The sequence below is a fragment of the Saccostrea cucullata genome, unplaced genomic scaffold (genome assembly GCF_032062105.1).
Source record: "Saccostrea cucullata isolate Sc308-1 unplaced genomic scaffold, CSIRO_AGI_Scuc_v1 ctg100, whole genome shotgun sequence".
Classification (NCBI taxonomy): Eukaryota; Metazoa; Mollusca; class Bivalvia; order Ostreida; family Ostreidae; genus Saccostrea; species Saccostrea cuccullata.
In genome coordinates, this window is record NW_026932392.1 from 195,383 (window position 1) to 258,910 (window position 63,528).

The 63,528-nt window shown below is 33.6% G+C and overlaps 4 protein-coding genes and 1 pseudogene across 7 annotated transcripts; 1 reads left to right on the forward strand and 4 right to left on the reverse strand.

Moving 5' to 3' along the window:
• Window positions 1-270: 270 nt before the first annotated feature.
• LOC134235004 (protein odd-skipped-related 1-like) lies at window positions 271-11,382 on the reverse strand. Of its 3 annotated transcripts, XM_062717078.1 has the most exons (8): window positions 11,366-11,382; window positions 9,846-9,944; window positions 4,270-4,607; window positions 2,738-2,891; window positions 1,497-1,580; window positions 1,176-1,331; window positions 856-952; window positions 271-709 (listed from the first exon to the last, which is right to left on the reverse strand). In XM_062717078.1, exons 3-8 carry the CDS (start codon window positions 4,595-4,597, stop codon window positions 698-700), a joined length of 831 nt encoding a protein of 276 aa, XP_062573062.1. In that variant the 5' UTR covers window positions 4,598-4,607; window positions 9,846-9,944; window positions 11,366-11,382; the 3' UTR covers window positions 271-697. The 3 variants fall into 3 exon arrangements, with proteins under 3 accessions (XP_062573062.1, XP_062573063.1, XP_062573061.1); XM_062717079.1 differs by lacking the exons at window positions 9,846-9,944; window positions 11,366-11,382 and adding an exon at window positions 5,123-5,274 and having other exon boundaries at window positions 271-706; XM_062717077.1 differs by lacking the exons at window positions 9,846-9,944; window positions 11,366-11,382 and adding an exon at window positions 5,123-5,274.
• Window positions 11,383-27,631: 16,249 nt separating this feature from the next.
• On the forward strand, window positions 27,632-40,583 carry LOC134235024 (protein unc-45 homolog B-like). Its single transcript, XM_062717109.1, has 22 exons — window positions 27,632-27,865; window positions 29,451-29,652; window positions 30,061-30,236; window positions 30,896-30,985; window positions 31,234-31,401; window positions 31,748-31,955; window positions 32,448-32,615; window positions 34,002-34,052; window positions 34,160-34,304; window positions 34,640-34,709; window positions 34,845-34,937; window positions 35,379-35,513; window positions 35,949-36,043; window positions 36,172-36,313; window positions 36,500-36,640; window positions 36,935-37,050; window positions 37,248-37,314; window positions 37,456-37,572; window positions 37,804-37,919; window positions 38,083-38,200; window positions 38,521-38,667; window positions 39,709-40,583. The coding sequence occupies exons 1-22, from the start codon at window positions 27,848-27,850 to the stop codon at window positions 39,964-39,966; spliced, it is 2,841 nt and encodes a 946-aa protein (XP_062573093.1). The 5' UTR covers window positions 27,632-27,847; the 3' UTR covers window positions 39,967-40,583.
• Window positions 40,584-40,693: 110 nt separating this feature from the next.
• LOC134235015 (quinone reductase-like) lies at window positions 40,694-43,378 on the reverse strand. The gene is made up of 3 exons (XM_062717100.1): window positions 43,186-43,378; window positions 42,165-42,404; window positions 40,694-41,078 (listed from the first exon to the last, which is right to left on the reverse strand). Exons 1-3 carry the CDS (start codon window positions 43,307-43,309, stop codon window positions 40,846-40,848), a joined length of 597 nt encoding a protein of 198 aa, XP_062573084.1. The 5' UTR covers window positions 43,310-43,378; the 3' UTR covers window positions 40,694-40,845.
• A 165-nt stretch (window positions 43,379-43,543) lies between these two features.
• LOC134235022 (uncharacterized) lies at window positions 43,544-45,300 on the reverse strand (annotated as a pseudogene).
• Window positions 45,301-52,242: 6,942 nt separating this feature from the next.
• On the reverse strand, window positions 52,243-59,055 carry LOC134235006 (uncharacterized). 2 transcript variants are annotated; one of them, XM_062717080.1, is made up of 10 exons: window positions 58,906-59,055; window positions 57,643-57,771; window positions 56,682-56,888; window positions 56,220-56,543; window positions 55,867-56,076; window positions 54,691-54,750; window positions 54,351-54,440; window positions 54,149-54,258; window positions 53,258-53,423; window positions 52,243-52,754 (listed from the first exon to the last, which is right to left on the reverse strand). In XM_062717080.1, exons 1-10 carry the CDS (start codon window positions 59,006-59,008, stop codon window positions 52,618-52,620), a joined length of 1,536 nt encoding a protein of 511 aa, XP_062573064.1. In that variant the 5' UTR covers window positions 59,009-59,055; the 3' UTR covers window positions 52,243-52,617. The 2 variants fall into 2 exon arrangements, with proteins under 2 accessions (XP_062573064.1, XP_062573065.1); XM_062717081.1 differs by lacking the exon at window positions 57,643-57,771 and having other exon boundaries at window positions 58,906-59,044.
• Between the last annotated feature and the right edge of the window lie 4,473 nt (window positions 59,056-63,528).

The window sequence follows — 63,528 nt, forward strand, 5'->3', positions numbered from 1 at the left end:
GTTTCACTTCCTTACAACTTTTGATTGAGAAGAGATAGGGCTTTCATATTTGACATGTGCATTACCTGTGAAAAGATTTGATGTGTATTAGAACGAAGAAGATACTGATACAAAACGATAACATGCTGTCCACGGACATGTACATTTCCAAATTTTATTTTGCTTGATTCGATGTATATGCTTAAATTTGGTCATCTTATATCAATGAAGAGATTTCTATTGACTTTACTATCTCAAAGTACGAAAAAAATTAAGATTTCAGAAACAAAATTAACTTTTGTGAATTAATTTAATTTATTCATATCATATATATGTACAAAACCTCTCTCTCTCTCTCTCTCTCTCTCTCTCTCTCTCTCTCTCTCTCTCTCTCTCTCTCTCTCTGGAATGTTTCGTATGTATAAATTGCATGTTTGAATTGAACATGCATACACAAGGTCATTGCATAATAAAAAAACAACAAAAATACACTAACAAATTTTTAACAAACCACAACTTAACAATATTAAAGCAGCACTGTCTCTGTCACGCTGGTGTTCACCGACCCAATAACAATTCGTTTTACTCTGAGCGAAACTCTGTTTCTGGGAACGAACTGTCTACACGTAAATCAGGGATCGGATTGTAGAACGTCCAGCGCTAATATCTGAGCACGAGACTTCAGATGCACCAAGAAACCCATCCTATGGATCTGCCTCTACGACACCTGCTAAAAAGTTAAAAAGAAAAAATCTATTAAAGTTTGTTAATTTAATAATATTTTTTAAAAAGTTAAAATAATCCCATTTACTTTTTTAATATTTATTTATCATGTTTTGCAATATTCAAATTTAAGCTATTTTACACGTATCTCACCTCGTGGGTCTGTTTGTGGACAGCTAGTGTTCTGGCCTGACAAAATCCCTTCCCACAAGTAACACACTTAAAGGGCTTTTCCTTGGAGTGAATGTACCTGTGAAATAAAGCACAAAAAATTTAAATAAAAATGTTTTATTGACTGTTCTAGAGACTTTTTGTCAATTTTAGTCTTTCGAATCATGAACTTTTTTTTCACTCTTAGCAGTTTTTAACCTATCTTTATTCCGCAATCTATATTTATTATTTGTTAAATTATATTTCATCTCAAATAAAGAAAAATAAATAATAAAAAAAACCCCAGGTACACGTGTACTTACCTGTGGTCCCTGAGGTGATCCTGTCGCCTGAAGGCCTTGCCACAGATGTCACAGGGGAAGGGGCGTTCATCCGTGTGCGTGCGCTCGTGGATCAGAAGATTGTACGATTTGGAAAAATGGCGTCCGCAGTATTTACAGATGTATTCTTTCTTCTGTCTAAAATATAAAGGAATCAATTAAAAAATACCTACAGTAACAAGAATTAATAGTACATCGTAGATTTGTTTCATTTCAATTTGAATTAAATAAGCCTAAAGAGAATTGTTACAACTAATACATGAACCCTGAATTAAATATAATGAACAAAATAAATAATCTTACTTTTTGTGGCGCCTTCCTCTTCGTTCCGGGAGGGAACTACATTTTTGGAGGTGGAGGGGGAACTTGAGTGGCATGTACGAAAGTCTGAAAGAGTCCATACAGGTTTTACTCAATCTAACAAAGAGTAGATAATTAGGTTTATTATATGATTGAATAGTTTTCATCTCTCTGATTGGCTGAGATCCAACTATGTTAGAAAAATACTACGTTGTATTGACCTGCACGTGACGTTCCAGGTCAATACAAGGATTTATTTCCTCTACATTGATCTAAAAATAGATCGGGATATTCCAAATTGATACAAATTTGGAAAGCTATTTAAACTACTATAACTTTTTTTCATGTGAAGATAAGTTAAGCGAATATATATTTTCGGGTGAGGGTGATAAGAGGGGATATATCCAAACTTTTACTGAAAAACAATTTTTACTTTTTTGATACTCTATACTAAGTAATTTTTTTTCATGGCAACTAAAATTGATTTTAAAAAAAAACTTAACAAAAAAATAAATACGACCTGTAAGGTTTATTAACATTTTAATTCTGTCTCTTAATTGTATTTGGATAGGACTTAATCAAATGCAAACAAGTAATGGGTTTTATCATTTTATTAGTGATCAAAACACAGCGTATAATATTAATTTTGATAAAGTTTTATTTACACTGTAGATCGTTTCTTTTCACTTTGAATTATCAATTTTGAATTGATATTTAAGTAATAAATATAAAACTTTTTTTTCTAATGTCATGTTTCATTCGATTAATAATATTTGCTTTATCATTTATTAACCGCATGTAAAAACACGATGCGGAAAGTTTGAAGTATGTCGGTAGTCACATGGGAAAGCCGCGAATTTAGCGTAATTTTACCACAAGATATTATGTGAAGAGTGTAAATCAGTGAAGAATATTACTTCCTTTATAAAGATTACAGAAAGTGCTTGAAATCAAGAGAAGTTAACTCTAAATTTGTTTACATTTTCCAAGTAGTCAAGGCCCATGTCATGCTTATTCAAATAGCTTAAAAAATATTTTTTTTTAATTGGGAAAAAAAAAATTCAGTATATTTCACTGTCAACAACTCAATTCTTCTCAAAACTTTATATATTTTTTTAATTTCCAGTTAAAGCTACTGCTTCACAAAATTAGACGCGATATTAAATTTTAATTAATTTTATTTCACTAAAAGTTGTTAAACCAAATAAGAATTTCTTAGTAATATATTTTACATAGGGTCTTACCTTGCTTGTTCCAGATAAGAGATGTACTCCAGGGCGTGGCTGATGATGAGGGGGTCCTTGTTGATGGGTGATTTGTCGTCAGATCCCTCCTCGTCTCTCATCACTGATTCCGCCATGTGGTGGAAGTCAAAAGGCTTGGGGGACTTCTTTTCCTCTGTGGAAGAAAATTAATAAGTTTTAGCTTTTCATGTTTATATATGTTTGTACATACAGAGAATAAATACAGACAGTCTCAGTATTTTCTGGTTACCACGAATATTGACGGAAATTACAGGTTAGGAAAAATATTTTTTTTTCATAATAAATTAAACTTTTATCAAATAATTAGACTTAATTGTAATAATTTGTATTTGCACTAGAATTGATTGAAAATGTCTGTTTTATTTCTGTTAAAACCAAAAACGTTGAAACTGTAGCGCTAACATATTCAGTTACTTTACATAGTAATTGTCATGGCGGATCTAATGTATTTCAAATGACGTATCTGCTAGCGTTGCAAGAAAAGCTTGAATTCCCCACGGCCAGAGTGTGCATGACACAGAATCCTATACAATAAATACTTGTCTCTCTGCTTCATAAGTTTCCCTCATTCAAAATAATTTCCTATGAATACATTAAAATTCTTCTCTCATGTCCGTTGGTAGTCCTTATCTTTCGCAAAAATATTGTTATCAAGTTGTAACATAAACCGCAAGCAATTATGCAGGTGTCCGTCACTTTAAATAATAATTTATAATTATTTTCATTGGTTGTTATTTATAATATTTCAAGCTTACATTTACAAGAAACTATGTAGCCGCCATCTTGAAATCAGAGGGGGTATGCTCATTTAAACTTATATTTTGGAAAAAATACACTTAAGAAAGCGTTTTTGACAAGGAAGTTGATTACCCCACTCAATTATCTTTAAGGAAAACAAAAAAAGATTGGAATTTTATAAGCAAAAAATTGTCATTTTCGGAAAAAACTCCGCGTTGTTTTGCTGTTTGCCCGCCATCTTTAATGCATGTTGGAGGAGGAGCATTGAAGAAGCCTTCCACGATCACTTAGTGATTCAATCTGATCTTTCCTGGGGTGACATCAACCTTACTTATCGGAAACACACCAAGCACCCGCGATAACCAAGATTTTGTAACTTCACAATAACTTGCTACTGACACTGTGACTTTGCAATACATGTAACAATGCTATTTTTTTTTTACAACGTATTTAAATGATAAATAAGATATTTTAATTTAAAGATGCAATAAAAGGGAAAAAACGCGGAATTGGTGCAGTTTATTTTTATTGTTTAAAATATATCCACTAATGTAGCTGCAATATCCCTTTTTTATTTTCATTTTCAGTTAAACATTTAAATGTCTGTATATTATAAATATGAATTTCATGTCGTTTTTTGTTGATCTTTTCATATTATATTCTTTCTTTAAATAATAAAAATTAAATAGTTAATTGCATAAATTCGGTTTTCCCCTCATTATGATTTTAAATTTTAGCGTACAGCAAACATATGATATATGGACCTTTCTTACCTTCAATCGACATGTCCGAAAAAGAGCGCTTTTCGGGCGAGAGGTTGTCGTCTGAAAGCAAGCTGGAGGAGGAACATGAGAGATCGAGCCCTGTCGTCTGCTGACTCGGCACTCCCAGCATCAGGCGCTCCGGGGAGAGGCACGAACTATTCCCATAGTAATAACTGCTGTAAAGGGCGTGGTAGGCACCGTAGGGGTAACACTTCCACATGTCCCGGGAGTAGGAGAGGGGGTGCGTCATGGAGTAAAGAGGTCGTGCTGGCGGGGTATCGTCCAAACGACTCACGTCAAAGAGACTGGAGTACGGGGTGCTGACTGGACTACTCATGGCTGATTATCTAAAATTCAAAAAGTTTAGTTTTAATAGTACTCAGGGTCCAGAAAAAAAAATCTTTTTTATGGCTATTAACATATTTGTATTTATTTTTATCAAGTAAGTTGTCATGAAAAGGTTTAGTTCGACGAAGATTTTTCTTCCAATTTTAATATTTTTGTTGCATAGTAACTTAATGTAAAGAAGTCTATTTGAAATTTTTTTAAATGATTAGACCATAATAAATATTTGTTTTAAATTAAAGAAGAAGCTTTACTTTTACTTCAAAATATATATTTTAAAAAATAAATAAACCAAAAAAATCAACCCTACAAGGGACTTTCTACAAAAAGTATATACGGACGAGCAGCAATTAAAAATATCTAAATAAATATATTAATTCCATTTATCTGGAAATAATCTGTAAGTCATGTTTGAAAAGCTTCCTGTAAATATATACGATTAATAAAATTATTTATAAAAGCAGATCAAATACTGGCTTTGATATTCTTTTTTTTAAAAATAAGGAAACGCACTTACCAAAAATTACAAAGTTCAAAAGTATATCCTTGCTAAACTAACTTTTTAAAAATGATAAATACTGTAGGTAACTGTTTGTCCTCGTGTAGTTAGTGAGTATGTAAGTAGAAAAGTGCAAACTGCTGAATTTTATATGTGCAGGCCACTAGGGGGCGTTGGTTTATCGCATCTCGATGGTACTTCCGTGATTATCGCACAACCTGCTTAGTGACTTCATAAAAAAAGCTAAATACTAATTCAATTTGTTTACAAATGGAGATAGAAAGTGTAGTATGTCTTTTATGTTGTTTGCGGAGTGTATACTTCAGAAGGTCTTTTATCCATTATATGATTACTGGTCAGTTATTGATCTTGGTTACTTATTGGGTACTAGTGTATATAGTTTGATATTAATAGTGTTAAGAGTACTGCGTTAATCCTTTGTTAGCTAATAAGTCAACAAAAGCACTAACACCTTAACATAAACAAATGTGATAGATTTTGTAGGGGACACATTAAAACCTGTGATTGTAAACATCTTCAGACAAATTATTGCTTTGACAACAATTGTACTTGGAATTTGATCACTTCCTATAATACATGGAGCGTTATCAAGTGAGTGAAAGGGGGTTTGTAGAATGCAAATATTGCCTTAAATTAACGCCTAATGAGCGGTGAATTATCTGAGAGTGCCGCCTCTCCACCCGCTAGACTGCTTATACACAGGCTTTAATCTCGCCTTTAATCGAAGTATCAAGAATATAATCTTTGTATAAGTGTGGAGAGTGCTTGATGAATTCATTTTTAAATCAGATGATAAGTTAATCTGGTAACAGGAACGACGCAGCGCGTGCTCTGTATTAGTTTATTATATGAAGACGCCTTATTTGAGAGTTTGGTGAAATATATCATTAGCAATGATTCCATTTTTCTTTCTTTTCAAAAATGTATCTACAAAATAGTTGGTGCTTTTCGTGCATGTTTATTACATATTTTAAGTAAACTTGTATATAAATAATACTTCTTACACGAGGAGCAGACTTGTACAGTACATTACAGTATATTACAGTATATTTTTGACTTTTGTCACAGGACCAGTCCTGAATCGGAGTTCCGTCTATTACAGAACCCAAACCCTTTAAAGATTATGAAACTCTTTTTGATACTTTTTTCAAAATTTAAACAAGTTCCGTCTATCCTCAAAAGCCATCAAATATTATGAAATTATTAGTAATAGTGATATTTGATACTTTTTAAATTTTATCAAACCGACAGAATAACAACTTGATTTTCAACATTTTTGTTGTTAGTTCACAGGAAAAAAGTCTATGGATTATTAACTATTAAGACATAAAAAATAATTAATAGGTCTTATGATAAATGATATTTTAAAATATTATGAATTTCAGCTTTTAATTTTATTTATTAATTCGTCTTTTTTTCAATTTTATATTAATTTTATTTATATTATATTATTTATTTGATGATTAAATTGCTTCACATCTTGCTACTGAAAACAATTCTATTTTATAAATATTTCAAATGAATCCTAGGACAGCAACATAACTTTAGCATTGAGATACAGAGAAAGAGAGAGAGAGTAAGATAAAAACTTTTATAGAATATACTAGCTCTTTTTAGTTTTTTTTCGTATATATACACCGTGAACCCTTACGTCCAGAACCTGTCCCAATAAAGAATTGTCTATTTCCCCCAAATTTGATGTTGTTAGTTAAAATTCCAAAATGACAAGCAGATTGAATTTTTCGGTTCCCCTTATATTTCAAAAACTTGAATTAATTTTAAAATGTGTTAATAGGGAATATTCCTTCAATCTAACTCTTTCATTCATCAATGATATAAGATAAAAAAAAAATACATGTATTTCCAATTTTTGCTACTCTTTCGATTTAAAATTCCCAATAGAAAAGGTACAGGGCCACATACCAAAAAAGGGTCAATGAAGTCCTGAGTAAGCCTTTTTTCTAATACTACAGAATGTAGTTAATCACATAGAAGAAACATAAAATGGTCATTTCCAAATGGAAAGTATATACCCCTAAAGATCAGCCGTTAGATGTTAACTGACAGTCGATAGATCTAGCAAGTAGGAGCAAAGAACACAGTGATGTCACGTTTTAAATTCATTTATAGAGTTTCAATTTTGTGTATCACGATTTGACTGTAAAAAGTCGAAAGATGTGATTACATTGTATTTTCCTCTGTAATCCCCGCCATGACATCACGAAATAAACACAGAAAATAAAATGGTGCTTAAAAGATGATGAATAAAATACTTGAGTAATTTGCCTGTGTTATTTTGATAATCTTATGATTCTCTTTCGGTTATTATTACGTTTAAAAACGTAAAAAAAAAAAATAATAATAACGCTGAAAAATTATTTAATGTGATATGCAATATTTTTTAAAGCCACTTTAAATATTTATTATGTTTGCGCTTTACATTAACATTTTTATTGCGCAAAGTACATACATTAGTATAAGAGGGTAAAACTAAATGAATGTGTTTGCAAGTTATATTTTTTTCTTCGAATTTCAACGTTCCACTTTTTACAGAAGTAAATATTACAATAGAGATAGATTTATAAGTCGTATAAATGTCACATTAAAAGTTTTAACTTTAGATAAAACCTTTTATGGTAACATATATGCAATTGGAAACCGTTATCTTTTTCAGTGATCTATTTTTTTTATTTTCTCTACTACTCATATTCCTTTAACTAAATAAAAAAAAAAAAAGTTCCAATATTTTTGATTTACGACATCGCCCAGTAGTAAAAAAAGGAATCTTGTTCCAATACAAATAATTGCCATTTCATTTTTTTTTTCTTTAAACATACCGGTAAATGCAGATCACAAATTCGTTACACGTAGATGTTAAAATCGTTTGTTTGTTTGTTTTTCTTTTCTTTCTGGTGATAATTTTGAATTTCTTTTTGGATCTTCCCTTCCATTCTAACAGCTCTTTTATTGAGCAACTAAGGAAGAAGATCCTCGAATTATTTTTGGTAAAATCGCGAGGAAAAAGGAAACATTTGGCCTTGTCGGTACTTGCAGTTTGGTCGCGCTGTTTCCGAAATCAGTCTAATTGACAAGCAACAGCTGCCAGAATACAGTGCCGGTTACATTTTTTTTCTGATTTTGAAAAAAAATATTTCTGGTTTAAGTGAGCACCATCAGCTCTTTTTCTAAGAAGCTTAGATTATTTTTGTCGTTTTCTACATAGATGCAGCGGCATTTATTTTACGGAACTGAATATAAAAGTGGAATTGCTGTTTTAAAAAAAATTAAAATAGCATGCACGAAATAAAAGAGTAATTTTGTAACAAACCTTGCCACGAATTTACATTGCCTGCTGAATTTAACTGTGATATAACTTCGACAGAAACTTCCTTTACAATTACTGAAATTTCATTGAAATATAATTCTTTTCCATCAGAAAATTATGAATAAATGAAGATTCTTTTTTTTTTTTTTTTTTACAATTTTTACTGAGAATAAAAACTTATAATTTAATATGTATGAAATACATTGTTTATGTACGTGCATAACAATTATGTAATGCAAAACAACATTATTTATACATGTTATGTACGCAAAGAAATTTTATCATAAATCGGTCTCCTCTGATAAAGTCTTGATGACGCGATGTTTGAAAGTTCCGAGTCTAAATCTAGAGCATACTTCTTACATATCAGCTTCTAGGGCGAAAGTGATTAGGTAAATAAACAAGTGATAAAGGTAATTGGTGTAATATAGTTAAGGAGTTAGGTTTATCGGTTACCATCATAAAACATCATTATTTAACAATAGTTCACAAACAACCAAGAAAGATGGTGTTAATTGCTGTCAAATCACATAAGCCTTTGATGTAAGCAGGAGGACAAAGGTGGACTCGATTGTCGAATTTTACGCTAATCAAATAATGCTTTGGGTATACCAAACTAATTTGATTGCCTCGTAAGATAGTTTCAAAATAATCTTAAGTAAATGTTTCATCATTTTGCATCTTCATTTTACATCATTCTTTAATGCAAATTGTAGAAATGTTATAACTGTCAAATTTATCAATAAAAAAATTTCATATTAATGTTTTTGATACACTAATTAAAACTTCCATAACAAGTTTTCCAAAAGACTCAAAGACTAAAAGTTGCAATTTCCCAGCACTGACTGTGTCTAGACTTATGTCTACAATGGGAATATACAATTACAACGTATATTCTGAGTATGGCACCCCCGGGACGGCGGGTATGTTAATGATCAGCATTAAATTATAATTAGATTCACGACAATACTGAAAACAAAATGAATAGTCTGGGAATTTGTGAAAGGGATATTTCCTTCATGCTGTCAAAAATTACGTATCGAATGCTATTTTTGAATTTTGTGAGTAAGACTGTTGTAAATATTCAGTCTAAAAGTACTTCACGTCAGCTGATACATAGACAAACAGGTGCTGAACAGGTGCCTTATTTAATACACTATGTAAACCTTTGTTTTTAAAGCAATCAACTAAATGTGTAGTACAAATAATTATGGATGGGAAAAGGAGCCTTTTCAGATTTTTATCAAGTATGATTTTAAAATGCTCAACACTCTTAAAAATTCAACAATTTTACCAAAATCAAAACACAATTTTGTACGCACTATATCAACTGGGAAATAAATCTTCTAGCTATAGACAAGATACATGCAAATATCAATTTTATGAAATAAGTACCTTAGATACAATCTTCTCTGTCACGTTCTCTGTAAGAATGATCTCAGATTTGGTAAATCGGGCGTATTTAAGGGGGTTAGGTGTGTACCAACAATACCATTGAAACAAAAAGAATGCTAATGGTTGTCAAAACAGTGGTCAGAAAAAGCCCGCTAAAACAAAAGAAAGAAGGACGTAGCTACCCCGCCTCCGTAGAAAGGGGGGATAGACCGACCTTCAAAACAATAGAAGAGGGGACTCGGCTACCGACCGAAGTCCCGTGTTTTTACTACAATCTGAGAAAGGTTGTTTACTCCAAATTAACAAAGACTTTGGCCTCTGTTAATTGATCACAAACATTTTTTCTCATCAAAAGAACAGTTACTGTCACTTCATATACTTAAAATTGTTGTATTTTTTAGATATGAATTTTTGTTGAAACAACGACTTTTTAAATACATTTAACAGACAATGAATCGCTAGTTTGATTTCAAACTCAATTCTTTTTTTTTTTTAATATGAAATCGTTTCAACCGTATTATTCTGTAGTGTATCGCACGTACAACCAGGAAACAGGGTTAACATAAGTTTTTAAACTTGTTTCCGAAGTTGTTTAATCTTTTCTTGTTTGAACTCTATGCTTGTAATTTGTAAATAGAATTAAAAAAACGATTTATATTAAAGTTTGAGTTTAATTAATAACAAAAGAACCAAAAGAAAAATTAGTACATATTTTATTGCACATGAATTGCTAAAAAACTTTCTGAGATACGTTACATCAATTTGGGGCACTGTGCATGCTTAAGCGGTCGATTTCATTTTCACTTATCAGTAAAATATGTATTTTGTACTTTGATATTTATCAACGTAAATCATTACCAGTATTTGAAAACATAAATTTTCTACATCGTTGATTTTTTTTTTTTTTGAATTTCCGATTATTTTCCTATTTCTTTTATTTATTTATTTATTTTTATATATACGATAAATATAAACAAAATAAATACATTAATAAAAAAAAATATTACAGGGCTTTGTCGATTTTGTTTTATCATTCATTAAAATAAGACCGTTTTAAGGTCAAAAATGGATTATAAAGTTCATTGACACGTCAATATATAGGCGTGAATATATTCACTGTCAGCGGATTGTTGCTGTTTGAAAAGTATATTTAAAAAATAAATTTCAATTGAGGAAATATGCACGTGATAGACTCTTCTTTTTTTCTAAATACGGAAATATTTTGATGTAAGTGTTGAAATAATCTATCTTTAAAAGAGAGAATTATTATAATATTCTTCACAAATCTAAGTGCACTGTACATGTACACGACTTATTACCTTTTATTGCTATACTTTATTCAATACTTTTATTCTTTATACATGTACAAGAATAGATAGGTATTTTTCCCACATGGTACGTTTTAATTATTCGTTTTCATGTCACATTCTTGGACAATTAAATAAAAAATAAATATATTCATGTATATATATAAAATATCCATGTACAATAAAATAATGATAAAACTGTGCCAAACTTACCAATCTTGACGAAACCTCAAAGCTATCAGAAATGTCTGTATGCGTGGTATTGTGAATTATTGACTTGGCCCCGCCCCATTTAGTGTACGATCACCGAACTAATTAGCATATTGGCTGATAAATCTTCTACATTATATGTATTGACTGTGTTTAACCGTCTCCTGACACGAGTAAATAGACAATAAGAATGCGAGTTATAAACATCAGTGACTCAAATTCTCTGAAACTGAAACAAAGAAATTTTAATGACAATTGAAGAAGTATGACAAATATTTTTTTTTTTTCGTGAATTTTTTGAAAGGGGAACAGAATATAAGTGGGATAAGAAGAGACCTAGAATTTACATTTTTTTTTTTTTGAAAAACACAAATATTTTTTAAATATTAATATACTTCTTATTAATATTAATTATTTGAAAATTGATGGCTGCCAAAATCGCATGTGAATTAGACAGGATTGTACACTTCAAATATCTCCCCCTTTTTCAAAATTCTTTTTTAAAATTCACAATTGTCCACCAAGAACTCGTGAGAATAAGCTAGAATTTCCGCCGTAGAAATTACTGGGACAATCTGGTCCATCCGTGCCATGAAGCGGCAGATGCAAAGATTCACAATTTTAAACCTTCATATTTCCTTTATTTTTTACGATTATCTCGGACTATCTATAGCTTCCTCAAGGAACTAGAACCATTTTGTACATGTCCTTGTATTAATTTGATAATTAAAACCATCTTGCTGTTTTCAAGGCAACTATTCGATTTTTCTTTTTTTTTTTATTAAATTGGTACATATGTACTATAACAGTATGATATTTAATCCTTTAAGTTTACACAATTCCAGTTTAAATGAACTCTGTGTGACTTTTATATGTAGATATTTCTAATACGATATCTAATAAAATAAACGAAAATCGGTGGTGAAAATAAAAATAACATGGTATTTGTTATAATGACAAAAAAAAATTTCAAGTTAAGCCAGATGACCCATCATTTAAAGGGAAAAGTCTGCATTCGCGAGACAAAGCGTTTATTTATAGGTAATATGTCTCTCAGACACAGAAGTTTTATGACCCCCCCCCTTCGGTATTGGGGGGGGGGATGGTAAATTTAAATTTAGAAAATTACAATTTTCGAAAAAAAAAATCCACAGGAAATTGCAGTAATTTATATACTAGTATTTAATTTATATTGATATATTTTTAACACATTCAAGTTAAACTGTATAAAACAAGCTTTTGTTTAAAAAAACATGAAACCTCCTCTATCTTCGATTATAAAATATTGGGATTTTGAGACCATTCTTCTCGTTACAACGGCATAAAAAGCACATTTAATAAGATTGGTTTTCCTTCAAATTGGATAAAAATTTAATGTTACCAAAGTGTCTCTTGAGAAAACCAAGGGGATGAAGGATAAATATACATCGTATCAAGTACTGTCTTCCCGATTCTTATCACATTATTTTTGTGTAAAAATAACAAATTGATTTTCAAGTACATCTACAGTGTAAAAAATGTCACAAAAATCGTCAATTGGGGTAAAATAAAAGGAGAGCAATTTTGAAAATTTTCTATAAATACCAATATTTCTTGTACACGAAAATAAACTGAGAATGAATGGACAGATTTCTGTATTCAGTTTGTCTCTTTTTTATTTCAAGATTTAAAATCGTTGATATTTTCATTACTCATGCATGTAAAACACAGCAAATTCTCCTGCTCTTCTTCCACATTAGTCCATTATCTTCGTTCTTTTTTCAGATGTCTTTATGTCATTTTATAAGAATTACAGTCATTAATGGTATCATACAAGGTATTTTAGTATGTTGATCTAGGAGATTAACATAAGATGGATATGGTGTAACATGTCGACAGCTACCCGTCTTGTCGCGCGCTACCCTCACCACATAGAGAGGACAGTAAATACTGACTCATATCACTTCAAATTAATAAGGTACAAATATGTGAGGAGGTCCCAGCCAACCTGCATAATAATAGTATAATATGACTCACATATAATTACATGGACCCCCCCTTTCATGTACATGTACCCACAAGAAAATGCTTTGGGTTATATGTACACAAATGTACACTCGTCTGGTGCTCTACAAAGATTACATGTACACAAAGTACAATAGTCATCTGCTCAGGGAAAGATAAGGAATCTTTAATGATGTCATCAACAAATTGTTATAGAGATAATCAGCACCATACAATCAAATACAGGCGAATCACAAGATGTCTATCTATGGCGCCGACACAAAGAGAACCAGAACAGCGAGGGAAGCAGATAGCATCAGCTTCCGAGAGAGATGTAGGGAATTAAGGAGGGATTATTGTCGTATTTATTATAGTTTTAAATTGACGAAATTTTAAGTTTCAAGAAGTTAATATCAATTTAATTAATATTTTATTATATAAAGTAAGATTTTATAATTGGATTGGACATCAGGCATGGTCTATGTAAGTCCTCTATAAGGTCAAGGTTACAAATGTTTAGAATTGACAATGATTTACAATGATGAAAAAATTCCTTATAAGCTACTTTAATTTCTTTTGTTATCTAAAGGTGGGAAAAAAGAAAAAAAAAATGAATCGAATTAAATTACAGAAGAGTTATTACTAAGTATGTATACTCGCTATGCAATATAATGACAAGAAAATAAAAAAGTGCAAACAAACAGCAAAACAGAATAAGTAAATAAATAAAGTGCAAAGGACAAAAAATATGTAAAGAAAAATATAAAACAGAAGGAAATAGTAACATTAAGAAATAAATAAAATTTGAAGTTAATATCAACTAAGTGATCGAATGAATGAGGTTTCATTCAAACGTTTCATTTTAGACGCAAGGTCAGGTCAAGGTCATTTTCTTTTTCCCATAGATATTGAAAACAAAACTTTTACCAATCATCTGATACTACTCCTATTTGAATCAAATGATGTTACTAAAAGTCTACTAGATTAAAGTACCAAACTGACATGAACAAATAAACAAAAATTAAATTCCGCCAAAAATATAGAGCCTGCTTGATTTCAAATTCAGATAACCATTTCTGTTTGAAATTGTATAAGGTATTTTTATCCTCACAATATAATGTCTTCGAAGTAGAAAAATTGCATCTATTTCACTGAATATAGATTGAATTAACTAATCATCGCTAGAAATATATGTTGCCATATTTCTTAAGATGTTTACGTTTAAATATTTACATTTCCAATATCTTTGTCCGAGATAAAATTACAAATAATAAATTTACTTTATTTCTACATAAATCTACTGGTTCATCGATAAGCGCGGTTAAAAAAAATCACGTGAGTGGCATGACAAATAGAGACAGAAGCGGGGCTAGCTTAGATCACATGAATTTGCGGAATCAAGACCATGTAAATTAAACAGAAGTATATCCCAACAGTAAAAAAAAAATATGTAAATACTGGGATTGTGAATAACAGGGCAAAAATTTCCCATTAAAAGAAAAATACTATACCGGAGATATATGAGAAGGATTTATTGCCCTTAGCAAAATTTTTTTAAAAGATTGAATAATTGGTTCAATAGCGAAAATGTTCAAATCATAAATTCCTTTACTAAAAAATACTTTATGTTATATATCTACTTAGTTGCACATCTGTAGCGTATGGTTTTATATATATTTGTCTTTGACCATAACGCTACAGATCCCGCAGTGCAAAAAAAGGTGCAATTTACGGCGCAATATTTTTTGCGCACTTTTGGGGAGAATTTCTTCACTTTCCAGCATCAGTCAATCAACTACCTTTCATTCCCTAATTCTAGGCACATTATTTAACTAATCTATATATTTTATCTATCTCCCAACCCTTTATAGTCGTCTCTATAAGTGATAAACTCGCTTGATTATAATTATTTGTTAGATTGCTGAAAATTCACTTCAAGCGAGTTTATTGCCTGTAGAGACAACTATAAATGGTTGAGAGGTGGATAAAATATACGCAGTAGCTACAGAATGTATCTAGAATTAGGGAGTGAAAGGTAGTTGATTGACCAATGCTGGAGAGTGGATAAATTCTCTCCAAAAGTGCGCGAAAAATATTGCGCCGTAAATTGCACCTTTTTTGCAATACGGGATCTGCGTTATGGTCAAAGACAAATATACGATAATCGTATAAAACCATAACGCTATAGATCTACAGCTAATATCTACTGAAAGGCACTTGTCCAAAAGATGTGTGCGTTTATAACTTTATATACATGTACAGTCATGTAAATGCATACCTTTGTACAAATTCAATATTTACATGAATTTGCATAATGAAACTTATTTTGTCTGGAAATTTCATTAAATATTCTGAAAAAGTATTCAAAACAAAGTTGTTGGTATTATTGGAAATTGTAAGAGTTTTTATGCTTCCGTAAACGAAGTTTTGGGGGTATATAGTTTTTGTCGTGCCCGTCCGTCTGTCTGTCTGTTTGTCTGTTTGTCCGCAAACTTTAACCTTGCCCAAAACTTTCGATTTAGTGGAGCTGTGACTCTCATATTTCACATATGTATTCCTTGTGACAAGACCTTTCTTTGGGTACCACCAAATTTGACCTTTTGACCTTTTTACTCTAAATTTGGTAACTTTTACTTTGGCCATATCTTTTGAACAGTAGATACCAGGATTTTTATACTTTAAATATGTATTTTCTGTGGCAAGACCTTTTATTGAGTACCAACAACTTCGACCTATTGACCTTGACCTTGGAGATTTCCGTACTTATGCAAAAACTTTAACCTTAGCCATAACTTTTGTATGGTAAAGGCTAGGGCTTTAATACTTCACATATGTAATTCTTGTGAAAAGTCAATTTATTAGATACCAAGAATTTTGACCCTTTGACCTTGACCTTGGAGTTTGACCTACTTTTAAAATTATAATTTTTGAAGCGTATGGACTACGGCTTTCATACTTCACATATTTAAAAGAATTCTTGTGACAAGACCTTACATTTGAAATCAAGAACCTTGACCTTTAACCTTGACCTTGGAGTTTGACCAATTTTTAAACAATCCAAACTTTTACTTTGGCCCTAATTTTTTTCAACGGTAGATACTAGGAATTTCATATTTCAAATATCAATTTCTCGTGGCAAGACCTTTCATTTGAAACCAACAATTTCGACCTTTAGACCTTGACCTTGGAGATTTTTGTACTTATTAAAAAACTTTAACATTGCCCATAACTTTTAAACATTAAGGACTAACGCTTTCATACTTTACATATGTAATTCTTGTGAGAAGACCTTTTATTGGATTTCAACAACTTTGACCCTTTGATCTTGACCTTGGAATTTGAACTATATTTTATATATAAAAATATAAAAATAACCTTGTCCATAACTTTTGAACAGTTAGAGCTAGAGCTTTCATACTTCACATATGTATTACTTGTGACAAGATCTTTCATTGGATATCAACAGCTTTGATCCTTTGACGTTGACCTTGGAGTATGACTTACTTTTCACAAACATTAACCTTGGCCATAATTTTTGAATGGTAAAGGCCAGCGCTTTCGTACTTCGCATATGTAATCTATGAGACAAGGTCTTTCTTTAGAAGCCAACAACCTTGATCCTTTGACCTAGACCCCAGAGTTTGTTCCTACGTTTAAAAACGTTAACCTTTGTCATAACCTTTCAACAGGTGGTGCTAGGGTTTTATATTTCACATTTGTATTTCTTGTGAAAAGGCCTTACGTTAGGTACAGCATAAATGGACTGCATTTAAAATAAGCTTAAGCTTCGCTATGTTGCTATACAGTGTTTCACAAACACATCTTGTGTCTTACTTTTATCTTACATAAAACTTACTGCATTTTTATGCCTGCCCCAGTAAACGAAGTTTGGGGGTATTTAGTTTTTGCCCTGTCCGTCCGTCTGTCTGTCTGTCTGTTTGTCTGTTTGTCCGCAAAAACTTTAACCTTGCCCATAACTTTTCACTGGCTGGGGCAATTGCTTTCATATTTCACAGATGTATTCCTTGTGACAAGACCTTTCTTTGCGTACCACCAAATTTGAACTTTTGACCTCGGAGTTCGACACACTTTTACACCAAAATTGCAAACTTTTACTTTAGCCATAACTTTTAAACGGTTGGTGCTAGGACTTTCATGCTTCTTATATGTATTCTTTGTGATAAGACCTTTCATTGGATAATTTTGACCTTTTAACCTTGACCTTGGAGTTTGACCTACTTTTTAAAAAACTTTAACCATGATCATAACTTTTGAATGGTAAGGGCTAGGGCTTTCATACTTCACATATGTAATCCTTGCGACAAGACCTTTCATTGGATTACGACAGCTTTGACCCTTTGATCTTGACCTTAGAGTTTGACCTACTTTTTAAGAACGTTAACCTTGGTCATAACCTTTGTATGGTCAGGGCTAGGGCTTTCGTACTTCACGTATGTAATCCTTGTTACAAGGCCCATCTTTAGAAACCAACAACCTTGACCCTTTAACCTTGACCCAAGAGTTTGACCTACCTTTTAAAATACTTGGCCATAATTTTTGAACAGTTGGTCTTAGGGTTTTATATTTCACATTGGTATTCTTTTGAGAATGTCTTACTTTGGGTATCAACTTATTTGATTTACATTTGAGAAAATTTAACCTTCGCTGTGTTGCCATACGGGGGCATCAGTGTTTTACAAACACATCTTGTTTTTAAAGTAAAACTTTGTCTCTTCACATCTCTTAAAATGTTAAGGAAAAACAAATCTTTCAATTTCAGTCAAATACTGCAGTAAATACGAACAGAAACATTCGTCTTAATTTTTTTTGTCCAAAATCATATCCAGGCCCCATCTACACAAAATCAGTTTTCCCGTGTCCACGAGCAGGTTTTTTTGAAAAAAAATCCAGATTCCAAGTAAAGAATAGTGGTCAATGAAATAAAATTATGTATTTAAAGATGTCCGATCCTCATCCAGAAACGATAACTCTTAAAATAATCATTTAATTTAAATAGTCCGAAAATTAAGCTTGAAATTGAAATTTTTTCATGCAACAAATTTTATTTTATGCTTATCAGTATGTTTCAATAGTCTTTTTAAAGACGACATTTGTACCCCTTGAAGTAAATGTTTTTTAAAGAAATCCAATTACTTTAAATGTGGCTTTAGTTACCAGTATTTACCGTATTAGCATGATATGAAATAAGGACTGATCTGCGGTTTCTTACATTGATTGTACTAGTACAAACGTTATACACTAAGTATACATTGACTATTTTATAACAACCGAACAAAAGAGAAGAACTAAAGTACCAAATAAGTATAAAAAACATGCGTGGAAACCTATAATTTGTTATCCTAAAATATATTTGTTGACCAGTTTTCAAACAGAAAATGCACAGCGGGTACTTTGATTCGCATTTCCTGAAAACATGTTTGGGATTTAACAACGTTCTTGTTTTACTTTGATTAAATTTAATGATGAACAGTAAATAAATGCCATTGGTATATATATCCTTTATTTTGAAAATTCAGAAACATTTTTGTAAGTATTTTCAATTACCCAACTCTTGATTTTCAGGACGTGAAGATCAGACAAATCAGATTAAGGACTTTGTAATAGGCTTCTACCTGCTATATTATTTTTAATGCTAATTTTTTATGAAGTTAACATTTTCATTTTGAGGTTCAAATTATCAACACGGCAGTTTAAACATTTTTAATTTTTTTTTCTAAAAACAATATACAAGGATGATTGTAAATGGAAACTGTATGTTTCCTTATGTAGAGAAGTTTGTGTAACTTGACTAAAATCCTGGGATTTCTGTTTTGAACATACATGTGTTTTATTGACAATATTTAATTTAATTTAATAACTAATTAAGGGCCAGCATGGGGAAAAAAGTAGACTGTAAACACAATGGTCATATACATGTAATACAATATACATACACACAGGCGAGAAAGAGTTTGAAAGGAAAGGGACATCAAAGGATAATATGTCAAAGGGATTGTCCAATAACAAGTTTAACAAAAAAACCCTCAAGTTCTCAAGGTAAAGTCTTGTGATTTCAAATTGTCCAAAAGTTCCTTGGAATTTTTTAAGTATCCACATCTGATTTACACCACTTCTCGAATATATTGTTGTGCAGTATTCTTGGAGTTTCTCCATAGAAGAACAAAAAGAATTGTGTTTATACATCTAGCTAAGGAATACCAAATAATGAAGATGATAATGATATTTTTAATAATAACTACAGAGGTAATTCAAATATTTATTCAAACGAGCATTATCATGAATACATGAATACTGTTTTAAAATACCATTGTTTTTTTTTTTTTTTTTCATTTTCCTGTAAAAATAAGGATTCATTTTCCAATGCAATTAATGCACATTTAATATTTTCTTGTTTATAATTACAAGTAGCACAATTATCATTAAACGTCTACCTTTAAAATAATTTATTCGCAAAAGAAAAAAAAATAGATTATCCTCCTTTTATCCACCAGAATAATTTTGATTCCTTGTAATGTTACATCTATAAAAACAAGATATGTTTGTGAAATACTATGCGCCCGGCGGCAACAAAAATCGAAAAAGCTATTTTTAGCATACAAGCTTAGATAACAGTCAAGGACACAAGGTCATTGACCTTGGTGTCATTTGAAAGAACTTAATGAGTGAATTATGCACACCAAATATGAAGTCTCTATCTGTTATGGTTCAAAAGTTATGGTGAAAGGTACGAAAAAGCTATTTTTAGCATATAGGTCACAGTCAAGGTCACCAGGTCATTGACCTTTGTGTCATTTGAAAGAACTTTATTAGTGTAGTATGCATACTAAATATGAAGTCTCTATCTTTCATGGTTCAAAAGTTATGGCGAAGGTTAAAGTTTGCAGACAGAAAAGCTATTTTTAACATATAGGTCACATTCAAGGTCACAAGGTCATTAATATTGGTGTCATTTGAAAGCACCTAATTAGTGAAGTATGCATACAAAATATTAAGTTTCTACCTTTCATGGTTCAAAAGTTATGGCGAAGGTTAAAGTTTGGAGACAAACAAACAAACAAACAGACAGACAGACAGGACAAAAACAATACACGCCTCGGATCTATCGATTCGGGTGCATAAAAATCAAGTGTTCCTAACCATTGGAACAATAAATTTTAATATACAGAACACAGTTTATAGTTTAACAATTATTATATTTATGTGTACATAGTATGTAAGTTATACTTACACATGTGTCAACAGTTAGTGTACTTTGATCGAATCTTTTACTTATGAGAGTAGGGTCTAAAAAAAAATTATTTTATGACCCCGTTAACGAAGTTTCGGGGGTACAGTGTATATAGTTTTTGTCGTGTCCGTCCACCTGTCTGTCTGTTTGTCCGCAAAAACTTTAACCTCGCCCATAACTTTTGATTAAGTGGAGCTTTGACTTTCATATTTAAGCTGTGTATTCCCTGTGACAAGACCTTTCTTTGACTGCCATTAAATTTGACCTTTTGACCTTGACCTTGGAATTTGACCCACTTTTACACAAAAATTCCAAACTTTTACCTTGGCCATATCTTTTGAACAGTTGATACCAGGACTTTTATACTTCAGATATGTATTCTTTGTGAAAAGACTTTTCATTGGATACCAACAACTTTGACCTTTTGACCTTGACCTTGAAGATTTTCGTACTTATGAAAAAACTCTAACCTTGGCAATAACATTTGAACGGTAAGGGCTAGTTCTTTCATACATCACATATGTAATCCTTTTGAGAAGACCTTTCATTGGATACCAGGAACTCTGACCCTTTGACCTTGACCTTGGAGTTTGACCCATTTTTAAAAAGCAAACCTTGACCAATCCTTGTGACAAGACCTTTCATTGGATATCAAGAACTTTGACCCTTTGACCTTGACCTTGGAGTTTGACCTATATTTAGCTTACCTTAGCTGAAGACTCAGGTGAGCTTTACTGATCACAATTTGTTCGTCGTCCGTCTGTCTGTCCGTCCGTCTCTTAACTTTTCAATTTTTTGACTTTTTCTCAAGAACCACTGGGCCAATTTTAACCAAACATGGTACAAAGCATCCTTAGGTAAAGGGAAGTTTAAATTGTCAAAACTAAGGGCTAAGACCCCTCACAAGAAAAGACAAAAATAGGAAATAGGGTGGGGCCATTATAAAATCTTCTTCTCAAGAACCACTTGGTCAGAAAAGCTTTCATGACCCCCGGGTGTTTGGCAGAGCCACAATACGGAATCAAAGTTTTACATAGAAATATATAGGAAAAAACTTTAAAAATCTTCTTCCCAAGAACCACTCGGCCAGAAAAGCTGAAGCTTATGTGGAAGCATCCTGGGGTAGTGTAGATTCTAAATTGTTGTCCCCCGCTTTCGCGAAAGCGAGGGGACATTAAATTTCATTCGTCTGTCTGTCTTCCGTCCGTCACAAAAACTTTAACCTTGCCCATAACGCTTGATTTAGTGCAGCTATGACTTTCATATTTCACATGTGTATTCCTTGTTACAAAACTTTTCTTTGGGTACCACCAAATTTGACCTTTTGACCTTGACCTTGGAGTTTGACCCATTTTTCCACAAAAATTCCAAACTTTTACTCTGGTCAGAACTTTTGAATGGTAGACACACGGACTTTCATATTTCACATATATATTCTTTGTGGCAAGACCTTTCATTGGATACAAACAACCTTGAACTTTTGACCTTGACCTTGGAGATTTTTGTACTTATGAAAAAAACTTTAACCTTGGCCATAACTTTTGAACGGTAAGGGCTATGGCTTTCATACTTTAGATATGTAATCCTTGTGAGAAGACCTTTCATTGGATACAAAGAACTTTGACATTTTGACCTTGACCTTAGAGTTTTACCTACTTAAAAAAAAAACCTTAACCATAACTTTTGAAGGGTTAGGGCTGGGGCTTTCATACTGCATATATTAATTTCTTGTGACGGAATCTTTCATTGGAATTCAAGAACTTTGACCCTTTCACCTTGGCCTTGGAGTTTGACCTACTTTTCAAAAACTTTAACCTTGGCCATAACTTTTGAATGATAGATACTAGGACTTTTATATTTCACATATGTATTCTTTGTGGCAAGACCTTTGACCTTTTGACCTTGACGATTTCCGTACTTGTGAAAAAACTTTTGGTAACCTTGGCCATAACTTTTGAATGGTAAGGGCTAGGGCTTTCGTACTTCAGATATGCAATCCTTGTGCAAAGACTTTTCATTGGATACCAAGAACTTTAACCCTTTGACCTTGGGGTTTAACCTACTTTTAAAAAACCTTGACCATAACTTTTAAAGGGTTAGTGCTAAGGCTTTTATGTTTCACATATTAAATCCTTGTGACAGGATCTTTCATTTTATCAAGAATGACCTTGACCTTGGAGTTTGACCAACTTAATGTCTTTTTTTAAAAACTTTAACCGTAGCCATAACTTTTCAACTGTTAGGGTTTGGGTTTCCATCCTTCACATATGAATTACTTGTGACAAGACCTTTCTTAAGAAACCAACAACTCAGACCCTTTGACCTTGGAGTTTGACCTACCTTTCAAAAATTTATCGTTGGCCATAGCTTTTGAACAAGTGGTGCTAGGGATTTCTTATTTCACAATCGTATTTCTTGTTAGAAGACCCTACTTTGGGTAATAATACATAGAAATTGCATTTAAGAAAAGTTTAATGTTCGCTATGTTGCCATACAGGGTCATCAATGTTTCACAAACTCATCTTGTTCCTTATATTGAGAAGAGATATGGCTTTCATATTTGAAATGTGCATTAACTGTGTTTCCGAGCATGCTATGATTTCTGACCCTTGGACCTTGACCTTCATGATTGACCTTTTTTTGAAAAGTCAACTTCAGTGATAATTTCTGATAGAGAGTTCATATTTGAGACAATATGTCATAAAAAATGACATCTCACCCTTAAAGACACTGAAAGCCGGGGACCACAATTCTTTGAATTTGCTTGTTAAAATTGTGACTCCGAGGGGGGGGGGGTTAGGACGAGGCCACAATAGAGATTACAAGAGGGAAAATATGGTAAACAAGATGTGTTTGTGAAACACTGATGCCCCCGTATGGCAACAAAGCGAAGGTTAAGCTTTCTCTATTGCAGATCAAATATGTTGGTACCTAAAGTATGGCATTTTTACAAGAAAATACAAATGTGAAATATAAAACCCTAGCACCTCCCGTTGAAAGGTTATGACAAAGGTTAACGTTTTTAAATTTAGGACAAACTCCGGGGTCAAGGTCAAAGGGTCAAGGTTGTTGGTTTCTAAAGAAAGGCCTTGTCTCAAAGATTACATATGTAAAGTATGAAAGCACTGGCCCTTACTGTTCAAAAGTTATGGCCAAGGCTAAAGTTTGTAAAAAGTAGATCAAACTCCAAGGTCAAGGTCAAAGGGTCAAACTTGTTGATATTCAATGAAAAGTCTTGACACAAGGATTACGTATGTGAAGTATGAAAGCTCGAGCCCTTACAATTCAAAAGTTATGGCCAGGGTTAAATTTTGTAATAAGAAGGCGAAACTCCAAGGTAAAGTTCAAAGGATCAAAGTTGTTGATATCCAATGAAAGGTCTTCTTACAAGAATTACATATGTGAAGTATAAAAGCCCTACCCCTTACCGTTCAAAAGATATGACCAAGGTTAAAGTTTTCTCGTAAGTACGAAAACCTCCAATGTCAAGGTCAAAAGCTCAAATTTGGTGGTACCCAAAGAAAGGTCTTGTCGCAAGAAATACACATGTAAAATAAGAAAGTCATAGCTCCACTATGTATTCTTAGTGGCAAGACCTTTCTTTGGATATCAATTACCTTGACCTTGGAGATTTCTGTACCTATAAAAAAAAACATTGACCTTGGCCTACTTTCATATTTTTTCACAATTGTGAGAATTCCCTACTATGAGTACCAATATACTAAATTTGCATTTATGAAAAGCTTAATCTTCGCTATGTTGCCATACGGGGGCATCAGTGTTTCGCAAACACATCTTGTTTTTTTTAGCTATACTGGTCAGAGACCAGAAGAGCTTATGCGATAGCACGGTGTCCGTCGTCTGTCTAGCTGTCCGTCTGTCTGTAAACAATTTTTCAAAATGCTACTCCTCCAACAGTTTTGGTCTGATTTCAATATAACTTGGCACACAAGTAGACAACACTAAGATACATAATTTAGTGCATTGGTTTTTGGTTTCAGTGAACGGTGTTGCCATGGTTACTAAAAATAGAAAATTTTGTGAATTCCTTTAAAACGCTACAGTTTTGGTCTGATTTCAATATAACTAGGCACACTAGTAGACTACACTAAAATACACAATTAAGTGCATCGGTTTTTGATTTCGATAAACAGTGTTGTCATGGTTACTAAAAATAGAAATTTTATGACATTCCTTTAAAACTCTACACCTCCTACAATTTTGGTCTGATTTTAATATTACTTGGCACGCAAGTAGACTACACTAAGATACATAATTTAGTGCATTGGTTTTTGGTTTCAGTGAACGGTGTTGCCATGGTTACTAAAAATAGAAAATTTTGTGAATTCCTTTAAAACGCTACAGTTTTGGTCTGATTTCAATATAACTAGGCACACTAGTAGACTACACTAAAATACACAATTAAGTGCATCGGTTTTTGATTTCGATAAACAGTGTTGTCATGGTTACTAAAAATAGAAATTTTATGAAATTCCTTTAAAACTCTACACCTCCTACAATTTTGGTCTGATTTTAATATTACTTGGCACGCAAGTAGACTACACTAAGATACATAATTTAGTTTATCAGTTTTTGATTTCGAAGAATGGTGTTGCCATGGTTACTAAAAATAGAAATTTTTGTCAAAATTCCTTTACAACGCTACCTCTCTTACAATTTTGGTCTGATTTCAATACAATTTGGCACACAAGTAAACTACATCAAGATACATAATTTTATTAATTGCTGCCTGTTGCAAAGTTTCAAATCCAAGTGCTACTTTTCCTTTGTTACACTTGCAGACCACTAGAGTTACAGTCTCATCAGAGACTTGTTTGTATCATGTTACTCTATTGACAGTTAGCGACATTGATGATATTATAAATTTCATGATTTGGAGTTCTATATTTGATTGATTGGATGATGTTAAAGCCGAGTCGGCGATATTTCAGCCAGGCTATATTCAATCCACATAAATAAGTTGTAGTTCTAATTATAAATCTAGTTCATTTTGGAGAGGGAGAAACACATATAATCATTCCCCTTCAAATAAGTTCCTATTCTTTCCAAAAATATTTCAAATTAATCCCTCAATATGAAGGTAATTATTTTCTCGGTAGAGTTATTTTTTTCTGAAACACATTACAACAACGTCTTGTACTATAAAATAAGTAAATTCACGAGTGCAGTTGTATATTTTGTTTCTTATACTTCAGAATATCATGGTAAAAATTAGCCTATTTGATTTTTCTGATTTTTTATCATTTTGTTTTTCCTCATAAAATTTACCTGGGTTAGTATATCTTTCTAAAGTTCATATTACACTTTATATAAGCACCGATTAAGCTAACATATTCTGAAATTTGTTTTTATCTGTTAACCTTTACTGAGTGTGATTTGTCCATATTTGTTATTTTTTTGAAGTATTAACGAATTATTTCCGAGTCTATTTCATTTTCCAAGTCTTATGAGAAAAAAATTCAAGGAATTACATTATCCTCTTTTCTAAACCTGCGACATGATATTAAGTCTCCTCCAAAGAAAAAAATGTGTTTGTATCATCTGTCTTAATACATCGGCTAGTATACCTATGATATATATAGAGACGCAACATCATCAATAGGATTGTATATTAAAGAACTTTAATGGCTTCTTCCCTGGAGTTGAAGAGTTCCACTACATGAATGACCTGTGTGCAATACTTTTAATGTCTATATATGGTATTGTACATCTCTTCTAAAACTAATTTGGATTAAAAAGAATCTGGAATTTAAGTTTAGTAATTTTCGTACAGTTTTACTTTGAATAGTGCAAGAATTTCTATAATTTGATATCTGTTCAAACCCCCTGAAAACGCATGCTATTTTTTTAAAATTAAAATATCTTGAACAGTTGCACGGCATAAAGTATGTTGCGTATGTCCTTAAATCGCTTGTTAACTTTATACATATCGGTATATACGCGGGTATGATTTTCTAATAAAACGGACACGGGATGTATATTCGGAGGGGGGGGTGTCCACAAGCACCTGTGATCCCCATAACAAAATCGGACATAAATAGCCATAACATACAACCGTACATGAACATCAGTAGCAAATCAGAAACAATCGTTATATACACATCTAAATATTGTTATTGATTCATGATAATTAATATCGATGTGATGATAATATTAAATGATAATTTTAAAAGAGGTATAATAATTCAAATAACGATATATATATATATATTAAAATAGAAAATAAACTTACTCGTGTAGTACTTACATTTTTTCTCTAAATTGAGTACACGTACACTTCTCTGAATTAATTATTGTTATAATTTACAGTGTTTCTGATTTAAGAAAGGAACCGTGTTCAAACATCTTGCCAATCCCTTTGCTTTATTTAATAAAATGTATTCAATATATCAAAATACAAGTTCTTTTCATTTATATGTACAATAGCCCCCCCCCCCCCCAAAAAAAAAAAAGAAAGGAAGACGTGGAAACAGCAAGTAAATTTTTTAATCTATTAATTCTGAACTGTTTCAAAAGAATGGATTAATTCTATCTTTAATTACTGAACATGCAGAAACCTACCTTTTAACATTTTTATCAATATCTTATTTGTATACAGGCACGTAGCATCGTTTTTGAAAGTGGGGAGGGCCAGGCAAAGAAAAAAAATTTTCTTACCTGAAAAACTTGACAAGCCAAAAAAAAAAAAAGGAAAAATTTGCCCAAAGTCGAAAATCCTATTTCGGGGGGGGGGGGGGGAGGCCAACTTTCAGTACCAACTTTTATACTGGCCCCCCTGTTGCTACGTGCCTGATATATATTTTTTAAATTACACTTTTTTAAGAAAATGAAGGCTTCATTAGAAGGGAATAACTCTCATTTAATTAGTTGTAGGCGAACGCATTTTAACATAGTAAAAGAGGACACAAATTTTCTGGAACATTCACTGCATGTCAGTCTGGAAGTTTCGCCCTCCTGCGGTGACCAGATGCTGTTACTGAGCATTGCCTCATTACCGAATACGGTAAATCCAGATGGCGTGATCCCCCTTTGTTCTAGGACTTTCTCTGTTGGAATCTTTGAAAAATTAAACATACGTAGTTTATTCATTACGAGGAAAACATACACTATACGTGCTCATGGCAGAAGAACTGTAGAATTTGATATATATCAAAGTAACCCTGAAACAAGATATTTCGAACTCTTTTATTTTGAAGATAGAAAAAGTGTGGACTTCCTCGTACAAGAAAAACATGCCGACCATCACAGAGGTAAGTGAATTTCAGCATTTCTTGTGTATAGGCCTTTATGTTCAGATTTCTGAAGCAGAAATATCCATAAAATATCCATATAAAACACTTCTGTGTAAAACGCAATCGGCACATATAGGATAATCATTATGAGGCCATCTTCGAACAGAGGTACTGTATGCAAGTGGCCCAACCCAATCTCTTGATTTACAGGTTAGCTACATCAGTACATGTAAGTTTTATGGCTTACACTAGGATTGAACTTCTTACAGAACATTTTTTTTCAAACATTACATTTACCACTTACTCTTGTTCGATTACAGGCATACAGCAGCATGTCTGTTGAAAGGGGGGGTTAAACCTATGCCCCAGTGTTCAGTGCCCGTATATTATGTCTATCTTTGCAAAAAGTGGGGCTAAGCCCCCCTCCCAGCCCCCCCGTTCCGACGCCTATGAATACAATAGTAGATCAAAAGTTTTTTTTAAATTAAAATTTGCACTGTTCTACGATTTTGGTATTGCAATATAATAATACATACAAGTTCATGTGTAGTCAGAGTCTATGCTTAGTAAATGGCACTTGCGATTTGATGAGCCCAATCTTAATTTAAACTGAATAAGTTTCTGTGCTTGCCCTAACGGTAACACTGTCAACATTTTATTAAGTTATATTGTAATATGAAAGAATATTTATCGTATCTACCATGGAGGTACAAATGAAAGATACCACAATACCACAGGCAAGATATTTGTGAAGATGAAAGATTTGTAACAATTGAAACTAGTCTGAAATTGGGTAAAAACAGTCTTTGCAAAAAAGAAAAATCCTTACAGGACATTCGGACAGACAATAAAAACAATTTCACAGGACCAAACAAGTTTTCACTGGTCCAAAACTTTGATCATAATATGATCTGATCATCATAACGATGTTTCTTTAGATCATATGAATCAATAAACAAATAACACATTAAAACATAACTGAAATGTTTCTTTTTTCTTTCCTGGTACTGTCCTATCGAACTATTTTAGAAACATTGTGGCGGAAGTAGGTTTTAAAACAATCACGATCGACAAAATGTTTTAAATAATGTGTTTTGGTATTAGTTAAAGCGTCTATATGATGATATAGAAAATATAAAATTTAAAGCACAACCAAAACAAACCTTGGACAATTGGACCGATTTTACTAGTTAGTGCATCAGACCAATAAGATTTTCACCTGTTTTGTCCGACGGACCAGTGCTTTTGGGATTCTCTGTAAAAATATTGAGTACCGGTAGTTAGTTATGACATATACATGTACAACAAGCAGTTGTTCTGAGAGAGTATTTTGTTAAGGCATTAAAGTCTCAGTACATGTACTATTCATAGTGTTATGTTTATCCAAAGTTGCATGCTGTTCTCAAAATTGAATAAGGGTAAAAAACATCATAAAGTTCTAACTGTTCAATTGTCTTTACTTATAATGTACGTAGCATCTATCATTATGGCTGAAAAGTTCATTTTTAGTTAATGTTTTATTGTCTTTGGGATATTTGTCAGTATAAATGCAGAGTAGCAGAATATTAACTATTTGTTGATTCAAGAACAACTGTTTTTCAAGGTGGCAGATGCTAATGCCCTAAAAGAAGAAGGGAATAAATTTTTCAAAGAGGGGAAAATAGCTGAAGCACTGGATGCCTACACGCGGGCTCTAGGAGTTATTGACATCAAAGATGGAGAGAAGGCAGTGATTCTGAAGAACAGGGCTGCCTGTTATTTAAAGGAAGAGGACTACCAGGCAGTCATCAATGACTGTACGGCAGGTCAGCTATTTATCTCTTTGACTTAATGGTTGTCTATTCCTTGCCTTAAAAAAAGATTATTAATATGAAAATTTTCTCTGTAAAAGTACATAATTTTTTATAAGAAAGATTACCATAGCACATTAATTATAATGTATTATAATCATTGTTAAAAATGATCACATGAACACAAATGTGTTGGAGTGATTGGCCCACTGACAGAATAAGAAATCTGTAAAGAAGAAAGGAAGCCAAAACCAAAGCTTTATTTGTAAACACTTGCACCAAAATTATAAAATAATTAAATTTCAACTACAGAACTGCAAGTAAGAATCAGTTGATTAATAAATGTGCTTCATAAATACAAAATGAATGTTTGTCTCAAATTCACAGGATTTTATTTAATAATAATATGTAAATATCATACAGCATTGGAAGTAACACCCAATGATCCAAAGGCATTGTACAGGAGATGCCAGGCCTATGAACAGCTTGAGAAAGTGGAAGAGGCATACAAGGATGCAGCTGCCTTAATTAAAGCAGATCCCAAAAACACAGCCGTCCAACCGATCCTCAAGAGACTAAACCCCATCATACAAGAAAAGGTCAGGCATAAGAAAGACTCACAAAATTTTCATTGATGCAAATCTGTATGTCAGTCCATCTTTTACTCTTTAGGGTACCCATCTCTTATCCGCATCTCCTCATATACCACTGAATAAAAATTTATTATACTTTCATAGAATCTCTGTATTTTACTGTCATTATGCATTTCCTATTTTATGTTTTCATCAGACATATATTTTGGGTTTGCCAGCTATGCTAAACACATACATTCCTGATTGCAATTCTTTCTAGAATATAAGGGGGGTACCCACAGTCTGATTAAAATCAGATCTTTGTTAGGCTCCAATCATCAGAATTTCGGAGCGTGACAAAGATCTGATTTTAATCAGATTGGAGCACCCATTTTTTACCTGCAACTCCTCCTTTGCCACACAATAAATCTTAATTAGACTTTCTCAGAATCTCTGTTGCAATTGGACATTCATGTATGTTTAGGCTTTCTCATAGCTTTATTTGGATTTTAACAATATGCTTATATAGGAGCAAGGGATTTCATTTTTTTAGCGTAGTGCTCAGTAACTCTAGGATAACCTAATTTTTTGCATTTTTGAAAGAAAAATAAAATTGATTTTTTAAGAATTATGATTTTAAAAAAAAAAGTAATTTTTTTCACATTCAAAAATTTTATTATGCACAGGTTAAGCAACAGAACAGCACATCAGCCAAAGTTAAGCAAATGTTTGAGTTGGTAACAAACTCCAAAACAGATAAAGAACAAAGATTACAGGTATGTTTATTGACCAGATTCAAACATGTAAGGACATGCTCAAACAGACAACAAACGGAGATAACTTGCTTAAGTCAGTAGTGACTTAAGTCACTGGAGAGGTTTATTCTTATAATATTGCTTAATGTTTAATTATAAGTAATTCAAATGTATTTCAATTTTCTTTTGTATCATTTAAACAGATGCGAGATTATATATATAGTTAATGAATCCTGTGCTCAGTTTTCATAATGTTGTTTTCATTCAAGGCTTGCAACAATCTGATAGTGTTGGCTCGAGAGGAAGCTGGGGCTAAAGTTATCTGTGAGATGTCTGGTATAGACAACCTCCTAAAGCTTCTACAGGAGAAGGATGTAGAATTCAACCAGGCAGCCATTAGGTGTCTCTCATGTCTGACAATGGATAGCCAAGAAAGGGTAAGAAATCCAGACTGACAGGCAGCCATTAGGTGTCTCTCATGTCTGACAGTGGATAGTCAAGAAAGGGTAAGAAATCCAGACTGACAGGCAGCCATTAGGTGTCTTATCAAGTCTGACGATGACGTAAGGATCATGTTCTTATTCCAAGACTCTAGAGCAAACGCTCTGACTACTGCACCACAGGGGCGATTAATTGTTAGCAAATTGTAAAAAAAATCTCTCCAATTTGGCATGTTTAGGATATTAATTGTTTTAACAATACAATATCTTATGTCAAAAAGAGGTAGCATCAACAGACCTGCTCATTGCCTGAATCAAGAATTTTAATATACATTTTCCTTAGAGTTACCTGGTGCAAGAAAAAATGGGACTTCAGAAAATGTTGGCGTTTATGTCAGTGAAGGATGAGGGACTGTGTACATCTACAGCTTTATTGGTCCAGAACCTGATAACTAACATCTCTGGCCTGCCAGAGTATAGAAAACAACTACAGCATTACAAAGACGAGCGCAAGCAAGGAAATCCATGCAGATATCCCAAGTTTGAAATGGGTATGTATCTTCAGTAGGTAAAAATAGGCATGGGTCTAATGCAGATCCATGTACTAATATAATTATTTAGGCATTTCGACTAGCACCTGATCTAGCACATAATCATCTGACGATGGCAAACGATGTACCTACATGTACATAAAATCAGAGGGTCTTTTAGTGGCATAGAGATGGGAGGTCAAATCATTTCCAAGATAATGGTTAACCAAATTAAAAAAAAATTTTTTGTAAAGTTTTTTAACACCTAGAAGGTTTGAGCAAAAATATACCACAAACATTGAAATAATTTAGAATGATATCCAGATTTTCACTCATACATGAGGATAAATCAATAAAAAGTCTACTATTCTGAAGAAATTACAGCACGTGTAATAAGAAAATTTTAGAATACAGTTGTATATGCATTGGGATTAGACATATAAAACCATCATATAGCCCTGTTTAGTGTGTGTTTACATCCATCCCTTCAGTGATTATACTTTGTGACTTCAGATGAGCGGCAGACCGAGTTCATTGACAGTGTGTTTAAAGGCCTGGTGAAGATGTTAAAAAGTAACAAGGTCTCCGGGTTTGGAAGGGATTCTGCCATGGAGCTGATCATCAAAAACATGTTACGCACCGACGGGGTTCAGTGGACCAGAAAGTTTCTAGACACAGATGGTAAGGCACAGGAATCTGGCAAAATGTACATTTATTTTGATTCCCTATTAAAAAGAGTTCAGTGTGTCAAGTAATGTGTGCATATACTACAGATGAATTGCAGGAATTCTACAAAATGTAATTTGAAGCATTGAATTGTATTTTAGCCAAAAATGCAACTTTGCATGTTTGCAATCAGCGTATGAGTTCGTTAAAAACTTTATGCAATTTACAAAAAAAAATGTCTAAGCCTTTAAACTATTCTGATATAAATTATTATGTATGTTTTGTGATTGCAGAATTCTCTCTCTTTTTGTCAGTATAATGAATTGCAGGGTTTTCTGCCCTAGCCATGTTATATCAGCACACAGTGGCTGGGTTAATTTCTGGGTATTCACTGTTGTGTTCTGTATGTATTGAGGGTCTGTTATATCAGCACACAGTGGCTGGGTTAATTTCTGGGTATTCACTGTTGTGTTCTGTATGTATTGAGGGTCTGTTATATCAGCACACAGTGGCTGGGTTAATTTCTGGGTATTCACTGTTGTGTTCTGTATGTATTGAGGGTCTGTTATATCAGCACACAGTGGCTGGGTTAATTTCTGGGTATTACTGTTGTGTTCTGTATGTATTGGTCTGTTATATTGGCTGGGTTAATTTCTGGGTATTGACTATTGTGTTCTGTATGTATTGAGGGTCTGTTATATCAGCACACACTGGCTGGGTTGATTCCTTGGTATTGACTATTGTGTTTTGTATGTATTGAGGGTCTGTTATATCAGCACACACTGGCTGGGTTGATTCCTTGGTATTGACTATTGTGTTTTGTATGTATTGAGGGTCTGTTATATCAGCACACACTGGCTGGGTTAATTTCTGGGTATTCACTGTTGTGTTCTGTATGTATTGAGGGTCTGTTATATCAGCACACAGTGGCTGGGTTAATTTCTGGGTATTCACTATTATGTTCTGTAGGTGTTGAGGGTGTGTTATATCAGCACACAGTGGCTGGGTTAATTTCTGGGTATTCACTGTTGTGTTCTGTATGTATTGAGGGTCTGTTATATCAGCACACAGTGGCTGGGTTAATTTCTGGGTATTGACTATTGTGTTCTGTATGTATTGAGGGTCTGTTATATCAGCACACACTGGCTGGGTTAATTTCTGGGTATTCACTGTTGTGTTCTGTGTGTATTGAGGGTCTGTTATATCAGCACACAGTGGCTGGGTTAATTTCTGGGTATTCACTGTTGTGTTCTGTATGTATTGAGGGTGTGTTATATCAGCACACAGTGGCTGGGTTAATTTCTGGGTATTCACTGTTGTGTTCTGTATGTATTGAGGGTCTGTTATATCAGCACACAGTGGCTGGGTTAATTTCTGGGTATTCACTGTTGTGTTCTGTAGGTGTTGAGGGTCTGTTATATCAGCACACCATTGTATTCACTGTTGTGTTCTGTATGTATTGCTGTTATTCCACACAGCATGAGACCTGTTGTGTACTATAGAGTTATATCAGCACACAGAGATTATGTTCTGTAGGTGTTGAGGGTGTGTTATATCAGCACACAGTGGCTGGGTTTATTCCTTGGTATTGACTATTGTGTTCCGTAACCGCCCATTAGCTAACCTGTACTATAGAGATACGAATGACCTCGGCAGTGACAAGGAGAGGGACATGTTCAGGGACCAGTGTAGTGCCTTCTTCAAGTAAGCAGGATATAGCTAAGATCTTTTACAAGATTGGGATAATTTTCAGTGATCTAGTCTCTCATGGAGAAAATAGTAAATGGAGAAGGGTAGGGGGGATAGAAAAATATTCTTCATTTATAGCACAGTCATGGTATTTTACCTCATAAAATGTCATCCAGTTAGGTATTACGTTTAGTAGAGGGTAATAAAAGGGAGAAACATTAAGATTTTGGGATCAATAAGTTAATTGATTTGTTCAAAACATCAAGAACATTGATATAAGTCCACGGTAAAATCTGGAAAAATTTGTCATTTTTGTTCAATTTTACAGATATATATTCCTTTTCTTTCAGAGATTTGTTTGGGGATTCTCTTTTTGAATCTAAAGTAGAAGCCATTAAATGTATCTCATCACTTCTGCAAGTAAGATTTTGTATTAATCACATCAAAACATTTATGTTCATGTTGTAATCACAGTAAAACCTTGTTCATGTTGTAATTATTTTTCCAAGATAAGGAGTATGTAGTTAACTTATTGACAGTCAATACTGTACACAGGGTCCGTATGAGGTTGGGAACATCATTCTAGGTTTTGATGGAGTCACACAGATCATGCTTACCTTGGCCAACAGTGACAACCCAATGCATCAGGTAAGTAACCAAGGATAGGTCAGAATCCGTAATTTACAGCTGTCAAAATTTCATTTTATATCGTTATTTGAATAAATGAAAGCTAATAGTGAAATGTTTTGGACATGTGGAAAAGGTATATCAAACTTCTTAATGTATATTAATGCTAAATACTGAAATTAATTAATATAAATTTTTAAATTAAAATTCCTATTAATTTTTAATTAATTTTGTTTATATGATCAAATTAATTAAATTAAACTTAGACTCTTATTTCTTTCAGAGTTAAATTGCAATATTTTAAAGGTTTTAATATTCAGAACTCAGATGCAATAAAGCTGAACTACATATATTGATATATCTATTAAATATTGAAATAATTATCATTTTTAAAATGAGTCAGTTATTATATTATGGTTTAACTTTTAATCTGAAATACATTTTGGTACACCATTGTTTCAGCAAGTGGCTGTGGAGGCCATTGTCCACTCAGCATCTAAAAAGGACAAATGTGCTGGCTTACTGAATGATGCTGTACCAGTGTTAAAGAAACTGTATCAGGAATCAACTGATGCTGTGAAAGTCCGAGCTCTTGTGGTCAGTATAAATAATTATAAATTGTTTATATGATCAAATTAATGTTAGAATAAAGACATGGGGGATATGTTTATCTTATGTTGGATACCTTTGACCTTTTCAGGGTTTATGCAAGTTGGGTTTCTTTAACTATTTTGTTTTTCTTTGAACTTTTTGGGGTTTATGTAGGTTGGGTTCATTTGGCTATTATGTCTATCTTATGTTGAATACCTTTGAACTTTTCAGGGTTTATGTAAGTTGGGTTCATTTGGCTATTATTTGTATCTTATGCTGAGTACCTTTGAACTTTTCAGGGTTTATGTAAGTTGGGTTCTATTGGCTATTTTGCCTATCTTATGTTGAATACCTTGGAACTTTTCAGGGTTTATGTAGTGGTAAGTTGGGTTCATTTGGCTATTATTTGTATCTTATGCTGAATACCTTTGAACTTTTCAGGGTTTATGTAAGTTGGGTTCATTTGGAGGCTCTGATGCCAGTCACAGACCGATGCAAGACGGCTCTACCCTGGCGCTGGCCAAAGCTTGTAGAAAGTAGGTTATTACTGTCTCGATGCACTGAGAAAAATTAATAAAGATGCCAAGTTATTCCTTAAATGTTAAAAAATATGAGTGTATAAATTGTTTGTTTGTATGTATTGAGAGCCCCATTTCGTTTACAGATTTCTGAATGATCCAAACAAGAGCGTTGACCTTCGGCGCTGGGGTACAGAGGGACTGGCCTATTTAACACTGGATGCTGAGGTTAAGGAGGAATTGATCAATGACACGGCTGCTCTTAAATCTCTCATTGATGTTGTCGCTGTAAGTTCTTTTTATGTGACTTACTGTGTTCCTGACTTTTTTTTTTTCACAAAGGACACATAGAAACTTGGTGCAGATCTAAAAACATAATTAACATCTTGTTTGTTTTGAAATAATATCTGATATCTGATGAGGAGGAAAAAAGAAGAGATACCCTGAATACATGAATAGCAATTTTTTCCTCAGAAAGCTGACAAGAACATCCTCTACCCAGCAGCCTCTGTGTTTGTGAATCTCACCAACAGTTATGAGAAACCGGACATTCAGCCAGAGATGATAGAGCTGGCTAAGTACTCCAAACAACACGTACCCGAGGAGCATCAGAAGGTGAGATAACTGTGTATATATCAGCCAGGGTTCTCTCTTCTCATCATTCATTCATGAATTAAAAAGTATTCATTCATACATTGTTAGGGGGTTGTGATTCCTACAAAAAATTTAAGAACTGGTGAAAAATGAAATGTGAGAAAAATTTAGTAAGAGTGATTATGATGTAAAGTTACTGCTTATGAAAATTAATATCCAATTTATATTTATACAGTCTGTAATATTGCTAATTTGATATAAAGATTACAAAATATACAATATAATCTGCATTTCACACAAATCTGATTTCTACAGGACAAGCCAGAATTTGTTAAACAGAGGGTCCATAACTTGGCCAAAGCTGGTGTTGTATCGGCCTTGGTTGCCATAGCAAGCACAGACAGCCCCAATACAAGGGAACAAATTTCCAGGTATGCTGGCAAAATGTATCTCATGTAATGTTATGGTAGAATTTTTGTTAACTATTGATGTTGATTCTTTAGATGTGCAAGTCTTCATTGCTATTTCTTACCCAGTATACCAGTAATGTTACTTCCTGTTCAGAATGCATTTTCACAACACTGTCTTTTTCCAATGTTGTTTTTAATCACGTATGAATTTTTGACAGGGTGTACAATGCCATCACAGTAGAAGAAGATCTGAGAGGAATAGTTGTACAGCAAGGTGGAGCCAAGGTAAGTCCTCAATATGTGGTACATGTATCTTGTTGTCAGGAAGTTGTCTACGTGTCTTGAGAAAATGAATTTGCCTCTAGTCTGTACACTAATGTTAAAATTCTATACAAAATTTAAAAAGTTTATTATCTTTTAAACTAGTCCTTGGTTGATTTGGCCACTAAAAATAACACAGATGCAGGAAAGATTCTGGCATCCTGGTCGCTTGCTAGGATCACCATCACTGCTAACCCGGAGACCACATTTCCTGGACAGAGGGTGGGCACTATTTAATGCTTCTGTTAATATCAAAGGAGTTAAAAAAAAGAATAACGCTTCATGTCTATATCAAGTTTTGCAATTGTACACATTATTAAGTGTGAGATAACAATGACCATTTATTCAGTGTCAGCGAGTTTAACAAATCTGTAACAATAATTAAAGTCAAGAAAGTGATGTCAATCAAATAACAATTGGGCTTAATCTAAAATAACATCTTGTATACTGTAGATTTTTGAAGTAGTCCGTCCTTTGATAAGTTTGCTCCACCCAGACAGAATGGCTTTACAGAACTTTGAAGCTTTAATGGCTCTGACAAATCTAACCTCTCTGAATGATTCTCTTAGGTATGTTTTCAATATTTTAAAAAAGTTACCCGGTATTTTATTCTTTTTTAAATAAAATCATAAAGTAATAATTTTTAGTGATCTTTTACTGATAAAACAAGCTGTATCCATTACCTCTCCATAACAATGATAAAAATAAAGAATGGTGTTGTATTTATTATAGAAAGAGGATAGTAGCAGAGAATGGACTGCCTGCCATAGAACACTACATGACAGAGGACCACGAAATGTTAAAGAGAGCTGCCACCGAATGTATGTGTAACATGGTCATGAACGAAGAGGTCAGTGTAACATGTCATAAACTTTGATATATATCACTCGTATACCCAGTTAATAAATTAAGCAAGGTGTCACCAGATTCTGATGAGGGAGTGCTGTTGAGGGTCTTGAAGGACTTCCTTCTCAGAAAAAGAATTTTATTTTATAAATGACTTCCATTTTTATTGGTTCTCTTTATGTATCAAATAAACAAAATAAAGCTGAATAAATTTGCTTGGGAATATATGTATTTGAATATATTTATACATTGTCATCCACAACAGTTATTGAAATAAAGCAAAAGTTTAAATTTACATTATGTTTACATGATACTGTATTTCAGGTTGTTAAAATCTATGAGGGTGAGAGTGACCGTCTGAAGTTAATGGTGCTGTACTGTGGGGATGAGGATGAACTGGTGGTGAGGGCCGCAGCAGGTGCCCTGGCCATGCTGTCACACAGTGAAAAGATCTGCAAGAAAATCATGGAGGTAAATGGTTACCAGAGTTCAGTGGTCGCTGTCTATCTGTCTATTCATCAGTCAACACTTTAATGAGGCTCAATAAATTCAATTCACATTATAATCACCACAAGGAGTATCTGGAATATCAAGAAAGAGAGACTCATGGAGTTCATGGGATCACTTGTTTATTTCAAGGTCAAGTGTTCAAAATGATGTTATGATAATTATATACATATAGGTACGTAGTCAGTCTATATACTTATTATGGTTCAAATAGGGGAACTATAGATTTTCGAGTCACTTGTTATAAGGTCAATGTCATATTTTTATAATAATATACATTATAATGGTGATGCAACATTAGGCATTTTAAGCATTCTGACTTCATTACCACTTACAGGTACATGTAGATGAAATACATTGTAAACTTAACTACCTCTTACAGGTAAAAGTAATTTTAATTTGTGATGTTTGGTTGTGATGTGGTGACACCCCCTATGTTCTATGTTTGAACATCTGTGAAATAGATTCAATTAAACATTATTAAATTGAAAATTCAAATTTAATTAGATTTATTTATGTGCATCTTTTGATGTACTATATTTGATAATGTGAAGCCAAAGATATGTACACTGTGGCATTACTTTTTGATCAACCCTCGTACATTGTATACATGTATCTTGGAAAAATACAATTGGAAGCCTTTAGAGATATGTGACTAGTACCAGTACTATACTTAGGATATAGTTATGAACAATACATAAGTACATGTAGAATGATAGAAAACTGCCATTAATTTGAAAAGGGTCATAGTTATAGTGTCAAGACTATTGGTACAGTATTAAATACTTCAGTCATGAAGTATAGTTCAAGAAAGAGTAAAAATTGATACAATTGCACTACAGGCATTATATGGCATAGTTTTTTCAATTTATTTTTGGGAAAATAGACACGCAGCAGATAGAGTGGTAAATACTTCCCATTTGATGCAGTGAAATTTTTTTGTATTGCTGCAAATATTAGTTTTAATAAAACAGTTGTTAAATTATGCCTTATGATACATTTTAGGTTGGTCCTTGGCAGGAGATACTACTAAGTACTCTGGTGAGTGAGAAGGTGGAAATCCAGCACCGCGGCTGTTTTGTTGTGAGGAACCTGTTGTCCGTCAGTAAGGAGGTGGCAGAGAAAGTGATAGAGGGACAGATGTTGGAGGTTCTGATGGCCCTATCTATACTGGAGGACCCTCAGAAGGAGGTGGTCAGGAAGTGTGCCTCCTCCTGTCTGGACATCTGTGTGGAGCATGGACTGATCAAACCAAAGGAATGACCTAATATAGTAACCATACCTCAGTGCCAAATCCCCAGAACGAGTGTGCAATATGTGACAGAGCGTGTCCTGATTCATCAATGGATAGCTAGGAGCAGACAGAAACTCCACTGTGTTATGAGACGTGTTACATATCTAGCTTTTCATATAGGAAATGCTATTTTAAATAGCTGCCAGTTTTCATATTCATCCTGTGATATTATTATTCGTCACACTAATAGGTAAAATTGTATGCTATCTTATATAACATGCACAAGTGAAATCAGTAAAACATCAGACAGTATCGTCTCATTTTGAATTAAAAACTGACAGGATAATAATGAAATTAAGAGTTGTGACAGAAACAATAACGCCATATACCTTCTCAACAAATATGTCAATTTAAAAAATCTTCAGCTATAAACCGTAGGATATATAAACCAGAATATCATACTGTCTTCCAAATACATGTACAAGTTGTATATCAATAGTGGCAGCTTTGCTTTCGCGTGTTTTGTCATCTTTGTTATTTATTAATACTTATTAAAACTTTTTTTCATCATTATAAATTGTCCACTTCCTAAGCTTTGTAAAAAGCAGTGTCTTGATTTTATATAGAATAAATGATGTTTGATTAAGTTTTTTTCCTCTCTCTCTGTAAAACATCTTATTTCTTCACTTGAGAAGTCTTCCATTATAGATGACCCCAGTTCTATGGGAGATAAAGGTTTCACAAATAATATGATAAACATGTAAAAGTTAAACTTTTATTTTGCAAGTATAATGAATAAACAAAACATCTATGAAAATCAGATCTACATGTAAATTCAAAGTAAAAAAAAAGTCACAAAAAAACTATTATGTCATGATTCAGTATACATGTATAAACATTGATGTCTGTTAACTGGGCACTCCAACTTTGTCCCTATGGTTCTTCATTGCCCAAGCCATCCATTCTAACTGGTCCAACATTTTCTTGGCTCCTGATTCCATATGGTCATTTTGGGGGTTACCCTCGGCATCAAATGCTTTTTGTACCGTAGGAATTCCAAAAATGTTTGATACACTAAGACAGCCTAGTTCTCCTGTCAGTGTTCGCAGAGCCATAGCAGCTCGCATTCCACCAAACTGACCTACAAAGAAAAATAAAATACTTAGAAATATACCAGAAAAAAATGTTTGATACATTTGATCCCAAACCATTCTTCCACTGAGTTACAATAAGTTGGAAGTCATGTTCTAAATTTTAAATGGACTTCGACGTCACGGGATGAATATAAAATTTAGAACATGCCATCTTGTGAGTAAGAAGTGTACAATTGCGGGGTTTAAACAATACTTTTGTTAAAAACAAGTTTTAAAAACTTTGATTTAAAAAACTTTGTTTAAAAACAAAACAAAAATCAATAAATAAAATAGTGCAAAAAAGAGGAGGGAAAAAGGTTTGACACTTAACTCTTACATATGTGCAACAAATAAAACACTCTCACAAAAAACAGAAATCATGCCGTAAATTTTGCATTCATTTTTCCTCCACCTACTAGATTCATTAACGTGATCATATTCTGACACTTCTGCATGCAGGTACATTGTAGTCAGGAAATAACTTTTTGAGTCGAGACAAAATGTTCAATTACATTAGCATAAACGGGAACATAGAGCTATTAACATGGTGACCGTCGGGATTAGTTATAGAATGTTCTCTCTTAAAATGATAAATGTTCCTGGTGAGGACTTGTCCCGAGACACAGTTAGATTATTCTAATTACGTCAGGTCCAAATTAGTTTATTAAACAGTCAGGTGATGTGTCCAGTTTTTTTTAACGAGAAACATCGGTATACATGTAGATTTATTAAGAAAATTGCCATGTTCAGTGTCGGATACTACATGTATGCTTTACACCCCCCCTTTTTTGTCATGTTCTAAATTATGAATTTACCGGATGAAAATATATAGAACATGACTTTTTACTTCTATTAGGTATTAAAATTCAAATTTTAGAACATGACACTACGACCCTTGCTGAAAAATATGTCTGTTAGTAAGATTTTCAAATGATTTAACATGTTTACAGTTTAATTCAACTTTTAGGAACTTCCACTCAAAATAAAAATGCAAAACGCCTAAAGCCTGTCTTAAACACCCTCTCTTTTATTTGTGTTCCTCAAGCTTCCCCCTGGAAACTACGTGTAAACAGGTTTTGAATGTTACTACTTACCCATGGAATAGGTAACAAGACCACTGGGTTTAAATGAGTAGGCGCTGCAGGGGAATGCGTCAAGTAAATTTGTGAGTGCCGGCGGGATATTGTGATTGTACTCCGCCGACACTATGACGTAAGCGTCTGCTTCCTTGACGTGCTTTTCGTTTTCTAGCAGAATTTCTGGAGCTCCTTTTCTCTCCGGACCATAAAAATGTACCGGTTGTGTGATCATAGGGAAATTCATCTCCAAAGGATCTTGAACAAACAAACAAAAAGAAATAATACAATTACTTAAATATGAACTTTTACTTTAAATTTCTTTCCTTATCCTTAATGGACTTTTTTTCTAATTTCAAAATAATTTTTTCGTACATAATTTTATTACTAGCAGCTAGACTGATCAGTGTTTCTTTCTTTTTCTTTGAAAATGTTAACAAATAACTGAAAAAAATTAAATCTAAAATCTTTGCAATTTGATTCAGTTTGTTACAGTTAACAAATAGAAAAAAAACTAGGTTAAAGATGTTTCTTTAAATCATTTTAAAGAACTTAAATCTGGGGTCGATTTTTTTAGGCCTAATAAAATAAAAAAAAAATACTTTCGTATCATACATGTCATAATTTGATTTTAAAAAATGTATGTTTTTAATATCTTTTAGCGGCAATGTTTACAGAAGAGAGGGGTTTATAATATATTCATACTAAATATAGTACATGTAAATATTTTAAAAAAAATGTTCTCTTTCATATTATTGTCATAAATGAATATTTTCAAGAACGATAATCGCGTTTTTGTTTACAGACCAGGTTCAAATTATAGGACAAATACTTCATTAATGAATAAAATAGGAATAATTCAAACTCATTGTTTTTAAGAATGACATCGACTTTACTTGTAAACTATTAATATGCACTTATAGCGATTGTGTGATAGCCCCTATTTCATTGTTGTCGTACACATACATGTACGCTCACCTGCATGATACCCCCCCCCCCCCTACACACACACACCGTACCAACAAGAAATAAAATATACCAAAGAATGTGACGTCGAAATTCCTTTCCTCTAATTTCCTCCTGATAAATTTGGCAACCCTGAGTCCCTGTCGTCCGTCCCGAATGGTCCCCAGGACCAGGAGAACTTTTAGCTTCCCTGCCATCTTTCGACAAACGCCTCGGCTTAGCTAGAATCCGGATAAAAATAGATCCGGAATTTTAACAGAGTATGCTTTATTCTTGTCCTGGCCTCTGTCCTGTATTTATAACCAAACTGCTTGAAAAAAGGCTGATCGTTAACCAATGGGGTTAATCCAAACGGTAAGTTCTAAATTCGAACCTCATTCCTTAAAAACATGTAGAAGAAATAAATACAAATACAAATACAAATACTTTATTGGCACAAACACAATTACAATAATTGGCAAAGGCCCACTGAACAACATTAAATAATGTTTACATATTTTTTCAAGAATTGTCAAGTAATTGACTTCTAAGATCAAAACAGTCTCTGATATATTTAACAGTAACTTTCAAGACTTTTTGTATATTACTGTTTATACATAATTGTAGCATATATTTCTCATTGCTAAGATTAATATTTTTCTTTGTTATGTTATAAATATTACTAAAGAATGCGTTTCTTAGCTTAGAGTAAGAATTACAGTGAAAAAGAAAATGTATTTCATCCTCAATCACACCAGTATTACAAACATTACAATATCTTTCATTTCTTGATGTGGAAATATATCTACCACTTTCTATTGCAAGTTTAAGTGCGCTTAGTCTAATTTTACTAAGAGAGGATCTCTCAGATCTTTTTTTGAGTAAATCACCATAAGGACTTCTTTTTCCTGAGTATACTTTCTTGAAGAGATCAAGTTTTTCTGAACCAAAGATTTTTGATGTTTGCTCTTGAGTGCACTGATCTATGATTCTTTGTTTAATGTTTGGTAAAAGGTGTTGGATGGAACCTGTATATTTTGTAATGTTAGAGAATCCAAGATTATCAAGAATAGAAAATAATTTCTTAGTCCAAGAATTACAGTTAATTGTGGATTGGTAAAGTTTAAAGGCCAAAGAATCAGAAGTTTTCAGGTGATTCCAATATTTGATACTTGAGAGGGAAATTTTGGACCAAAGTGGTAGTCTTTTAAGTTCTGCTAAACAACCAGCATTGGATGTTTTGCAGTGCACTCCAAGGATGTCTTTAATGAATTTTAAGTGAAAATTTTCAACATTTGAAATATCTTTGGATGAGAGATCCACTCCCCATATTTCACTATACAATAGAGAAGAACTGGAAGTACAATAGCATCAAAGAGTTTTTCTAAAAGTTTACATGGGTTATCAAATCCAATAATTCTTTTCATTTTAAAACATGCTTTTCTGGCCTTTTCAATAAGCACAGCTGTTGCTAAATTAAACTTCCTATTACATTTCATCATAATACCTAAATAACAGTATCTTGGTACAATTTGTATTGCATTACCATTAAAACTAAATTCATTTCCTTGAGGCTTGCCATTTGAATTAAATATCATAACTTTAGATTTATCTACATTAACTTGGAGTTTCCAATTTGAGCAATAGTTACTGAGAATATCAAGACTGGTTTGTAAACCGCTTTTGCTTTCTGAGAAGATTACAATATCATCAGCATATAACAGACAATTTACATGCATATTGTTTACTTGTACAGGATCACAATTTCCATTTTTTAAGTCATGGACAATACCATCAATAAAAACATTAAAAAGTGTGGGGCTTAAGACATCCCCTTGTTTGACACCACACTCAGAATTGAATACATCACTTAATCCATCAGAAAATTTGATTCTACTCATTGTATTACTATACATTGAAAATAAAATATTGAACATTTTTTGGGAAATATTACATTCAAGAAGTTTATAAAATAAACCTAATCTCCATACAGTGTCAAATGCTTTTCTAAGATCAATAAAAGCAGCATAAACCTTTTTGTTTTTGTAGTGGTCAATTATTGTTTTTATTGAGAATAAATGGTCTGATGTTCTACAATTTTCCTTGAAACCAATTTGGTTTTCACTTATCAGTGATGCAGAGTTTACAAATTCAAGTAGCCTAGTATGTATTATTCTGTTGAAAAGTTTTCCTAGATTTGAAGTAATTGATATACCTCGGTAGTTATTAGTTATTAGTTAGTTATTAGTTATTAGTTATTATTTATGTTCTTTGTATCACAGGTGCTTGAGGACAGGACCCCCCCCCCCCCCTTCGATATAGACCCCTGGGCTTTTTCGATTTTTTTCTTATAAAATATCTTTCATTGCCATATTTGTGATAAGATCTATACCAGCAAATCGAAAAATTACATAAAACAAACGTTCTATTAAATCTACCCTACATTCTCTTATATAAAAATCAACGTTAATTTATATATAGAGAGGGTAGATATTTTTATAAAATGTAAGTTTAAGCAAATTTTCTCAATTGATAGGATAGATTATATCACAAATGTGTCATCCATATATAATTTATGTGAAAAAAGTCTAACAGGCCCGAGAGTCTGTATTGAGGGGGGGGGGGTTCCTGTCCTCAAGCACCTGTGGATTCATTGATAAATTTATGAACTGCTGAAAATATAAGACAGTTCATATCATAAGATCGAGTGTCAGTACCCCATAACAACAGATCTGTGTCTATTAGAATCGATTCGTCCAGTCTAAAAAGTTTGTCAAAAAGATTATTTCTTGCTCCTACATATCTTTTACAAACAAAGAAAAAATGATATACATCCTCATTCTGACCACAAATACATTTAGGAGATTCAATAATGTTCCTTCTGTAAAGATCGTAATTTATTTAGCATATGGAAGGGAATTACCGCCAAAAGTCTATGTATCTTGCTTTTATTCTTATTCTGCCTACTTCTTTATGCTTTGTTATTATTGTAATTATATGTCACTTTATTGTTTTCATATTCGTCTTTATTACATTACACTTGAGCTTTTATCGTTCTTTATATTGTCCTTACTTCTATGTTGCTTTATTCTTGTGAATACATTCTACTTTCTTTTAATTTGATACTGTTTTTTAAATAAACTATCTTGATTATCTCGATTACGAACGTAAATTCAATCATGTAAACAATGCCGCCTAGCGTTATAATGCGGCACTAAATTCAATGAAGACGAATGTAAGTTGTCCGAATTTAGTGCCGCATTATAACGCTAGGTGGCAGGGTGTTCGCTACACGAGTGTTGGTAAAAATAGGTAAGCAAACCCGGACCGGGGTTATTAAAGATTTTTCAATTTTCTGCCTTATTACCTTATCAATCGAACTTAAATTTTCAAATGATGTTTGTTATAAGTTCAGGTATGTACCCGATAATGCCATTCCCTCGGAAAATGGTAAGATTAATTTTCCCTGGAAGACTGACTACATAGTGATGCTTCCTTCGGAAGACTATTCAGTGAGACTTCCTCCGGGGAAGTTTCAATATATAGCTATTCTTCCGTGGGGAATCTAGCTGTATATAGCAATTCGTCCCCCTTCATAGCAACCCCTCCCCCGAATATTTTTTTTAAATCGTAAAACAAGGTTATATGCTAACGTTTTCAGTTTTATACGTCCTACATGAATAAATGTTTAAATGAAACCATTTAATAGTGGTTAATAATTAAATCATTTTAACCATTTAGTTTAACATAGATAATCTTCACGAGTACAAATGGATAATGAATCCCCCCCCGGATGCCCCTCCACTCGGGTGCAATCGCCCGCGTGGCACTGTGGTTACGGCGTCTGCTCTAGGGTCACGAAACACAGTAGTAAGGAGTCAATCAATACGTCGTGGGTTCGAATCCCACTATGGGACGTGGAGTTCGGTCCTTCGGATGAGATCTAGAGCGTATTATTCGAGGTCCCGTATCGCAGTGGATCCCCCACTGCACAATGGCTATAAGTGCCGAGTATTTAGGACAAATTTGCAGCTATCCACCGGCAAGAGGTGGCTTCTCCATTATAGTTAAAAATTCTCCAATTTAAAGGGACGTTATACAATCATACCCCCAAGTCTCAATATATAATTATATATACTGACTTCCGTCTGTACGACATCCTATGGGGTAAGTTTCACCGGTAGAGGGGAGGATGCCACGAAACATTTTCCTAAACGTAACATACTTTTTACTACTGGAAAAGTTCAGCGAAAGGCTTGTTGCCTCCATCCCTTACACTTTTTGTTGCAGTACTAATCACATGCTAATACAATGTAGTCAATTCATATATTAAAGTAGTCATGTACTTAGTGGTATATGTACATATGAGTTATATTTGGAACTGAAAAAAAGTTGACGACCCCCCACCCCCCACCACCACCACCACCACCACCATCAAATATAGAATTTTCAAGTTTTAAGATTTTTTTAACTCTCCTGAGTCCTGGCTGATGTATAATACGGTGTGTACTAAAAGATATTTCTTTTCTTTATTAAAAAGTGCTATTTCAATATAAAATATTAATGCATGAAAAAAAGACTGGGGAGTTTCTAGTATGCCTGGGGTGTAGCCTGGTTCCAACTTTGCCTACCAATAACACTCCTCACTCCTTTGCAAAGCCCCGTCCCTAGAATCACACGCAGGAGCAATTACTATCTGTCGTGAAATAAAGTTCAGTTCAGTGGAACCGGTGACGGATTTAAGGAGGGGGCGCATCCGGCGCCCCCCACCCCCCTAAAATTGTCAAAGTTAACATAAATCACAGTTTCGTCTAGAAAATGTAAATATGCCTACTTGGTAGACCTCATTTTTACCCTACAAAATCTCTAGAACCCAGGGGCTTCCGGGGGTTCGCCCCCTGAGCCCCCACCAGGACTTTGCCCTTGACCTACTTGGAGCCTCAAGGCGGCCTCCAGACCCCTTGCCTTCTTTTGGCGCCCCTCTAACTTCAATTCCTAGATCCACGCCTGTGAATGTCCTGAAAAACAACTCAATTTATAAATTTATAAAGGGGCATCTATTATCAAAATATTTAACATTTTTATGTCAATTAAACTGTAAAGCGGGAATTCAATTATCCAACAAATAACTTTAGTGGAGTGATATTTTTTCAGGCGAGAGAACAGTGACGTAGCATCGTTTTTGAAAATTCAAGCTATCCGCTGAAAACAACTTGACAAGCAAAAAAAAAAACAAACAAAAAAAAAACAAACAAAAAACCAAGGAAATTGTCCAAACTTGAAAATACATAGGCGTCGATCGGAACCGCAGAGAGAGGGGGGCTTAGCCCCCACTTTTTCCCAAAGTTAGACTTAGTATAGACATTGAACATTACTGCGTAGGTTTAGCCCCCCCCCCCCCCACCCCCACACTTTCCATGGACTCGATGCAGCATAGGTTTTAAATGTGGAAAGTGGTGGTGTTTTGAAAAAAAGAAATTGGCACTGAAATTTGACCCCCCCCCCCCCCTCACCATCACCACCACCACCACACACACACGATATAGGATTTTTGTGTTTGGACAGTGGACATTTCCCTTTTTTTTTTTTTTTTTTTTTGCTTGTCAAGTTTTTTTTTTTGAAGGTCTAAAAAATATTTCTTCCGCTTAACCCCCCCCCCCCCCCAGCCCCAACTTTCAATTTGCTTCCGATGCCAATGAAATCATATTAAGGGGGCGGGTGGGTTTTGGGTTAGATTCAACTTCTTCTATAGTATCAAATTTAAATGTTATCCCTACTATACTACATTAACCTTATTTGACCCTTACCCTTACAAAAAGTGGGTCGGCCTTTCAATGAGCATATTCAGTAAAGTACCGGTATATAAAGTTATAATATGTTTAAAAAAAGAGGTCGCTATTCCTGTGTGCCCAGAGGAAATAAATATGGAGTTTCCATCATTGGATCGGGTGATCGGATTCGGCCTTCAGATGTTCGATTGATAAAGTATTAAGGCAGAAAATTGAAAAATCTTTAATAACCCCGGCCCGGGTTTGCTTACCTAGTTTTACCATCACTCGTAGCGAACACCTCTGCCACCTAGCGTTATAATGCGGCACTAAATTTTGACAACTTGTATTCGTCTTCATTGAATATGCTTCATTCTTTGTGTGATTGAATTCACGTTCGTAATTGAGATAATCATTTAAGAAACTGTATCAATTTAAAAGAATGTAAAATGAATTAACGAGAATAAAGCAACATAGAAGTAAGGGCAAAATGAAGAAGGATAAAAGTCAAAGTGAAATGCAATGAAGACGAATATGAAAACAATAAAGTGACATATAATTACAATAATAACAAAGCATAAAGAAGTAGGCAGAATAAGAATAAAAGCAAGATACATAGACTTTTGGCGGTAATTCCCTTCCATATTAGCAAACAGTTGTGTCTTAATTTAGTGTGTATAATATTGATAATACGCTTACCAAACGAAAAATATTTCGGGGGTTTAGTTACTAGTATTATATCGGTGATATTCTTTTTAAAAGTATTAAGAGACAATTTTGGAGGAGGCATTCTTACTCATCATAATTATATGTATACTTGTTCAACATAACTATGTACCTGTAAGTTTATTCAAATACCCAGGAGCAGAGAAGATTTTGAAAGAAATAAATTGATGCATTTTAAATATGTAATTTCTATATTTTATAGAAGCCCCGCCCTATCACTAGAACCCCTGACCCTGGGCCATGTAAGTTTTAGAAGAGGCGTAACTATGTACTTGGCTAGTTTCTTTAATACCCAGCAGCAGAGAAGATTTTCATGAAAAAATGCATTTTTCACTATATAATCTATATAGCCCCGCCCTAGCCCTAGCTAAAACCCCTAACCCTGGGGCCATGAATTTCACTATTTTGGTAGAGGACTGAATGCTTATTAATTACAATCATGCCGACAGTTTGACTGCTTGATGTCAAAGAGTAAAGAAAAAGATTTTTTTAAGATTGCATTAATTTTAGTGGTTTTGGTCCCACCCCCAGGCCCGAGAGGGACAGGGACCATGAATTTCACATTATTTGTTCTCCTTCAGTCATGGATGCTTTACATCAAAATTGGTTGAAATTGGTTTAGCGGCAGAATTAATTGGTAGAAGCTGAAAATGTTCAAATGTTAATGCACAACGCACAACGACGGATGAAGACGGACAACAATAAAAATTAACTTAATTGCTTTGCACCTCATTGATCTGCCATAATCATCTGTATATATAGTTTATTATTTAAGCTGATATGCAAGTGCATGTTCTAGGTACTAATAATATCTTATACTGGCCAAGTTATTGATCAAGAAGCTGATGATACATGTTCAAGGATAAGAGTACTCTCGTTTAAAGTCAACATTTAGCAAATTATATGATCGATGCACCTTAATAGCAAATCAAATCCATCCTTGACTGCTTTTTATCGTTAAAATTGTACCTTGTTCTCGCTGCTTTTCATTTCCGGAAATCTGAAAAGCATTTCGGACATTTTTTCTTTACATTTCAGACATTGTTTCTTTTAATATCCGACATAATTTCTTTTTCATTTACGGAATTACCTGTGCGGCAATTTGATGTTTTCCAAGTAAATGAAAATGAAATTTAAAAGGTACTTATTGCAGAATATTTACATTTCCAATGTCTTTGTCCGAGATAAAATTACCAATTGTAAATGTAATTGATTTCCTCGTGAATGTTTTGGCGCGGTTCCAAAAAAACCACGTGCAGGGCGGGACAACACCTAGAGAGAAGCAGGCTTGGAGCCCGTGGATTGGCGGAATCAAAGCATGTAAATATAAGGAATAACTGTCAGATTTTTCGAATTCATGAAGATGATCAATGGATTGGCTTGTGTGATAATTTTATGCATAAACGCCTTCGGCGTTTATGAAAATTATCACACAAGCCAATCCATTGATCACTTCATGAATTCGAAAAATAAGACAGTTATTCCTTAAATATTAATTGATTTTAAAAAATACAAAAATCCATCTATTATACATAGCACTAAGTCTAGTTAAAAGAGTTGAACATGCATTTTCATAAGTATTTTTAAATATGGAACGCTTTCGGCTCAACTTTCCTTTACATTACTGCTAAGATGGGATCCATTTTTTTTTCGGTTGAAAACGATGTACATTCATTTGTAAATTGGCATATATACTTAGTATATCATTTGAAAGATGAATGCTGAAGTAAGTTTGATCATACTCATATTGAAACAAACCATATACTTACCATACAAGTCCATTTATCCGATTTATTAATCAATGATCTGAATTCAATAAACATTTTAAATTCTAACTTTAAAGATGACCTGTCATTTTTTTTTTAAAATGATTTTTAAAAAATCAACATCAAGATGGAGATTGGCTGAATTTATACAACACGAGCACGTATAGTATTTCCACATTTAACAGCATATATTTCTACATATATGTATACATGTATCTTTCAGCAACTTGGCTCAGCTATATGGCATTCCACCATTGAGATACGCTTATGTAACAAGTTTTAATGCAAAGCATCAAATTGTCCGCAAAAAGTATAGTATTTAAAAGTATTTCTACAAGAACGAGTCCACAATACAAGTAGGAAAATTATATTAAACTCTTGTTACACTTTTAATTTCTCTGTACAATTTATTTTGTACACTTTAATTTTCTGTAAATCAATTGTTAAATAATAATCAAAATAAAGAATCGGACTGATATAAAGGATAGGAATGTACTATCATCAGATAAGTTGATTCAAACACTACTGCAACAAGTATCTCGTACATGCTGATTAACAGGACGAACAACTACAAACTTCCCGTGTTAACGACCAGCGTGTGATTATCACAATGAATGTAAAAGGCAAAAAAAAATCATTATGTCATTTGTAATGGCAGTGTATTTAAAAAACCAGTTCTTCTTAAACTTTTTACAATTAATAATGTTTTTCAGACAATGCGATTCATATACGGAAACTCAATACGTTTTTGTTTTTACATCTTACGCACGTCCATTTTTGTGGAGAAGTTCATGTAGCAACTTTTTATAAAATCTTAATTTAATATATATGATGCTAAGAAATGAAAACTAACTAAAATATTATAACAATCATTTAGACATAGTATAAAGCAAATTTTTTGAAACATTTATTTCCATCTTTTATGTATGCTTTCAGTGAGGAATAACTTTATTGCAGCATGAAAAAATAATGTCTTGAGCATTGCTCATCCCAACACAACTACAAATAGATCGCCGCTGCTGCGGCCAATAATAATAAATTTATTGTTAATAGAACAATTTCACGGGTATCATGGTACGTGTGCCTAGTGAAAAACGTTCTCAACATATATATAGGAAAATTTAAAAAAAATCAGAAAATCCAAAAAAGACTAGTATTCTGTTTGTAGCTACAATAATATCATCAGTTGATATGTCTCGTTTTAGATAATAACACTGATTCCAGTAACAATTCTTTTCTTCAAGCTGTCACACCCTGGGCATAGTTTTACCAGTTGTGTGCCGATACGAGCCACTGTGCGCGCGCAATGACGTCATTACTGTAGTCTCCACCCGTCGTTCCAACATCAAGATTCGCCCAGGATCTCACGTTACTCACCCCAAAGTTATAGGCAGCTACACCTCCTGTAAAGTTTAGAAATTTAAAAAAGTTGCGTAAAAAAAATTATACAATGTATTTTGATTAAATGAAGGTCTGAAAAAGATCATTAAAATATTATTCGAAAGTTAAAATTTTAGGAAAATATATAAACACCCTTTTATCTTTGTTCAGAATATACACTTCAATCTGTCATTACGAAAACAAATTTATTTTTTGTTTATAGACATACATGTACATGTTCTCTGTTACATGTAAGCAGCAATAAAAAAAAGGCACAAGTTCTAAAATTTCGTGTGAAATAAAAAACTTTCTTAATTGACTTATTTCGAATTCAAGTATGTTTGATTGTAAAATTTGGCATTTTGCCTACTGGCCATCGGGCTTTTCCTTGTGAGTTGAATATGATCACATCTGTTCACTTACATTTGAAATAAATGTACATGTGTAAGGAACTTGCATATGATTTTAAATTTCCGTCATTGAAAAGTAAAAACGCCCATAAGTTTTGGCTGATTTCCAACTTTACCTTGGATGTGTTGCTGTGGTAACCAGTTCGGAAACTTGTTCTTGACCGCCATGATGTTTGGTACTAGTACATCTGTAGTCATCATTCTGATGTGATCACAACTATCAAACCTGTAGGTTGTGCATGTTACTCCATACCGACATACGGGACATTTTCGGACATCACACTACATGTACATACACAAAACACATGTACTTTATATTTTAAACGCTCTCTCTAAATAAAAAAAAAAAAACACGTAATATTAATTTATTAATTGCCATAACTTTTCGTCGGTTTTTTGGAGTTCACAGGTATATTCATAAAGAGGACCATGACCTTTTACCTTTATTTAATTTTTAAACTTTAACCTTGCAAAAAGTTTTCTACAGTTGGCACTAGGGCCTTCATATTTTCAAAGGTATACATGTACCGGTATTCCTTGAGACACGATCTTTAACATTTTTGATTGACCTTGACATAGGATTGTGACTTGCATTCCTTTGCCACAAGTTGACATACTTGACCATCAGTGTCTCTTTTAAAAACACATATACCGGTATCTGGTTTTAAAGTTGTTTCAATGTAATGCCAATATCAGATTATTCAACAAAATGATCCCTATATAGGTTTAGTAGGGTCAAGATTGGACCGGTACAGGAATTAATGTTTAACATAGAAATATACCAGTAAGGATTAATCTTTTTTTTAATATTAGAGCAACAAAATCACAAATAATTCTTATTATCATGCAAGAATTCTTAGGTTTGGGACACAAAACTTGATCAATGAGTATAATACTGATTAGATTATTGCCCATTTCCCTCTTTTCACTTTAGCTTGAATAGCTTCTCATCTCCATTATGTGTCTACTTGGTTACACTATTGTTAGCCTGTCAGACTGAAGCTCACCTGCATCATTCCATAAGCATTGTGGTTGTCCCCCCATCCATCGGGGGTGAGAGAAAATCCAAAATTAGATTCTCGGCTGGCGACACCCGCTATGACCGCTGGGTGTAGACCTACATCAACACAGAAACAGAGATAAAGAAACGAATATTTCAAAATAAAACAAGTACACGTAGATTTAGCCTATGACATTATGTTAACGTACAAACTTCATTTCCGACTTGCAAAAAACATCCATGATAGTTGTTAGCCAGAGTGTAATGAGCATCCAATTCCCTCCGCGACTCCGGCACTCCTACAATAACATAGGTATTTATAAACCTTTCACTGACTCAAATCGAGTGATGCTTTATAAGTGTAAAAATATTAGAAATATTATTCAAATGGAAGGTCTGTTATAGATCGATGACATATATGTAGTTTAACTGGCTCAACAAAAAAATAAACCATTGTGCAATATTTTAACAGAACATATATAGACTAGTAATTACAGAAATTTGCAAATATTATGGGAAGTAACATGTGAATTATTTAATTAGTAGTACCTCCTGACTTTCTTCCGGACGGACGTAAAAGCATGAAATCTCCGAAACAATTAAAACCTTCTGAAATTAAATAATGATTGATAAAATACCCCTGTTTATTACTAAAAGGAAAGAGACAATAACGTATGAGGCGCCGTTTTGGTATTTGCTGCCATAAAGTGATGTATCACCTTTCAAATGTTGAAATCACCGCAGCTCCTGAATTGGTTATATCATCTTTTTGATTTATTTGGTGATATTACCTATTTGTTTTAAATTGGTGTTATCACCTATTCAAAACAAATTCATTGATTGTTTCTCTCTTTTGTAATTGTTCATATTCATAGAAATTGTATAATTCTCGTCACCTGAATCAAGAGAATTTTCGATAATTTTTTTATAACAGGTTATAAAATGAAAGTGAAAGTAAACAAGATTTACTATCCTAATGATACTCTTTGCAGTCCTTATTTCATAATTAATCTGAAAAGGTGATATCACCTATTCAAATAAGTGATATTACATATTCAAAATGAATGTGTGGTATCACCTTTCAAATTTAATGTGATATCACAGAATCATCATGAATAAAAAGGTTGTATTAAAACCTTACTCGAATTAATGATATCTTCCTATATAACAAAAGCAAATGCTGCGAGTAAAATTTATAAAACTACAGTAATTTAGAACATTCTCAGATTAACAAGGCAGGCCGAATTTTCGAATAGGTGTTATCACTTGTTCTAATATATGTGATATCACCTGTTCAGCTCGAATGGGTAATATCACCTATTCACCTCTTCGAATAAGTGGCATCACCTATTCATTTCCAGTAAGTGATCAGTATCACAGATTCGAACACTGAGGTGATATCACTTTTATGAATAAGTGATATCACCCGTTCAATTTGATTGAATGATATCACTTATGCGAATAAGTGATATCACCTATTCGAATACAAGTAGATAATATCACCAAGTAAAATGCAATAATTAATACCAAACTGGCGCCTTATAGTAAAGTATCTAACAAGTACTCTGTTTTAATTTATGTATATAACGTTTTAAAAAAAAAAAGGAAGTACGCTTGCAGATGCATGTTGATTTAGGAACGCTGACAGCTTCCTGACACGTGCGCCTTGATTTAGGAATGCGGGTAGCTTGTTGATAGGTGCGTACGTGTTGAATACTAGCTTACTTATAGGTGTGTGTTGACTAAGGAATGCTGGTAGTTTTCTGACAGGAATTGGGGATCTCTGTTGGTGCTTGTTGACAGGTGCGTGTTGATTTGGAATACAACACTGCCGCCCTGAATAACCATTACACAGACCCTTTTGATATGTGCCTCGGCAAGTAAGATATGTAGGACCACAAATGCCACCTTTCTGTAAGCAGGGTCCATCTCTGTCTAAAATGAAAACATGACCATCTAGTAACCACAAGAGTTTACATGATTCATTAAATAATTTACAGTTCGGTGAATTCTCCGTTTTCCGGACGCGAAGTTTACTGCATGAAGCAAAGGTGTTATATTCGGGGGCGGTTCTTTACCTGTAGTAACATTATAGTGTGGCCATTTCCTGATCGCATTATACAACGTGTAGCCGGGACATGTGGTATCTCTGACGTCACGGTGGCCGTACAGACTGTAGGTAGACGTGATTGCATTCCTGTAAACGCCACACTTCAGAAGTTTACGAGCTGACGTCACTGCCGGTGCGGGCGGCATTGTATCGTTAAATGTTCCAATGAATGCCGCAGCCAGCGACACGTAATTATAACGATAGGTGTGTGCTCCCACACGGTCCCAGCCGCGGCCTTCGTACACCTGACCATCGCCACCAATCAGAAAACTGTAAGCAATGTCTTCCCAACCTACAACAATAACATTCTAGACAATTTTTTTCAGGCTCAAGTTTTCTTTTATATTTTTGTAATGTATTATTTGTATGATTTATTGAAAGTGATCAATGTAAAAAAGAGTTAGGTATAGTGTCCACAAAATGAACCTACCCCGGTCGTTCATGTGAAATCGTTGGATGGCTCTCATAACAGCTGAACAAGATTCCGTGTCGTAGCAGTGGTTTGTCTTTGTGTCGGTATGGTGTATGAAGAACATGGTCATTGGTAACGTCAGATTCTCTATCAGTTTGGGACGAGCCGCTCCCCACGTATCACGTGATAAAATTGGAAGGCCCTGACATTCTCCTGTGTCTTGTACTGAAGGTTAATAAATCAGATATCAGTTAGTTCTTTTTTTACATTATTATGTCAGATAATCCGGAAGTCATTTAAGGGTACTTACCACAAACAAAAAATGGATGCGCGGGTTGATATATATTTTTGGACTGATTTTGATTTGTATTGATATAAATAATAAATCCCTGAAAAATATAAAGAAATCGTAGGTTTTCCTTGGTGTGCTTAGATTTGAGATTTTATTTTGCCTTCTGTATAATTCCATACAAAATTTTGCACAATTTTTTAACTTTATGACAAAATCTTATAAAATTCTCCCACTCTACGTACTTTGTAAACATTATTCAGGTTGTCAATTTAAATGTAAATCTATGAGAAATAATGCTGATTTGTGAAAAAAGTTTGTTTGTGTTATTTACCCTTAATGTAAGATAGATTAAGAAAGTCATAATAAAGAACTTTTCTCTTTAACTCATATATCTCCCTCCCTTCTGGATCAGTCCAAATAATGAGAGACATCCTTGTTACAAATTGAGTACTATATATCTTAAATGTATTTGGTTGGCCAAAGGTGAGATTTTCCTCGTAAACATTTATTTTAATATACCTGTACCTCAAATGTAACTAATAGCTTAATATTCTAATCTAAAATCGACATGAAAAACATAAAAATGCGATCCTGTGCTGACACACAGATGCTGTTAACATCTCATGAAATATAACAGAGTATGATAATCAAATATCTTTGCAACAATGTTCAGAACAGATAACCTACCTTGAATTTTTGCAAGACAGCACTTCTGTGTGGCACCCCCGGTACAGCTGGCGGTGATATAGGAACCATCGCACTGTTTCGTGTCATTCTGACATTTTCCTCCCAAGTTAGAGCACGAGTTTAAATCAGCTGAAACAATTTTTGATGAAGATTTTTAAAAGTATTTTCTTTTAAATTACAAAGATTAAATATAATTTTTATTGCATAAAATATTCTTGTAAGTAAAAAAAAAATTTCGGTGAAAGTTAAAGAGTCTCTAATGAAAGTCAAATTTAAACGTCAAGAGACAAAAAAGATGTAATTTCTAGCACTTTGTTAAAAATTTCTGCCCAATGACAAAGTTTTCAAAAGTAGGTCAGTCTTCAAAGTCAAGGCCAAAAGGTTAAAAGTGTTGTTATCCGAAGAAAGGTATTGTCACAAGAAATACACCAGTAAAATAGTAAAGCATTAATAATAATTTTTCAAAAGTTCTGACCAACGTTAAAGTATTTTTTTTTTATTGAAGGAGGGTCAAACTCTGTGGTCAAATATATTTATACGTAAGGAAATATTATCACAAGAATTAACCCTGAAGACGAAAACCCTAGCACAATCTGTTCAAAAGTTTTGGGACTAAGGTTATAAAGTTTGGATAGTTCTTTGCAAAAGTGGGTCAAAATCCAAGGTCAAAATGTCAAAATATTGGTATCCAAAGAAAGATATTGTCACAAGAAGTGCAGATGTAAATTGTAATATAGTCATAGTTCTAACAGTCAAAAGGTTTGGGTAAGGTTAGCAGACAGACAGGCAGACATGACAAAAACTTTAAACCGGGACATTACTTTCCCGGTCTTAAGTTTTTGCCATGTTTATCTATGTTTTTATAAACAGGGAACAATATTTGAACAAAATATATAAACTGGGCGTAAATAAAATAATTCTTATGCGACACCAATGTAGACATTTTAATGCTAACAGTTGATATAACCTTCACGTGTTGTATATAGTACATGTACATGTATATATTCAAGTTTCTGTGGGTGATTTGATATAGAATATTTGAGACAGAATAAGGAATAATTATTATATTCCTTGGATGTGTATTCTTACAATTGTTAAAAGAAATGAAATTCATCATCAATAGCTTTACATATTAACTGTCTTGCCTATGTTTTCGAGAACTATGTAACTGATGTCGTGGTTTTACTTACCTTTAAACGGACGGTAATGTAACCGATCATTGGTTCTAGATAAACATTCAAATAGGTAAAACAATAAGCTTACCTGTGATGTAGAACTCATTTATTAGGCGATTCAGTTTATAACTTTGTACACATTGTAACAACACAGAAAATAGCAGACATATCATAGCACCACGAACCGCCATGTTGTCGTCTGTCCAATAGACAGGGAAGAAAAACAAGTTAAAGGTTCCTACGTGTTTTATTTACTTCCTGATTTTTTTCAACGTATACATGCTTCATCAAATTCATTTCACACATGTAAATGTTCATTTTTTAAAAATCGAATATTAACAATAAAAGTACTAAAACGTGTTAAAGGTGCAACTGCACATGTAACTGTATAATCTCTCTCTGTGAGGGTGTGTGTGTGTGGGGGGGGGGGGGGCAAGAGGGGGTGTTTGAGGGTGTGTGAAGCTTAATGGCCGTAAGTGCCGAGTATAGGAAAAATTTGCAGCTCTTCAACGGCAAGTGGTGGTGTCTCCATATGAATGAAAAAAAAATTCCCGAGGGGGACATTAAACTACATACATAAGATATGTACAAGCAAAACTCAGCAACTCAAATTTGACTCTAACCACTTCGCCTTGCGGGCGTACATTATAGTTGTGTTCATGGTTCATGATAACTATTATCATCAGAAAATTCATATACATTTTATTCAGTTTCCCCATTTAGTCTTGTTCTCCCCACACTAATTTGCCCCCTCCCCACAATATCTACCCCCACCCATAGTATCTGCCCTCCCCACACTCTCTGTCCCTTCTAACGCCCTCCTACCCCACTCTCTACCCCTTCCCCCACTCTCCGCGGTCCCTCTCCGCCCCTACCCACAATCTCCTCCTCACACACTAATGCCTCCTCCCCACATTGTCCTCCCCTACCCACAGTCTCTGCCCCCTCCGCAGACTGTCTACCCCTACCCATACTCATTTCTTACTTGCTCTCTCTTTCTACATTCTTTTTCGTACTCTCACTCTCTCCCTACCCCTTTTATCTCTCATCCTACTTTTCCTTTCTCCCCACATTCTTCCTCTCTCTTTCATTTTTTATTGTCCATCTGACTTATTTTCTGTAAATCTTTGTGTAATAAACTATACATATACGTAATATAAACATTTTCTTGATTTATTCATAATAAAAAATATGGGGAAAATACTTTATATACAGCAAAGAGAAAACTCTTATGGTTGTTTTGAAGAGAAATTAAAAATTGTTTATTCTTGATCTTTCTACATTTAAACGGATTGAGCAGAATTCCTTAAACATGCAAAAAAATAAATGTAAGAGGGTGTTGCAGTTCTTTTGTTATTTTCCCTAAATGTGTAGCTGCAGCAGATTAAATGAAGAATTTTTATGTTGCAGAAACTCATATTAATTTTTTTCAAATGCAACAATATATAAAGCACAACGAAAAACAATATTTGGAAGGTGTGTATTGACTTCCAATTTGCCATTAAATGATGTGAAAATTAGTCTCACGGGAAAATATATCAGATTTTCCTTTTTTTAAGTAGGGAATCCCCATTGTTCTGAAAAAGTGCCTCCTTGAAACAGAATAATTTTGATATGTACACAAAGAGGCAGGAATTTTCAAAACTGCCATTTCCCATTTTTGTTTCAAAGGGGCACATTTTTGAAAAACGCAAAAGTTGAATAAAAATTATTTTCCAAACGAAATGCCAAATGTGTACTTTAAATAACTCTGCAAAACTATCGTGTCCGAAATGGTCTAGTGGATATGCTGGTGGGCTTCCATCCAGTACTTATACCAGAGAATGGGTTCGAATCCCGTATGGATCATTTTTGCATATTTTTTTCCCCATATGTAATTGTAAGGCAATGAAATTATATATTTTTTGAAAGAGAGGAGGGGGGGGGGGACAATGCCAGGAAGTTAATTAATAACTAATCTATATACAGTATAAGAAATGCAGGATTAAATTGTTTTCCTTGATATACTGTGACTTAAAACTAATGCTTTATTTAGTTTTGTCTTGGAAAATAAAATTACTGTACTGTTTAAATAATTTATTTTTTACATACGGTCTCTTAGTTAGTAGCCAATATTTTGTTTGAAACAAATAAAATGTCTTGGACATATCGCACCAACCGTGTGATTATGGGACGCAGTTTTATTTCATGAAAAATATTTTCGCACGATGTCTACAGTATATCTTTCAAAATGCTGCTTTAGCCATTGTGCTTTTTGTTGTTCCAACCTCTTTCGTGCAAAATGACGAGTGTTTTGCTGTATCAAGCAGGAAATACCCGCCGTAAACATAGTCCTCTCCGTAGCTGTGTATCTATATTTAGACATAACGAGGGTATTTAAATGTCCTTCTCGATATATAGGGAAAAATCGCGAGTTTCTGCAACACCCTCTTTCAAATTATAAGGGCGATAATTTCAGAATATGTCTGTGGTTGTATACCGTTATGAAAATTTGATGTGCGGCTTATTCCCTCAATTATTTACATGCAGAGAGGTCTATCAAAATATTCTTTATTTGACTAAATATATAATTAGGATCTAACGTTCATAATTCCTTTCCTTTGTATACATTCAGTTTATTAAAGTCTATATTTTATAATGTCCTGTTCAGACATCGCTGCGTTGAGTGTTTGCATCATGGCTCCCTCATTATTCTACGCATAACCTGTATGTCGCATTTCCTCATTGCATAAATGCCTTATTCAAGACTCCTTACTTCTAATAAACCTCTATGTAACCTTCGCTTGATTTTGAATGGATAGTGTTTAAAAAACGTTAAATGATTAATCGTGGGGCTATCATTGTAAATTGAGCAAGTGTTCACCTTATAACAGGCCCTAGCCGTGCTTCTTTGAAAATTGTTCAGTTCTATTACATAGCTGCTACAATAAAAGTAAAATATTTGATTAATTATCGGATACCATTTTTAGGTCACCTGAGTCACTCAGGTGACTTATTGCTATCCGTTTTCGTCCGTCGTGTGTTAACATTTGAACATTTTCAGCTTCTTCTCTGAAACCAGTGAACCAATTTCAACCAAATTTGGTATACAGCATCTATGGGTAAAGGGGAACAAAAATTGTGAATTTTATGGTCCCCGCCCCCCTGGGGCCTGAGGAGTGGGGCCAAAACCACTAAAATTAATGAAATCTTTAAAAATCTCCTTCTTTACTCCTGGACACCAAGCAGTCAAACTGTTTGCATGATTGTAATCAGCATTGAGTCCCCTACCAAATTTGTGAAATTTATGGCCCCAGGGTCAGAGGTTCTAGTGCTAGGGCGCGGCTATATAGATTATATAGTGGAAATGCATTATTTCTTTAAAAATCTTCTTCTCTGCTCCTGGATATTAAATAAACTAACTTAGGACATAGTTATGATGAGGAAGAATGTCCCTTTCAAAATTGTGAATTTCTTAGCCCCAGGGTCAGGGGTTCTGGTATAAGGGCGGGGCTCTATTGATTATATAGTGAAAATGCATTAAATCTCTGACAATCTTCTTCTCTGCTCTGGGTTATTAAATAAACTAACTAAGTACATAGTTATGATGCACAAGAGTGCCTCTTTCAAATTTGTGAATTTCATGGCCCCAGGGTCAGGAGTTATGGTGTTAGGGCGGGGCTCTATTGATTATATAGTGAAAATACATTAAATCTTTGAAAATCTTCTTTTCTGATCCTGGATATTAAATAAACTAAGTACATAATGACGATGAGCAAGAGTACCTCTTCCAAAAATTGTGAATTTCATGGCCCCAGGGTCAGGGGTTTTGGTGTTATGTCGGGGCTCTATTGATGATACAGTGAAAATACTTTAAGTCTTTGAAAATCTTCTTCTCTGCTCTGGGTTATTAAATAAACTAACTAAGTACATAGTTATGATGCACAAGAGTGCCTCTTTCAAATTTGTGAATTTCATGGCCCCAGGGTCAGGAGTTATGGTGTTAGAGCGGGGCTCTATTGATTATATAGTGAAAATGTATTAAATCTTTGAAAATCTTCTTCTCTGCTCTGGGTTATTAAATAAACTAACTAAGTACATAGTTATGATGCACAAGAGTGCCTATTTCAAATTTGTGAATTTCATGGCCCCAGGGTCAGGAGTTATGGTGTTTGGGCGGGGCTCTATTGATTATATAGTGAAAATGTATTAAATCTTTGAAAATCTTCTTCTTTGCTCCTGGGTATTAAATAAACTAAGTACAAAGTTATGATGAGCAAGAGTGCCTCTTCCAAAATTGTGAATTTCTTGGCCCAAGGGTCAGGGGTTTTAGTGCTAGGGCAGTCTGGCCCGGCTATATAGATTTATATAGTGAAAATGCATTATTTTTTCAAAAATTTTCTCCTCTGCTCCTGGGTATTAAATAAACTTACTAAGTACATAGTTATAATGAGCAAGAGTGCCTCTTCGAAAATTGTGAATTTTATGGCCCCAGGGTCAAGGGTTCTGGTGTTAGGGTGGGGCTTTATTCATTATATAGTGAAAATGCATTATTTTTTCAAAAATTTTCTCCTCTGCTCCTAGGTATTAAATAAACTAACTTAGTATATAGTTATAATGACCAAGAGTGCCTCAACCAAATTTGTGAATTTCATGGCCCTTGTTTCAGGGGTTTTGCTATTTGGTTTAAGGGGAGGGGGGCTCTTTTGATTATATAGTGAAAACACATTAA

Excerpts from the sequence above, each read along its gene's own strand:
- LOC134235015 (XM_062717100.1), bottom strand. The coding sequence starts at position 43,309 with ATGGCAGGGAAGCTAAAAGTTCTCCTGGTCCTGGGGACCATTCGGGAC. Across the intron at positions 42,405-43,185 it reads TTTCGACGTCACATTCTTTG|ATCCTTTGGAGATGAATTTC; the intron begins GTATATTTTATT and ends TGTTTGTTCAAG. Across the intron at positions 41,079-42,164 it reads TCTTGTTACCTATTCCATGG|GTCAGTTTGGTGGAATGCGA; the intron begins GTAAGTAGTAAC and ends TTTTCTTTGTAG.
- LOC134235006 (XM_062717080.1), bottom strand. The coding sequence starts at position 59,008 with ATGGCGGTTCGTGGTGCTATGATATGTCTGCTATTTTCTGTGTTGTTA. Across the intron at positions 57,772-58,905 it reads AAATGAGTTCTACATCACAG|CTGATTTAAACTCGTGCTCT; the intron begins GTAAGCTTATTG and ends AAATTGTTTCAG. Across the intron at positions 56,077-56,219 it reads ACACTATAATGTTACTACAG|ACAGAGATGGACCCTGCTTA; the intron begins GTAAAGAACCGC and ends TTTTCATTTTAG.
- LOC134235024 (XM_062717109.1), top strand. Across the intron at positions 31,956-32,447 it reads ATATCCCAAGTTTGAAATGG|ATGAGCGGCAGACCGAGTTC; the intron begins GTATGTATCTTC and ends TTGTGACTTCAG. Across the intron at positions 34,710-34,844 it reads GTATCTCATCACTTCTGCAA|GGTCCGTATGAGGTTGGGAA; the intron begins GTAAGATTTTGT and ends TACTGTACACAG.
- LOC134235004 (XM_062717078.1), bottom strand. The coding sequence starts at position 4,597 with ATGAGTAGTCCAGTCAGCACCCCGTACTCCAGTCTCTTTGACGTGAGT. Across the intron at positions 1,581-2,737 it reads TCTTATCTGGAACAAGCAAG|ACTTTCGTACATGCCACTCA; the intron begins GTAAGACCCTAT and ends GGACTCTTTCAG. Across the intron at positions 1,332-1,496 it reads AGAGGAAGGCGCCACAAAAA|ACAGAAGAAAGAATACATCT; the intron begins GTAAGATTATTT and ends TTTATATTTTAG.